This window comes from Protopterus annectens, chromosome 2.part1, assembly GCF_019279795.1.
Source record: "Protopterus annectens isolate FY-2018-M chromosome 2.part1, PAN1.0, whole genome shotgun sequence".
NCBI lineage: Eukaryota > Metazoa > Chordata > Ceratodontiformes > Protopteridae > Protopterus > Protopterus annectens.
Genome location: NC_056729.1, coordinates 1,903,397,156 through 1,903,469,244, shown reverse-complemented (window position 1 = coordinate 1,903,469,244; position 72,089 = coordinate 1,903,397,156).

Here is a 72,089-nt window from a genome sequence, read left to right as displayed (position 1 = left end):
TAACTACAGAAACTCTTGCTGTACTTGTTTGCATACAACGTACTCAGAGGTGATCTCTGCTGGACATACAAGGCCCATGTCCAAAACAGTATTGATGGATATGCACCACATAAGCAAAAGCCCCTGAAAGCCACATGCTCTGGGATATGTAGCTAAATGCAACGATATCTCTGTACATCTGTGCTGGAGGAATACATTCCTGACCGGACACTCCCCATGCTTTGGAACATGATTCCAATGTACATCAGGCAGGGAACCTCACTAGCACTCTTTAAGAGAAACCTTGATGGGTGGGTGGGAGACAGACATGTACACCAGGGATCAGTGCAGTGGCCCTGCTGGACAGAGGCACAGGGAACTAATGGCTCTGCTGTTCAGAGGCACAGGAAACTAACCTAGGGAGGTGGCGCCAGCCAATACACTGTAGCTAGGCTTATAAATGCCCTTGGCCCGACAGCATAGTACCTACCTATGAACCTATTACATGTCTTTTGTGCATGAATAATTAACTAGCACTTCCATTTCACTTAGCTATCATGCTGATACACTGTCTGGGGACTACAAGTCATATGTATCCTGTTATTGTGTATTGTACATGCCAATAGACATACCTGATGTTTGCCTAACATAACAGTAATGCTATGTAAAATGTTAGACATATCTACCTACAATACTGTACATTACACAGTTTTTGGCACAATATCCCACAATGCAAATCATAATTGCACAGCAGACTCACCTTCGACATGTTATTCTTAGTTATACACCCATACATATGCCTACTGTTACAGTATATAAACATATACTATCCCCTGTTATGGCACGTACTTCTTGGACTAACTCTGCCACTGACAGTGGCTGGAGTGGAACTGTTGTGTTCAAAATCCTTATATAGCATCCCTTGTGGTGTATGAGGTGTTTACCTTGTGGCCTACAGCAGTACACACATAATTTCTATGAGCGTTACTATGCTCAACAATACATCACTACAAGATACCTTTTTCCACTATATGCATTGTGTACACTTTAATTATTACAGAACAGGTACTACATACACTGACATACTGAGTGTTCTTCATACCTTATTAGTAACCCGAGTTGTCATTGGTGGTAATTTAAATCTTATTCGGTTTGTGTTGCAATCCTCTTTGTAATGTTTTGCTGGTATATACAGACAGTTTGAATGTGTGATAAGCCATCATTTTATACTTAAATATCAGTAACATGTGGCATCCTGCCACCAGTTGGTGTTCATTAGTAGATGATTACATGCACATCAGCTGTGCAGCTACTCCATTAGCCAATAACATTTGCCATGTTAACAGTTGTGTATAATTGAATACTCCACTTGGGCGTTGTCCCTTTGCCCTACCTTCAAGGAAGACAGCCTGGATGTGTTGTTTGTGATGAATTGCAACAGCTATATGGAGACGTAAAGAGATATATTAGGTTCATGACCCCTGTGGATTGTGTGTAATGGCTAGAGGATGTAGTTCTACATGTGAGTCCAGCTGTTATATTTCTGAGCATTGCTACTTATGCAGGGTTTGTACCTGATACATCTGCAAATGTTTAGGTCTGGCAAGGATGTTTGGGCAGGTCAAGGCTGTGTGGCTATGCATAGAACGTTAGGTGGTTTGAAGTGTGCTCACCTGACATCTTTGGCATAATGTACACGTGTATCGTACTGTGCTGTTAACCAGTAATTGGTAACACTTCCTGGTGCATGCACAGCCATCTGAAATGAGATTATTGCAACCAAACCCTGTAACATTGGCGGCTGTTCCATTGTACAACAGCAACTACTTCACATAGGGCCATGTTAGTGTGTCTCTGACAAGGTATGTTAAGGCTCTTGCAGATGTCATAGAGTGAGTGGATGTTTGCGATGCTATTACAGTATGTATTGTAATTGTTTTGGGTGTGGGGGAGATGTAGGTGGGTGTACATAGAAGATGCAGGTGAGTAGGAGCTGCATTTATACATATTTGATATCTGTGTGAGGGCTCCTTCCTATTTGAAGACCTATCCTTTAGTGGATTAATATTATGGTAATTGCAGGCTGATTCATTAAGGCATTGTTAATTGGTTCCTGTATAGCATGCAATTGATGTTGTTCCTTCAATCCCTTCAGAAATACATCGGTATGTAATGAAGTGTTGCTACATTAAAGCTGTCTTGTGTATTTCTTCCACGGATATTTGCACTCATTGGAGTTGTGTTGGTGACTGAACCTCTTTGACTAGGGTTGCCACCTTTTCAAATGGCCATAGGGGGACATTTGCAGGACACACATCAGATTTTAGAGGCCGACACATACCCACGGTCAGTACAAAGTATAGAACTTTACATATATGCCTATATAAAAGCTTATTCTTGTAGTGGTTTACTTGCTTATCCTGTTTCTTGTTGCATGTAGGTATTTTAGATACAGACATGACTATTTTATGCAGCTATTACATTAAATATGGAACATGCCAAATGTCTCGAGATTGTAGTACATTAGTATTTGTACTCATTTTGGTCAGGACACTACCGCACTTAGAGGGACTGTCCCTCACAAGGTGGGACAGGTGGTAACCCTATCTTTGGCTCATGTCCATAGCACATATTTGTAATAGTGTATAGGCATATACTCTCCATATCCTTTGTTCATAACATTTGGTCGTGGTGGAATGTGTGATTACTATGGTCCATGTTATACACACATTTGAAGACTTCAACCATTGTATACGGGATACCCATGGATTCCGGAACACATACAATTCCGACGCCCACATTACCGTTCCCAGACTCCCAAACCCCACAATACCAAACACTCAAACTCACGACAGTCAAACTCGCGAAAGTAACACAAACACAGAACACACACACGCACACACAGACAGACTGCTACCCATCACATCCAAACAAACCATCCTACACTACGTATGAGCAGGTGGGCATGCCCCCATACACCCTCCATGTGGGTGGCTGCGCACCCCACACCACACCTACTTTAATAATCTACCTCTGAGATAGCAGAAACAGACACACAAAGCAAACCCAGACCCACACATTACAGTCCCCTGGAAACACACACCACACTCAGAACACACACTTACACACACTACAGCAATCAGAAACACAATTACCTACCTGAACCGCAGCACCAGAAGCACTAACTAAATGTCCCTTAACATCGTGATAGTAGTACTCGCAGTTCTGGTGTTTCGGTACTATGGTATTTCGGTCTTTAAGCCTTGTGATTACCCTCGTCGGTATGTAAAGCATTCGGTATTTGGTAGTTATCCTATTTATATGTACCTCCATGGTTGTGTGGATTTTGTTAACCTATCTATATATCTGCATATGTGTGTATATCCATATATATCAACATATATCTCTCTCTCTCTCTCTCACCCTCTCTCTCTATATATGTTGATATATATATATATATATATATATATATATATATATATATATATATATATATATATATATACACATACATATAGCATACACCTTTCATTGGGTATATAGCAGTTTGTCCTATTTCCACAAAGTCCGCCCTTTTGTGTTTTAACCTGTCACAATACACAACTGCCATTGGTACATCTCAGGTAGCTTAGTCGTAGGTTATTGTGAAGATTGTGTACATGGTTGCGTGTTCTACTCCTGGCAGTGGTCGTTTTACCTCTCAGAGCAGGCACTGGTAGTACAAGGGTGAATAATGCACATTTCAGCGGTTGTGGGCAGCTTTGCCCATGATCTGCACGATATTCAGCAAAGGTTAGACCCGTGTTGCGCTTATCCATGTAGTCATGTTTAATCGCCACTTGCCAGCACTTACCAGTGCAATAACCTGCCAACATGTGCTTAAACATGCTTTAATGACCTGCATACAACATCCCTTATTCGGGACCTCAGAATGACATAACAGCCTTTGCAGGTCGTGAAACCGGGACCATGAACAACACAGTCACTGGCTTTACCACTGAGGCATCTGGGATATGTACAACTGTTATGGTGTTTAGTATGTAGAATGTACTACAGCTGTTCCTCAATACTGTAAACAAATGTGTAACTCAGTTGGTGTACATATGGATGATACCTGTTAATGGTATGTCCAAGTCAGGCTTAATGGATATGCTCCACCTATGGGAATCCATGTCACAGTGAGCCACACACTGTAATGAGCTACACCTTGCTACAACCATAACTGGAGAATGCTGGGGTGAAAGATACCTGTCACGGGTACTCCCCATGCTTTGGAACTACATCCCTGATTACATTATATAAAGCCCCTCAATAACACACCAGGGAATCCTTGCAGAGTGGGTAGGGAACAGTGGTTACACCCCAGGGATCCCACAATTGGCTCTGCTCCACTGAGGGACAGTTAGTTAATCAATGAAGTGGTGACAGCACACACATTTTGGCTAGGCTTATGAATGGCTCTGGACAGTTAGGCATGTACCTACTGATGTACCTAGGAGCCTATACTTACAGTAGCAACACATACCGATAGCTTAATTTACTGTTCAGGTATTGACTTACCTTGTGCCAATAGCAGTTGTGTACACAATAGTTGAGGGCTGCCTATGTAGGATACACACAGTAGACCACCTATACATGACAATTTACAGGTGGTCGTGTGTGTGTGGAAGAGATGCATATTGCTGGCCAAGTCTTCCTGCATTCGGGGGAAGTATATGTGCTCATTGACATGTTGTAACATGGCATCCAGGAACTGGTGAAGTATCCTGGATGCTGATGCCTGTGAGATCCCCATGATATCCTCAGTTGGCCGTTGAAAGGTACCTGTGGCTAGTATTCTCCAGCTTACACATACCTTTGTGTCCACTGGGATGGGTTACCCTCTTATATTCCTGGCTCTGAGGCATGGCTGGCACAGCTCAATGATTTGCTGTATGATGTCCCTGTTCACCCTGTAATGCTCTACTATCTCCAGATCATTTAGCCCCTGGTAGATCACCCTTGGTCTGAACACTCTTCTCCTCCTCTGGTGCCTGAGGTAGTTGTCAGCATCATCCTGCACACCACCTTCAGTCTCCAACACATGCTGATGAATCAAAGCTATGGCGGCCCCTACCATGTACATTTTAAAGGTTCCCTGTCTGTTTACACCGATGGTGTAGAGTGTTGGGGAATACACAAGTGTGTGTAAGGTGCTTTCACACTTTATACTATTGTGCTTTGGAAACTGCTGATGTCATTAAGTGTGTATGTGCAATTTCAGCTGCAGGGTATCTTACTTGTGGGTTTCACAGCAGGTATTGATATTGTCAGGTCTGTGGTGTTGAATTACACTTGGCTGCTGTGATTCATCTATTGCCATTACTTCATATTTCAATCTGATTCCCCACCCATTGTCAGGTATGCATCCAGCTGCCTGCTTTCTTGTTTTGTACTTTCACAAACCAGGATTGTGTTGCAAAATGTGTTATGTAGCTGATCTACTGCAGATTTGCTTTGTTCTGATGTGACAGTTCTCTTTTCTTAGCAATACGGCAACTCCCCTTTCCTGTTCTGCAGCTAGATGCTGTCAGCCTTGTTAGCTGTCGTCAATGGCCCACTGTGAGTTCCTAGGTGTTAATTACTCATTTGTACTCCAATTACCATGCTGCAGCATTTCCTTATTGTCTTCCTGTAACCTTCCTGTTTCAGCTGTGTTGCTCACTGCGTGTGGCCGTTTACCAGGTTTTGAGAGCGTTTTCATCCACGTTCACATGCACTTTTGGTCACCTTGTGTGCTGTCAGCTAAGCAAAGCTATGGCTAGGTACGCACCCCTATCCTGTGGCTTTGCTTAGCAACAGGCAACCTGGATTACCAATCCTCCAATGTGCTTACAGCTATGGCGGCGCACCCCTCTCATGATGTCATGTTTACCTCCAGGGCACTCCTCGGTGTTGTACCACTATGCCGTGCGGTACATCCTTACACCTGTGGGGTGTTTGCGATTCAGTATTACTTGACTCATTTGCATGGCATTGACTACTAATTCCTAGTTACCGCGTGGAATACTGTCACAGACCCTTAGCAACCCTTGCGCCATGGTTGTGGTGTAGCATGCATACCATTGACTATTATGGCAAATTCATGAATTGTGTTACATTGCAGTTTTATGACCTCTAAATATAATTTCTTTGTGATCCTGTTTGCGCACCCATGCACTGCATTTTTTGTTTGCGTTAGTGTGGCCATGACATTAAATGTTATTTCTTATGTGTTGTGCATGTATTTTTATGCCATTGACTATATATTTAGCCATTGGCATATATTAACATTGTAATACATAAGTTTGGTCCGCTTTCATGGCTCTGATGTTCTGTTTGAAAAAATGTAAACCTTTTTTTTTTTGGTTTACATTTCTGCATGCTTATGCTACACCTGCACCACTTCATGAATCGCTATATACCTTCATTTGCATGCTACACTGCCATACATGGGGTAATTAGCATACATGCACTGGGAGCTGCGTAACTCTGGTGTACGCTGGTAGTGCACATGGAAATAGCTCATACCTGGATCGCTTGGAGGTCATATTTGGCATTAGAACACCAATGCTACACCTGGTGCAAGCTTCATGAATCCTGGGGATTGTCTTTCTGCTAGAAACATATCTTTTGACTGCAGATTTAGCCAGGTTGCAAAAAAAGGGTTATTTGATTCTAGTAAGTAATCATCTTAGCTTGAAGATAAGGGGTATTTTTATCCTTTGGAAGAAAACACAATGTTTACCTAAATAGTTGACACTTATTCTGATAAGAATTGTATGCTGACATTGGTGGTAATAGAAATAGATAAAAAGCATTACAATCTCATAAATACTTATTGGATTCATGGAGTAGGATCTAAAACAACCAAGAGGGTAACTAGACATTATGAAATTATATTTAAAAGGAAATGTGGTGATAGCTGGAGATTTTAATTGTATTTTAACAAGTAAAGTCACAATTAACTGGAAAAGAATCAGACTATTTTCTACAGCAAACCATTTAAATCATTGTACAGGTTTAACGAATAAAAGGAATATTTTAGACTTAAAACTGCAAAGTTCTTTAAAGTATATGTACAATTCCTTCAGATATGGAACACAAATCAATACTGATAACGTTTTTGTAACAAATGGGCTTTATGCAAAAACAGAAGATGTATTAATAATCTTGTGCACGTTGTCCGACCATAATGCCATTATATTCACTCTAACCTTTAGCTGAAATATCTTAATTCATTGTCAAAGATTACCTGCATACATTATCAAAATAAAAGGTTTTAATGATTGCTTTTGAGAGAACTTAATCAATTCATGGAAGTTAATAACAATGTGGAGGTGGCAGATGCTATATTATGGGACACCCTAAAAGTCTATTTATTTGGCAAAGCTAAACACTGGTATATATTTAAAAGGAAAGAATGGGACAAAGACTTGATTGCTGTACAATTTAATGTAGATAAATTAAAGTTAAACTTAAATTCATTGACAAAGCTGCAAATATGAAGTTAAAAAAAGCTGAAGTCAGGAATAACACAAGAACTCAATTTCTCTTGAAAAAACTAAAGTACAGTCTTATTCAGTAAACCCAAACAATCTACTTAGAATAGCCATTAGATCAAAATTATGAACAAAGTAAATCACATGAAAGAAATTGTACATAAAGCGACAAAACATCAAAATAATGGATCTAAATGACATATTACAATGGTTTAGTAAATATTGTGAAAAAATAATGAAATGGTGACAAACTTAGATAATAATGAACTAATTGATAATTTTTGAAGGAAAATATACATCATAAATTAACTAATGAACAGAAAAGTAAAATTGATACTTTTTTTTTTCTTTTAAAGAATTGAAAAAACAAATTAAAAGTCTCAAAACCAACAAGGTTCCAGGATTAGATGATATCATGCCATTATTGTATAAACTGCTACCTGACAAAATATTTTGAAAACCTTATTGAACATCTTTAAAGAAGGCAACATCTCTGCTGATATTCTTCCCTCTTGGAGATAATCTATAATTACACATATATTAAAATCAGATAAAGATCCTGTATCATATGCTCTTATTGCCCTATCTTACTTTTGAATGTAGACTATAAAATGTTCATGTCTACACTAGCTAAATGTCTAAACCACATATAGTGTAGTGGTGCAGCAGTTAACATTGTCATCTCACAGCAAGAGATTCTCTGGTTTGACTCTCAGCTGGGTTGCCTTCTGTGCAGAGTCTGCATGTCCTGCTTACATTCATGTGGGTTTCCTCAGGGTACTCTTGGTTTCCTCCCACATTCCAAAGACATGCATCTAAAGTATTTCTCCCCAGGCATGTGCTGAAAATATTGTCTATCCTAGTCAGACTTTCTAGGTCAATAAATGATAAAAATACTCCTGAGATTAATAAATGAAAATCAAGCTGGCTTTATAATAAACAGAAGAGTACAAGACAATATTATAAGAGTTGTTTTTCATTAATTGCTACAGCAAATAAAAATAAAAAAAGAATTATCATTAATAAGTCCAGATATTGATAACACTTTTGATTCAAAGAACTGGTCTTATTTGTTTAAAATATTAAGTGAATATAATGTTTCCTCTAGCTTTACAACCTTAATTAAAACACTTTACAGCAAGTCTGCATCTTTTGTAAGGATAGGTTCCTTTCTATCAGACCCTTTAATATAGCAAAGTATAGGAAACAAGGATGCCCTCTTTTCCCCTTTATTATTTGCTCTAACTATAGAACCACTAGCTAACTATATAAGATCTAACATAAATATTACATGCTTCAAAATAAATGACCTTTCATCAACAATTTAGCTTTTTTTCTGATGACATATAGTTGACATAGTGATGTAGAACACTCATTAGATGATATACCCAAAGCCTTGAATTACTTTGAAAAGGTTTCAAGTTTGAAATTTAATCAAAATAAAACTAAAACATTGCTTATAAACCAAAACATGACCATGTTTTAAAATCACATAAAAATTTGAACTGGAAAAATTTGCAAATTAAATATTTAGGTTTTGAAGCTAAGAACACATATTCCATAGTGATAAACTATACAAACTTAACAGATGAAATTGTACAATTAACATACAAATGGGATAAGCTATTTTTTTACAATGGAAGATAGACTCACCCTGATTAAAATGATAATTTTACCAAGTGTCATTCTATAGTCAATCATTAATTTTACCCCCATTAAAAAAATTATATAAAAAATAAATTCTGCCTTACTTAAATTCTTATGGTACCCTAAAAAAACAAGTATATCATTAGACTGGCATATCAAATTCTGGGAGGATGGTGGCATTGGGTTTACAAACATTGAGTTATATACTAATGTTGTAATTATTAAAATACTATTATCATGGTTAGATTCTTCCTATGGCTCTTGTTGGAAATCTTTACATGAGAAAATATTAATAGACAACAACAAACTTTCCATAGATTCTTATATAAAACTAAGGGTATCAATATATTCTACTGAGCTCTAAAAGATTTTGTTCTGAATGAAAGACACAAGTTTACTTTTATGCCTTTTATCAACCAAATCCTTTCAATCTTTAAAAGGCTTATGAATTCAAATTATTTAGTCAAGGAATTGCTAATCCTATTATTCCCCATTGCTTCCACTAATGGATTGTAATGCAAACACAATGACAGCTCTCAAGGATAGTAATCTAATATTTTGGGATCAATTTCCCAATGGAAACAAAACACATTCTGTTGAATATTTAATAGCAAGATATAGCATACAGCCAGGAGCCTGGTTAGATATATATACCTGTAAAGAATATATTTAAGATAAAATCAAAATATTGCTAGCTCTTCAAACTAAACATGCACCAAAAATCTAAGATATATCCCCTAATGTTAATAGTGGGCCACCCAAGGGGAAGTCATATCTATCAATTATATACAAGATTATTTGAACCAGATGTGTTACCCCAGATATGACCATATGGAACTTCTCAACAGCAATTAATAATGAACCATTTTCAGAACAAAATAAAAAGTTATTCTTAAAATCTGTAGGAAAGTCAATGGCCTCACTTTATTGGAAACCTATACATGGAAATTTATGCATAGAGTCTTTTTATACCTCATAAAATAACACAACTATATAAAATAGAAAAAATGAAATTCTTGAGGTGTAATGAAGTCCTTAATGCTGATTGGTTACACATGATAATAGATTGTAAGTCGGAGACTTCCTTTGGGTGATTTTAGAAACTTTTTTCAGGCTTTGTGGTCAGACAATTGCATTATTACCGACTCCTTGATACTATTTAATGCCCCAGTTCCAGCAGCTATACTTATTTCTCAAATACCTCTTCTTTGGGCAATACTTGCCATTGCAAGAAAAGTTATAACAAAAAACTGGAAATGTAAAACCAAATTAGCATTTGGTGAATTTGTTTGCCTAGCTAAGACTCTCTGTAAAATGAATTGTCAACTATAAGAATGAGACCTTTAAACATAGGTCATCAGTACATAACTTGGTCAAAACTCAGTGATTTACTGGAAAAGTACTACTGGTTAAAATATATAAATATTCTTGTTATGGACTTTTGTAAATAATTATTGTTTATCTTCTTGTACACTGTTTTAAATGTTGATGGACTTGTTAAAATCAAATAAAGAGTTTTTTTAAAACAAATTCTAAATGTTCCATCTTCTTTCTGGTCTTTTCTTTGACATTTTCTATTTTGGTATCCATTTTGTTTATTTTAAGTAGTAAACCCTGCATATTAGATATTGATGACTGGATGTCTTTTTAACACAAGAATCCAGAGTACCATTTCTTAAGTGTCTCACATTAAGATCTCTTGTGTTTTAATTAGGCAGTTGAAATTCTAACAGGAAAATTACAGCTTTTTAAGAACTTTAAACTATAAGTCTTTTCTTTGACTATTAATACAATTAGCTAACAAGTATCTTCAAATTTAATTTTTTATTCAATTTTCCATCAGAAAAATGTTTTCAGTGAAAGAGCTTTCACCAGTTGCTGCTCTTAGCTAGCCACCTTGGCCACACCCCCAAGAAATAGCATTTTATCTACTGTTTCTCTCACATAGTACAGCAGCTAGAAATTCACAATGACTGACAAATCATAACAAATAGCCAGCATGGTTTTAAAAAGTAATTAATTCACACAAATAATTAAGAACTGACCTGAATTAAAATACCCTGGATTTATATTTTTGAAAGTTATTTGATGTCGTTAGTCAACAGTCTGCTACATAAAAGGCAAGTAGAACTGGCCTCCCCACAGCCTCCCTGTTATTATTCAGTAGCTCACAGGATAACCACAGACAGTTCATAGGAAAAGTAGTATCTTATTCATAATTAACTGCTAAGGCAATACGTCAAGAAAGTGTGTTTGAAGCTGTAATTTTCAGTATATGCTTCTATGTAATGTGAAGGCAATGAGTCAAAGTTTGCCAAATATGTCCACAACAGTACAAGCAGTTGTAGGATTATACTACATAAAACTGAGAGAAGATCACTGGAATATAATTACAGTCATCACAACTGATCACACCAAACACGTTTCATTCAAACTAACAACACAAGTTAAAATAAGCCTTTTTTGCCAAGCCACCCTGTAACTGGCATTGTTTATGTGGTTACAGTAAGTTAGAAAATAAGAACTGTCCATATGCAACACAGTGATCATCATCATCATCATCATCATCATCATCACCCCTCTTTTTCCATTTTTGCATGGGGTTGGGGTGACATATCAAAATTAATCAATGTCACAAGATCAACTAAAGCCAATGTTTACACTGCCAGGTGGAACTGTTTACAATTGTATCATATTTTTATGTATATTGTCCATTGGCACTGTAGGCTATGGAGTTTGCTAGTACAGAGAGTTAAAGCTCTGAGTTGTAAACTAGCTGCTTCCTGTGTTTATGGTACAGGGGACAGGACTTCATTGCTTCCTCCTTCATTTGCCAAGTTTATTTCTCTGAGCAAATCCCTTATACAGACAGTGCTCTAAGTTCATCCCTAAAAATGGACAACTGGGTCATGTGAAATTAGGCTAGGCTAAAAAATAAAAATATAATCACATAATGTGTTATTTTACCATTAAAGACACTGATCTGCTTTGGATGTATATATTTATTTTTATATGTATAAAAATATATATATATAATTTATATATGTATATATATATATATATATATATATATATATATATATATATATATATATATAAAATATATATGTGTGTATATATATATATATATATATATATATATATATATATATATTATATATGTATCTATATATATATATATATATATATGGGTCTATATGACTTGGTCAACAGTTCATATGATCGACTGTGTATTAGGTCGGCAGTTCATTTAATCGACAAGTATTTTAGGTGGGGGGCTTTGCCCCCACAATGTGGGGCTGTGCCCCACTCCCCTAACTATATATATCAACTCCAGGGTCGCACAACATTGGGGAAGGGTGCAAATGCTTGTCGATCAAATGAACTGTCCATAAAAACAGTCGACCATATGAACTGTCACAAGTCATATAGACTCATATATATATATATATATATATATATATATATATATATATATATATATATATATATACATATATATATATATATCTAAATAAAAATAAAAAAAAAATATATATATATAATATATATATATATATATAGATATATATATATATATATATATATATATATATATGTGTGTGTGTGTGTGTGTGTATATATATTATATATATATATATATATATATATATATATATATATATATATATATGTGTGTGTATATGGGATCCATACTGTTTACCAAAACTAAAATGGGTGAACACACTTTTGCAAAAGTGCTATTCACCAAAAAAGTACTTTTGCAAAAGTGTGCCAAAAAAATCCCCAAAAATGTGGGGGGAAATGGCTGTTGGTGAGATTGTAGCATAGTGGGGATAAGGTAATATTCCTTTTTTCCCACTGTAGTGTGATCTCGGTGTAAGAATATAAAAGCAGGGAGGGGCACAGTCCCCCACATGGCGCAAACATGAGTAGTGTGTTTTTTTTCTTTTTTAATTTTCTTTATTATTATTTTTTGCACACTTTAGCGAAGGTGCTTTTTTGGTGAAAATCACATTCGCTAAAGTGTGTTCACTCATTTCATTTTTGGTGATATGGGCATTCGGTAGACTGTCTTAGATCCATATATATATATATATATATATATATATATATATATATGTATATATATATATATATATATATATATATATATATATATATATGGGTCTACTGCTTTTCATCAAATTATATTTGGTCAAAAATGATTTCAGGCAGCCCATTTCAATGAAAGCTCATTTGACTGAAAGCTCATTTGGTCGAATTTTGTTTAGTCGAAAAGGAGATATAGCCCCTGCCCCACTGCAGTTTGACACTGGAGTGAGAATATAAAGTAAGAGGGGGTGGGCATAGCCCCCCCCACAGTGGGGGATGTGGGTGGCATAGCCCCCACATAATTGTAGTCTATTCACTGATATATAAAGGTGTTTCCATGAAAAATACATTAATATATACATGTTGGGTAAAAGCTGTTTACAATATGTGGGGGGCTATGCCACACACACACACCTTACTTTATATTCTCACATCAGGTTCACACTGCAGTGGGTCATGGGCTATATCTCCTTTTCGACTAAACAAAATTCAACAAAATGAGCTTTCAGTCAATATTTCAGTTTTATAGTAACAACATCAATAGCCTAGAAGACATACTCTCCTGGACCTCCTCCAATATTAAGCTAGAAACCTGCATTCTAGGAGATGTAAATATCAACTGGGGAAAAATCAATAACCCTAATCCCACATCAACAATTAACCTATTCACCTTCACTAAACTTACCAACTCCATAACTAGACCTAATAAAACCAACCCCCCCGGCTCCATACTTGACTGGATCCTAGTATCTCATCCTAACAAAATCATAAAATCTGGAGTCATTCCCGACTCTCTAGGAGACCACCTCCCTGCCTTCACAATTCGAGCTGTTCCCACTTCCTCACACTCCCACCAATACATTTATACTCGTAACCTATTTAACTTTAACCCTACTGCTTTCTCTGATTTCCTTAAGCTGACTAACTAGAACCACCTAAAAATACTACCTTTAGACAAAGCTGTTGACTACTTTAATTCAACATTCTTAACAGTCTTTAACTCCCTAGCTCCAGCAAGAACTAAGAGAGTTAAAACAAAAACCACTAAATGGCTCACCAAAGATACAAAAAACATTATGCTACAAAGGGATAAAACCTGGAAAATCTACCTCCGCTATAAACAACCAGAAACATTACTAAAATATAGACAGTTGAGAAACCTAGCCAAAAAACAAGTCATTAGAGACAAAAAGTCTTACTACGTCAAACTACAAGAAAATCATGCTAAATATCCCAAACAATTCTGGAACTCTTTTAATTCCCTCCTCAGGCCAGGAACAAAAAACAACCCCTGACCTGATGCCAGCAAATCTGACTCAGAAATTATCTCACTATTCAATACCTTCTTCACATCCTCCATAGCTGAACTTACTAAGACCTTTACCAATAATAACCTTCCTCCCCTCCCTGCCCAATCTTCCCCTCCCTCCCCTCCTCACCCTAATTTTAAACTTAAACCCATCTCCACCAATCTAATAAAGAAACTTCTTTATAAACTAAAGCATTGCTCCAATGCCCCTGACAGCATTCCATCCTCCTTCTTAAAAATAGCTTCAGATGCTATTGCCCTGCCTATCAGCATCCTGATCAATAGATCTCTACTTGAATCATACATTTCCAAACTAATGCATACTGCATATATTCTTCCACTCCACAAGGGTGGCAAAAATTGTAATGCATCCAATTTCTGCCCCATAGCCATCCTCTCCCCTATCTCCAAAATTCTTGAAGAATGTATCCACCTACATCTCTTTCCATTCCTTACCAAATACCAGCTACTCTCTCCTACCCAACATGGCTTCCGCCCAGGACACAGTACTAACTCTGCCCTTCTCTCCTTCTTACATGCTGTCAATTCAGTCCGTGACTCTGGTAATTTGGTATCCTCTGTCCTGCTGGACTTATCCAAAGCTTTTGATACTATCTCTCATACCCACCTTCTAAATCATCTCTCTAATCTTAACCTTTCCCAAAAAACTCTTTCATGGTTCTCCAGCTATCTTTCAAACAGGTCCTAAGCAGTGAAAAGGGAGTACCCCAAGGTTCTATACTTGGCCCTTTGCTATTCAATATCTTTATTAATGACTACCATAAAGTCATTCCTAACACCAAAATTGTACAATATGCCGATGATTCCACTTTGATTTGCTGCGCCACTAACCTAGCTGAGCTCCAATCTCTGACTCAATATGCCTTCTCAACCACTGAAAACTGGATGCTCCTAAATGACCTCCCTCTTAACGCCAATAAAACAAAGATCCATCTATTCTCCCCCTCAAAACCCTCCCCTCTTGATGAAAACTCTCTTCATATTACCAGCCTTAGCAACTCCTCTATCAAGATCATACCCTCTGCCAAACTTCTTGGTGTCCCAATTGACAATCAGCTAAAATGTAACTCCCATATCCAGCTAAACATCAAAAAAACTCACATAAAACTTGGCCTACTTTATAGAAACAACCACTTCCTCTCTCCTTCCTCCAGACTAACTCTCGCCTCTATCTATCTCCTTCCCTCTCTTATGTATGGCTCTCCCCTGCTCAATAACTTATCTTCCACACTTACTTCCAAACTGGAAGTATGCTACAACAAAATCTCCAGATTTTCCACTAGTGCCAAATCCTTCTCTCACCATTGCATTTCCCTTCACTCCATAAACTGGCTTGAACTCCCCAACCTATTAGACTTTCACTAATTAACCACAGTCCACAAATTATTATTCCAACCCTCAATCTGCCCTGCACTAACCAATGTACTACAACCATATATCTCCCTCAGACCCCTTAGATCTTCTCACCAAAACCTGGTCACCATTCATCAACCTAAGTGCTCAGCTTGCCAGCTTCTCTTATCCTTTACCCTAGCAAAAAAATGGAATGCTCTGCCCTCCTATCTAAGGACCTGTAACAACCATAATAACTCCAAGATCTCAACTTCATTCCTACCTCTACCTAAACAGGAAATGCAATTGCACTCTTCCACCCTTACCTCTCAAACACTCCTCCCCCTTCACTCCTGGCTAACCTTCTTACCTCTCTAACCAAACTCTCAATTGCTAATTTGTACTCATAACTAAATATTAAAATCTAGCTATTATGCTATATTCTCATTTATCTCATGAACTAAATTGAAATTGTATTTATTGTTTATTTCTTGTAGAATGAAACCTACTGTATGTATGTTAAACTATCTTTGAAAAATGTGTATGTTAATAAACTTTGTTCTGTGGAGCTTTTCTCCCCGGGCCTCCACTGAAAATGGGCCACCTAGCCCAGTGGACCTCCCCGGTAATCAAACTGGAATAAATAAATAAATAAATAAATAAATATTAGATGCATAATGTTACATTTAATACATGCATTGTACTTCAGAAGAGATGTTAAAGTGAGGTCCCATCTACATGAATTGGTGATAACTCCTGCATCATAAAGGAAAATGATGTAGTTTTAATATTTTCCCTTAAAAATATCATTTAGTAAGCAAATCAGATTCCAGCATTAATATGGTAGCACAAACATATTTAACAATGAAAAAAAAAATTCCTGCATCCAACATATTACATTATGTAGCCTGTGCTATGATTTTATAAATGTAAATAGCGACCAAAACATACATACATACCTGGTAGCTGTATTACCCCATGAGCTAGTATAGTAAGTGAAGAATTGACAGAAAGGATTATCTGTACAAATAAACTGGCAGTAAAGAGCATCGCCTGTCTGGATGTCGCTAATAATATTTCCAGCGAATGTTGTATTTTCAATTAGCGCACCAGTGCAATTTGTTGATCCTGCTGAAGAGAAAAAATGAAGTCCCTGTCATAAACTACTTCAAAGAAATATTGTACAGAGTAGCTTAAATTATATTTAATCCACCATCACAAATTCATGACATGGCAGTTAACTTTTGCCTTGGAGAGAAACACTGGGAAAGTAAGATGCCAGCAGTATTTATTAAACTCTTTTATTAAATTATCATTTGAGGCACAGGCACACATGACATAATTAAATATAAAACTAAATATCATTTTTCCATGCATTGTACACTACATATATGATTTCTTTGTCTGTCATTCACTGCATTACATAACTTGCGGTGCCTTCTCTTAAATCTCACTCTTCCTGAACAATATTCTGCTGTTATTGTTCATATAAATTTCATTAATTCCTATGCAATTTGCTCCTTCCTTTTCTTAAAAATCCCACTTCCAATTCTTTTAACTCTTAAAAATATTCAATATTTTAGTTACAGTTGGTTTAGATTCTGATCTCCATTTTCTAGTAATTGCTTATCTATCAGCCAGTAGTATTAAACATGCCAAGGCCTTACTGTGCCTAGAAAATTCAGATCATGTCTCCAAGCTCAAATGAATCATTTCCTTTGTTATAGCCATTTGCTTCCCCAGTATTTCTGACAGCGAATTCTGTAGGGTATTTTTAAAATCCAGGTGCCACGTCTTCTGGTTCCATGTGATCCACTTAATGTGCTGCCCTCTGGTTAGAAACTGCTAAAATTAGCCTAACATGTTACGTTTCAGTCACTACTGTACTTTCAGTGGGATTTGAACCTTAAACAGTGTGTATACCACTCAGAAAGACACCACCAATTACAAAGTCCAACTTGGATAAGCTGTGTTTAGAGCCAGCCCTTGCTTACAAGCTGACCCTTGAAGAGCAGATTAACCCCTATAGCTGATCCAGGGAAGATAATATTGTACTGCACCAGCCAGACAAAAAAAGTATGTTTAACACATACAGAGTTAAACCAGTTAACTCTGTCTACCAGCTTATAATTTTCATAGAAACCTTTAAAAACACCCTCTAAAGGCAGATCCAACATGACCTAAAAGATAGATGGAGATGTAATAACATATAGATTTTTCTGCTCCAAGAGAGAGCAGAGCAGAGGTGCATGAGTCAATTCATGCAGGCCATGATCCCCAGTACATTGGCAATGGATTCCTCTTTCTTAAGTTGTTTTTGGAATGTGCCCATATATACCTAGTATCCACTGCATCACCAATCACCACTCCAGGCCAGTGATTGTGCTTTCTCTTTCATTTCAGCAGAAAGGGAAAGTACTGTGAGAGGGATGAGTAATGGGAGATACCTAATATTTAGGATGCAAAATTCATTTCAATAATGATTTCTCACATCAGCTGCCACTGTAAAATAAGCAGTGACTTCCATTTCTGAAAGGTTTGAATGTCAGGATTCTATATCCAGCACTTCTCAGAATACAGTCCATTGAGAGAAAACATACATTTTCCAGCAAACCAAGGAGCTTACCCATTACCAGCAGAAGATCTCTGCTATGTCTCTCCCTCAACCTATGGACTATTCAAAACTTCAGGCTAAACAAGCCAGATCAATAGCCAATCATTTGCTAAAATCTGAAGGTCCAAAGACACCTAACCAATCCAGTCATTTTATGGGATTAAAACTGGATGCCCTAGCAATGTGATGTGCAGTGTTTTAGATGATAATAGCAGTGCTACTGTTAAATACTTTTGCTGACTATTTTTGGACTTGTAATAAATCTCTAGCATTGCATGTTGAGAATGTCAAGGCTAATACATTTCTGACTTTGTCTAATTAATGCATTTAACCCCAGAGCTCCAGCTTTTAATGCACCAAACTTCTCCTTGCATACAGCATGCCTCGACAGCCTACTGGGAAACATAGGAACATCAAGGGGTGAACTATTCCTCCATTACCAAGGGAGTCACTGTTTCATTATGTACATAGTTACTAGAGTACACATTATACTTCAGCACAGGTTTACTTAGTTATTTGCAATGATAGGAAGACTTACTTTAGTTCCAGTATTGAGACAACAGTCTTCACCTCACCTGGGAATCTCACCTTCTCCTTTTGAGAGTGGGCCAATCAAAGGTTAAGGACAATCTTTCACAGGACTTTGTTACTGACACCACTTAAGGGAGAGCTGATTGCCATTTTCTGTCTCTGACGCAGGATGAAATTACTAAGCATTAATGGCAGAGGGATAATATTTCCATGAAGGGTATTGATTACATACTTGGTTCAGGATCCATATGCCAGATATTATACACATTCATGAAATGTATTTGACAAATTAAGAACATCTGAGACTGAAGGTGTGGGCCTATGAGGCAGTTAGTTTTCCAACTTATGCTACAGCAAGAAGAAAAGGGATGGCCATCTTATTTAGGGTTAACACCTGTCTTTCTCTGTGAGGGACAGTCCCTCTTTGGGCAGTTGTGTTCCGTGAAAAAAATAAATAAATAAGTAATCGCAAATGTACTGAGATTTTAGGACAAAAATATTTTCCAAGTTTTCTTTAATAGTCGCATAAAGCAGATATTTTGTATCTGAAACACCTAAATGTTACATGAAATAGCATAATCAACTAAAATGCAACAAGAATAAACCTTTATTTTGGCAAAAACATGAAGTTTTGTCATTTTGGTATGTTTTGTCCTGCAAAATCTCATATTTCTACAAAAAATGTCCCACTTTGGGCATTTGAACAGGTGTTAACTCTAATTTTGATAAGACAAGTCCAGATCCTCAGTTCAAATCCTAGATAAATGTCATACCCAGTCATGGAGTTGGTGGGTATAGTCAAACAGGTAGGAGTAAAGCATTAACCATAGCCACCAACTACATACACCCTACTACTAGACCAAGAGTCCTCTGACAGTTACTGTGTCAGGTTCAGAAAAGGGTCTGGGAAAATTAACTATCATGGGAGACTGTAAGTTCCTTGGAGGCAAAAATCTCACTTACAAACAAGGTTGTCAAAAATACATACACTGCATCCTTTGCACATACCACTCACCCCACACATAGACCTTTTTATATGCAGGCACTTAAAAGAAACCTCTACAAACATCAAAGCCTTCCTAAGCCGTCAAACTGCAACACCTACCCCTCAGCAATCACCAAAGCACACACCAAAAGCAACATTTACCACCACACACAAGCCTACATCCAATGATCCCCCATGAGCAAAGCCCATAATTCAAGCAAACACTTTACCTAGTGCTCCTGCATAGGGAATTATGTTGTATGACATATAGATCCTCCTTTAATCAAGCAGGACAAGGGTAAGATAATAATTAGATGCTTATCTGAAGCCAGGATCCACAATATCATGCACATACTCAAGTCACTGCACAGGTACCAATATGATTCTGTCAAAGTCCCCGTGTGTAAGTGACCTGAATCATACCTCACTGGACTATATGAAAAGAGACATTTGGGATCTTTCTGCATATGTATCACAGACAGCTACATGCCTTAGACTGAGAAGTATACTACCTTCACCAAGATGATGACACCCTGTGAAAATGCAGCGTGTGTGTTTCTGGTGTCACTCCAGGGGAATCCAATATCTATCAGCATGGTAGGACATGTTTAACAGACCACTTTGGTTCACCAAGGATGGTCTGCCCCTGTCCCACCAGAGGTTTCAGCTATTGGCTAAAACTTTATCAATTCCCTTATAGGCTATTTTAGAAAATGTCACAATGTCAAATCTACCAACACAGCTAAAAAATAAATAAATTAAATTAAAGCAACCTTATGGTGTTACTACTCAATGCTAGAAGCCTAAACAAGACACCCCACACCATAAAAAAATCTCCTTAGTCTGGAGAATTTATACATCTACGCTGTTAATGAGACTTGGTTTAAAGCCACAGAAATCACTGTGGCAGGGGAGGGCTACAGTGCCTTCCACTCATTTAGACCAACAGTGACAAAGACAGGAGCTAAAGTTGGAGGTGTCTCAATCTTTGTTAGCAGAAAATACAAGTCTAGAATGGTTAAACAGGGTGACACCATGGAGTTCATCCACTTCCAAGTCTCCATAGACAAGGCTTCTTACCATGTCCTGGCAAGCTACAGGTCACCCTCTATGAACAACAAAGCTCACATTTCTTTCCTAGACCTACTAGAGGCACTCATCAGCCAAACAGATACTCTATTCTTGGGTGACTTCAACTATCTATCTATAGATAGGGAAATGTATACTGCCTAAAACTCACAACCACATCTTTTTCTGGACTTTATTAACACAAAAAATAGGACCAGTTAGTGCACTCTCCAACTAGAAGACCAAACAGATTGGATCTAGTACTCACCAACATGGGAGAGAATTGCACTCCTCCAACTCTGCCCACCTCAGATCACAATGTCATTGGAGAAGTCAGATCAGAAGGCTGTATCCCTCAAAATAAAAATCAGCCAGGAGAACTAAATTAAACCCATGGCAGTTAGGAACTATTCTAAAGCAAACTGCATCCTATTAAGTGACAGCTTGTCAAAATCCGCAGCTCCCCATCCCTCAAGAACACAGCTATATATGCAGAACTATTTACAGAAACCTTGTAGAACCATGTAAATGGCTGCATTGGCACTGCCAAACCTACCAGAATTAAACCTAGATCTAACACCAAAAACAAACTACACTGATGGAATCCTTGCTTTAACAGGCTATATAACAAGAAAAAAAAAGTCATGACCAAAATCATAAACAGCAACTCTCATAGAGAAAAGAGTTCTCTGATTCAAATAAATAAGAAACAAAGAGGTCTAATAAAGTCCAATAAGGCAAATTATGTGGTCAGGATAGCCTCCCAGGCTAACAACAATCACAGGCTTTATTCAGGTTTGTCAAAAAACTTAAAAATAATACTCAGAAGTGTACAGAACTGATGGCAAATGGCACAACCTTCACTGACCAGTGTAACATAAAAAATTGATTGGATGATAAATTTAGCTCTAATTTCACACCTGACTCCCCCCACTACCCTCTGTGAAATCTCATCTATTATATCCCCCCAACTGTCAACAAGCCACAGGTCCTGGAGGTGCTCACTAAGGCTACAAACATGGTTTCAATGGGCCCCATCAATATCCTCAGTTGCTTCCTAAATATACTAAAACATGACCTAGCAGGACCACTTGAGGTATTCCTCAACTACAGCCTCAAACTAGGTTACATGATAGGTGAACAGATGGCTGCAATGATCATCCCTATTCATAAGGGTAGACCCTCAACTGACCATAGGAACTACAGACCTATCAGCCTGACAAGTCTAATATGCAAAGCCGTGGAACAAATTATCATGGAGATAAGCAACAAGGGCATTGCCAGCCTACAGCCACTGGACACATCCCAGTTTGGCTTTGTTAAGGGAAGTTCCTGCCTACTTAGCATGGTAGACTTCTTCAGAGGGTCACCATGACTATTATGGGTGAGGGAAAAAATGGTACATACTTTCTACTTTGACCTGGCATTCAGTACAATACCCCACTCAGGTATTGTTAATAAACATTAAGAGCTAGCCTCCCTAGATAACTTGCTGGATTGTCAGCTGGTTCCAGTAAGACCCAAGAAGTCAGGGTCAGTGAGACCACCTCCAACAACAGACCATTCACCAGACAAGTACCCCAAGGATCTGTTTTAAACCCACCCCTCTGACACCTACTTCTCAGAAGTCAAGACTAATGTCAAAGGCCTCTGGCTCACCATGTTCACAGAAGACTGTAGATTGCAGCTAAACATGAATTCCCTGCATGATACCAACATCCAACAAGAGGGTCTTACATAAACAAATGACTGGTGCAAAAGCCACTGATTAAAATTCAGTGCAAAAAAATGCATTATAGTGCCCTTTCGGAAATTGTCCACCCTAGCTAATTACGTCATTGATAAAAAAAACTCTAGGTGTTGATCCAGTACGTATTGATCTGGGAATGTATGTACATAGTAATCTGTCATTCGAACAATATGTAGCCAAGATAGTAAGAAAACCCTTCTATGCTGCCCAACTTATAAGCAAGGGTGTGGCATCCAGGTACAAGGAAGTTATAGTATCACTTTCCTCAGCCTTTATCAGACCGATCATTGAGTATAATGCCCCGTTTGGCATGTACCTGACTATGTGCTTACAATACACCTTCAATGGCTCCTCACCAGGAAAATCCAAGTTATGAATAATCTGTCATACACAGACAGCCTTAAGGTACTATCTTTGCACTCAGTTTCCTACAGGTTACTGACAGGTGATCTATGCCTAGCATATAAGACAACCTCAGATCCAGCTCTGATGGATCTCTTGCACATCTACAAAACTAACAGCACCAGAAACACTAGATCCAAGGACATGAACTTTCCCTGCAACATAAACAGAACCTGCTGGAGGGGCCAATATGTATCTCCAAGGATATTCTCTCTGGAATAAGCTTTCCATCTGTTCGAGGCATAGTTCACCCCTGACCCTATTCAAAAGAAACCTTGCTCAGTGGAAAGCAAATCTCAAATTCACCCCTGGTATGTCCCCATGTCTCTGATGGTCAGAGGCTGACAATAAGTAAATTATTACCCAACTAACATACCCCCCCAACAAAACCCTTAGCAACTTGTTTATTAACATAGCCTCCATATATATGACCAATTTATTCTGGGACAAAACTGGGGTGGGTTTCATGGCTAAGTTTGAAAAGACTCTAGTGGCCATTAGCTTAATATATACCTATAAACCTATGTTTTGATCTGTGTGCAGCAGAAACATTTTGATTAATACCCAGTGGAACAATACTGAATGTATGGGTAGAGGATGTGTTATTTGACTTAGGGCTAGATGGCAATACTAGACCATCTTTTTCTATATGCACTACTTTCAATGATTCACTGCTCATAGCAGGACATATAGACAAGGAGCTTTTTAGAATTCTCTTCTGATTTTAATGTAGTCACATGCCCATATTCAGACCATGAAGCTTTATGTTGTCATTGTAAGAAGATCAAACATCCTCTACCAAAAAGCTATAGACTATGCTCATAGTATGCAATAAGGCCTGATTTTCAAAACTAGCTCACTTGAATTACACAGGATTTTATGCTGGCTCATGAAGGGAAGAATTACCAGACTGGAGTTTGATGGGATACATATAAGGCATTTTTGCATACCCATCTAAGGTCAAACACCACTGGGCTATGTACCACCTGGAGCACTGAATTACCTACCTCCATGATGAATATAAGAGATTCCAGGGTAAGAGTACTCAAACAAAAGGGAGGAAAACCCTAAAGCACTGCAAGACATTTAGATAAAGATACAGGAGATGATAACAGGAAAACTGACGTTGTGTTACATAGATTACATCTTCAATGCTGTGTAGTGACCTAGATAGTCTATTCAAGCTTAGCCCATTCTGCAAGAAGGAACTGGTGGTATCCATCAAAAAAGTCATATCCAACAAGGCTCCTGGGATGGATGGCCTTCTTTCAGAACTCTACAATGTGGTTCTACTGCATGCCATAAATCTTCTATAGCAAGTATGCCATGGACCACCTGCTGATGCTGAGATATCCCCTTCTTGGAGTCACTTGGTCATCATCCAATTTTAAAGCTAGACAATGATCCCTCTGATCGATACAATTATCACCACATATCTTGTTGACTACAAGATAGATATGAATTATGCAGGCACTTGTATTTTTCCTTCTTTGATTCATCCAGATAAGATCAGGTTTGCTAGGGGTCATGTCCTATGAAACAATGCCTAAGAAGTCACACAATGTTTGAAAACAGAAGATATACAGCATTAAGCATACTCTGTTTTATCAATAGATGCTGAAAATGTTTTTGATTATGTCAAATGACCTTATTTATTCCAGACTTTGGGGGGGTATGGCTTCCCATCATCCTTCAGTGTAGTCTGTCAGGAGTCCATGGCTATCATATAGCTAGGTTCTTATACTTCCAAGCCTTTGAGTCAATTAAGTGCTATATTTGTTAACTATATGAAGACCCTACTGACAGTGAGCATCACTTTATTTGCTGATGATCTTGTCCTTCTCCTGAATAACCCACTCCATATTCTCTCTGAGTGTTTGGAAATTCTATCAGAGAGGAAAAGGAAACCCCTTTCAGGTTACAAGGTCAATCCCATGAAATCAACACTTCTGTTTCATCATTTAGCTGATATCCTCAGAATTATGGATAAGTATAAGATCAGTATTAACCCTCCCTCATCACCTATTTGGGTGTACATTTAACTCTACCCAATGCATCACGAGATCTGAATGCTCAACTCATGCAAGTACTATTTGACAATAGTTTGCAGGAGTTGGCCACATGGAATGTTTCCCAAGACTTAAACATTGTACTCATTAATGTGATTATGTATCCCAAACTGTTGTATATCCTTCAAGGCTTCCATTGCAGATTTCCTGTTCCACACTAGTGAAGCTGTACAGGTGACTTTTGGTATCTTTATGGTCCCTACTGACTCCTATGGGTTGCCTGTCAGTGTATGATTCACCCGTGGGTTTAGGTGGATTTAGGCTTATCCAGAATGTTCCAGGATCACAAAGCTGCTCTACTTAGATATTACAGGGATCTATACCTTTCTGATTTGCCATCTCCCTGGATGGAATTGATGGCTGAGTGCAGTGACCCGACATATGTAGATAAAGTGTATGACAACAGCCAGAAAACAATAATATATGTTAATGCACTGGGTTACTATCGAAGGCGGAAGGAAGTAGAATGATCAGAGTAGCTCAGCATGCTATATTGCTTACATAAGTACTTTTCTTAGGAAGCACAACCAGGGTTATATCTTGGCATCTTTTCATTTCTTTTGCCAATCAGTGTTCACCCTAAATTTAAACCCCTACCATCATCTTTCTCATTGCACAGATGGGTTGAGAGAGTTCTATCCATTATATTTTAGTTATTTTCTAATTCATCCCTGAAAATACATGATGAAGATTAATGAAGTATAATGAGGAAGTGCCCTGCCTCAGTATCACTGCATCTTTTATTCGCAAATCAAAATACATTCTTTATACCATGCTGAACACAACTCCCATCTGTTATAAATGCTGAGTATATCTGCTTTAAACTTATCTTTAGGACGAATGTCTGCATGTCTTCCCATATAATTACATATTGGATAATCAGGGGCGTCACCACTTCAGCTTTCCATTCCCTATTAACTCACTCAAGGCTATAGCGCCCTTTTGTATTCTTCAGGTTAACATTCATAGCTCCTTAGGCATTCAGACATTTTTTGGGGTCCATCATCTTTAACTAAGTGAGTCATAAATTAATAATAGGCAGTATTAGAAAGTAAAAGATGTAATTAACAAAATGATACTAAGATTGTTAACTGAATGTTCTGCCATGGAGAAATTAATTACTAATCTCCCCTCTTTATTCTTATTTTTGTATTTGATTCATATTTTCATAACTGAGAGACATACATGTTATTGAGGGTCCTAGTGTGAAACAACCTTGTTAGTGAAAGAAAGGTACATTTGTCAATTTGAAATTACAGTACACTGTACTGGAAATATTGGTAGGTATCTGCTAGTTATAAAAATATTAAATATTTTCATATGTACTTAATATTTCTAAAACTGGGTGATTAAAAAAGTATTGCATGACATCAAATGAAACATTAGATGACATTGAGAAAACTGTCAGTGACATTTGTAGTCTAATTTGCACATCATGAGAGATTTGTGGTTATTTATATTGCTAATTATACAAATAAACATAATTATGCATATTTCTGTAAATATCTTAGTGAACATGCACATAGAAAGGAATGTTTTACTGTCATGTGAAAGCTTATGTCTGGCTAACAAAAGTAAGTTGGCAAAATACATATTAGTTTAAAAAAAGTCAAAACTGCGACAATAAGCAAAAACGGACTTCGTTCAAGCAAACCTTCAGTCTTTATTACACATATCCACGGATTGGCTTTCATCTGCCCTAAGCAGATTTCATCTGATGAAATCTGCTTAGGGCAGATGAAAGCGCTCAATCCGGTGGATGTATTGGTGTAATAAAGACTGAAGGTTTGCTTGAACGAAGTCCGTTTTTGCTTAAAATACATATTAGGTTGTACTTTTTCTAAGATATAACAATTTGTTTGTGAAACATTAGATAGAATATTTATTTGTTTTGTATTCATAATAATATATTATAGCACTGATACAAACGCTATGTTTGGACTGACTGTTATCAATGCAAAGATGACGTTTTACTGATAACATTGCTGTTTGTATCATTGTAATAGCTTTTATTGTTCACAAAATGTTTGCATTTCTTTGCGTTATATTTTTAACTTGATTTCCAGAAAATGCTTTGAAATGTAACAATGTATGTAGGCTACAAGAGGCAAGACATTTCACATCATATAGTTGTTACTGAGTTAAGGGTTTGCCTAAAAACAAGCCAACAGTCTCTTTCCTTTCTCTTTCATCCCCATCCAATTCTTCTGTCTGATATGTTGCACCATCCTATAAACATTAACTCTGAAATACTGCCATCAATTTTGACAATATCATTGCTACTCCTTCAGCTAGTACAGACATACACACTTTATAATCATGGTTCACCATTGAAATGGGTCTATATAAAGCTGGGTATGATGGGTATTTACCATTTTTAGGCAGTACAGCCACCACACTTTTCTAATAAGATGTTGGTGCTTCCTCTCCTTTTAAAATTCTGTTAAACATAATCTTCCAAATCTTTATCACTTTCTCACTCCTAACTTTCAAACTTCCATAGGAATACCATCTTTTTCTGGAGATTTTCCTGAGGATTGATTTTACATCACTATTTTCTATCTCCTCCAATCTTAACTGTTAGCTGTTGAGTCTCATCTGCCTCTAACTTTTGCATATCTGTCTTCCATAAATATTTTCATTTCTGCTCTTTTTAATTTCCACATTCTCTGCTTTTTACAAATTTTCATAAAGTTTCATAAAGTTTCCAGAATATCTCAAATACTTTTACAGGATCTCTAGTTATTTTTCTTGTTATAGGTTTCCTGCGTTTGGTGACAGCCCTTTCTACTTAGTGTTGAATAAGTCAGTGCTCTAAAAGTTTTTGAGCTCTGGAGTTATTTTTAAAAATAGCTGCTTAACAGCTATCTTTTTAAACTCATGCATAATATTCAGATACTCCTTTACTTCTCTTTAGCACTCTGCATTTGTACCTCTTCTTGTTTTGTGAGATTTCCCATATTCTGCAATTCAACCCTCCAAGTAATTGTTATTACTTCTTAGCCATATCTCTTTCTTTTTTATTTCTGCCCTATTTTCATTTTATCACACTCACTAGCTACAGCTTCTGAAGATATTTTTATCTTTCCTAATAACTCAATAATAATTTCCACTACCCATTCCTTAAATTACTCTGTTTTTGACAAGGAGCTGGGAAAGTGCCAATGTCTTGCCATTGTAGATTTAAATATTGCATTTCTATCAGTAAGGTTTGCTCAGAGGTCTCAGAATTAATTGTTTACACCTGTAAACAGCTTGTGTCCATGTAAAAGTATCCTTGTTAATTTCAGTCAGAACAAAATGTACATCTGCCTTAGCTACATACTTCTTGGCTCCCACTGAACATTTGTTAATGGAAAAAATAGAAAGAAAGAAGCAACGCCTATTTATTGCTTAAGCCAAGAACATTTATCTACACATTCATCATAAAAAAATCTTAATTCTATACATCATACAATCAGTGCACTTTTACCCCCACCGCAGCAGCTAAGATTGAAGCATATTCACAGTAAACTTGCTTTTTTTAATTTTTTCTAATCCTGTTATACTGCAAAGCCTGTGTTTCTTACAACTAAAAAGTACTTGTTTCCTTTAGCATCATTAACTCATACAGCAGTCACTGAGGGCTCATACCATATTTAAAATACTCCTGACAACACACTAGTCAAAACTGCTTTACTATATATAGTATGCAGTTTATGCCATGAAATATTTTATATAAATATTAATAAGAACAGAAATTGTTTCACTTACAGTTACCCTTTTCCTCTTTTAGTTTCTTTATAAGCATTAATGAGATAAATGTGGGTATATATGCTTTACAGTCTACCTACAAGTTTAACAATGTCAACAGAAGTCCAATCTTTCTCAACCATTTTTTCTTGCATAGCCATATTTCACAAATGTGAGTAATGCTTTAGTCTCCTATTTGGATGGTACAGTGGTGGACCGGTTAGTATTGTCGTCTCACAGCAAAGAGTTCTCTGTCTTGATTCTCGGTTGGGGTGCCTTCTGTGTGGAGTCTGCATGTCCTTCCTGAGTTTGTGTGGGCTTTCTCTGGGTGCTCTCATTTTCTCCCACATTCCCAAGAGATGGCGCAGGTGGATTGGACATTCTAACTTGGCCCTAGGTGTGAGTGTGTGTGCCTTCTGAGGAAGTTTGGGTGCTGGGCTGCAACTTGACACTATGGAAATCTTCTGCCACTTGTTCTGTGGACCAGTGATCCTCTGTAGTGACCTCTAATGGGAGCAGATGAAAAGAAACGTGAGCTTTAGTCTCCCATATATTCACTAATTTCAGTCTTGCTGGTCATCTTCCTGTTCATCTTCATCACAAAACACCAGACTTTAGTTCAGGTCCAAGGTACTCCTGATTCTTCCAATTAACTCCTGTGTTTTTTTTCTGTCTGTCAAACATTTCCTTTAGAAAATTGGAACAGATTTCACTGGTAAAGCCTCTCTATGAGCATTATAATCAGAAGAATGAGGAGCAGTGCCCCTTGTATTTGATGGCTAATGTTTTGTTGGATAAATTATTTTATTTCCTCCTTAGCCTGTTCTACATCTAAAACGTCTTTCATCCTCCAGGAAAATATTCTGTAGATAGCTGGATACAGTAGCTTGAATCTCACACTTGTCTTTTGACATTCACTGACTGCTGGAATAAATTTGCTTCTCTTCTCTCTGGTGTACTCTGAATAATAGTTTTCCACAAACACTGTTGTCTGTCTCAAATTTTTATACTTTTCCCTTCTGCACATATTTGTCAGACTCATCTCTTTCTGCTGGTATGATAGCATCTTTACTAATACAGGTCTTGGTTGTTCTCTCATGACCAGATTTGGAGCATACACATGATGTGCCCTTTCAATTAACAAATCCTGTTGTGGAAGACCAGTCGAGTTGCTTATTTGTGTTTTCATAATATTAATACAATCTGCTCCTCCCAGTTTCTCTGGTACAACAAAATATCTCAGGTTTTCTCTGCATACTTCTAACACTGCCATTTTTTCAATAGGTTTTCTTGAGAAGTCTCATACTCAGCAAGCCTTTTCTTCTGTTCAACCTCTGATTTTTGCAGTTTTAACAGTTTGTCTGAATATATAAAGCTTCTTCTACATTTTCTTGCTTTTTGTTATTTGAATTGATATACTCCAATGTTTCATTTATTTTTATCACCTCTGAAGATATGTCTTGCACTCAAGCTGAAGCATGAACTGCTTTTTTTGCTGAGCAGCTACAGGATTCTTCACATGCAGTCATGTCTCCTCATCTTTTCTGGTTAATTTTCTGTTATTATTTATTTTAAGTTTCTTCTCTGATGGCTTCCAGGCTGTGCACTTACTATCCAGCAACTGAATTTTACTCAGTCTGACAATATCACTGGCTGCTGTTTCTCACTTTCTTCAGATTGGGAAAGTTGAAATTAAGTTGTTGATTAGTGTATAGCTTGGAAGTACACCCTTTCTATACATTTGTCCTGGTCTCATCTCATCTGTTCATACTGTAGAGCACCACAGGATTGATCTCTCTTTTGACTGCTAAAGTTTGATATACCATAGTTTTCATGTCTTCTTACATGCTTGGTGTACAGTGCAATATCTAGAAGTATTAAGCCATTGTTTTTAACTTACTTCGAAAATATACAACATGTGGGACAAGACAGACAATCACTGGTGAGCCTTCTGTATAATGTGTGCATTGCACCATAATCGCATACACCCACTGCTGCATTTACTTTACTTAAATAAACTCATAAGCACTGGACAAGATGGAAGATTGGCCTGCTAGTACTAGATCTCTTAAGACATTGTGCAATCTGCTTCATTTACAGATAAAGAAGTTATACATGGCAGTAATTATTCCATCTTTGAGAGGTATAAATTCCTATTTATAAATCCTAATTTATTTGGAGTATTTTTTTCAGTTATAAAGTTGCCATGTGAGCTTCATACACCTCCATCAAAGTCATTCACTGATCACATTCAAAGTTCCTTATGCTGAGAGTGTAAAAGAATCACTCACAAAGCTTTGTAGTAATAAGATTAAGTCTCACAAAAATCAAATCCTGCCACTCATCTGTCTAATGTATACTACACAGAAGGAGTCACCCTGGGCAATACCCTTCCAAATTTACCACTTTGATCCACAGCAGTCATAAAAATGTTTTTGTGAGAGGTGACTCTGTTGTCAGACACACTGACCCATGAGTCACCAGGCTGGACAAGGACATGATGTCATTGAGCCATTATCCAGATGACAGGATTTCTAGTATTACATGGGCCGTAAGGACTTTAAAACTACTGACAGTATGATTATGCAATAGATGTTATTAAATAACTTGAGAAGTAAAACCTTAAAGGACTTACAGAGAGATATATCAGAATGTCCATGTATACATTGGTAAGATACTAGACCTGTTTGTAATCATTCCTACACTTCATATGATGCCTAGATACAAATAATAGATAATTGGCTTCAACAATTGATTAAAATGCTGGTGTCATTTTGGAAGTATCCAGTATGTGGCAGCATGGGAAAAGATGCTCAACAGCCCAGCTTGCTTGACTAAGGAGGGTGTGTGCCTCTTATTCCAGTGCTATCGCATACTGGCTAAAGCCTTTGCTTTCCCCAATGCCTATTTAGTCAGAGTTCAATTGATAAACATTGTGATGACCCACCACTGGAATAGTAATCAAGGAGCCTAAATCCCATCACTGGCAACAGTGGGGGATGTACATTGGGAAGATGACAAGGCACACACACAGTGTTTCTGGAAGCAGCTCTCTGCATCAAGTGCAATTTCCCGTAAGAGCACACAGAGAGCACAGTGAGTCCAGGACTGATTTCTCCCTCTTTCTCCAGATCCCCAGTAAGACTCCCCACTGGCACAGTTGAAATCTCATTTGAGTGGCCAAGCCAAGACCTCCAAAACCCTCTCTGTTCAACCAGTGCTTTGTGTCCCTGCCCACATAGCTGACACACACTTTTTGAGCTTTGATTTACACACACACACACACACACACACACACACACACACACACACACACACACACACACACACACACACACACACACACACACACACACACACACACACACACACACACACACACACACACACACACACACACACACACACACACACACACACACACACACACACACACACCTGGGAAAGGCTGGCACAGGTTTACTAGCTATGCCCCTTTTGCCCATACTATAAGTTAGTTATTACTGTCACCAGTCAACTTCTTATCAGTTACTTTAAGGCTCTTAACAAAGGGTGTCCAATCTTACAGTGTAATGTTACTATTAATACAAATTGTAGTTTGACAAAGAGCAAGGCTATTAGGAGTGGCCCACAGTGTCCCCAAATAAATATACAAGTACTCTCAAAACATAAATATCTCTTCACAAATCACTCAAAATGAAGGGTTTAAATAAATTTAATAATAAATAATAAAAGAAAAAGACAATACTAAATATATATTTACAGTGACAGATTTCAAGATCACAGGAAATATTTAAAATAACATTGCAGGACAGTCTCAAATAAATAAAGAAAATATGTAACACAAGCTTTGCTATATTCTTGACTATATCAAAGAGAATTATACTGTTCCATAGAAACTTACTTCATCAGAGCAAGGCAGATGTGGTGAATGGACCTTCTAGTTGTTGTTGCCAAGTCCAAGACAAAATACAGAATGCTGTGTCTCTCTCAGAGACCTCGAAAAGTAATACTATTTCAAATATTACTGCTGGGCTAGCTTGCATAATGACATCATTTCTTGTACTTTGATTTCTACTCCCCTCCAAAAATTTGATGAAGGAACCGGGATAGGAGAACAAGTGAATGATTTAGAGGATTTTTCTGAACATCACCCTCTCCGTAGATCCAAAAGGATTAGGAATAGAGAAAAAAATCAATATATGCAGAATCCAAATTTTTGGAGTGGAGGGAGAGGGGGGAGGGGGCGATACTGAATAGGTATGGCGTTCCCCGCCCCGACTTGGAGAATGACAAAAACTTGATAAAGCAGGATGAAAATAATCATTTTAGATTTGTGAAAGATGATTTTAGTATATATAATTTTAGTGATGTACAATTAAAAGATGAGCATTTTAGTCGTTTATCAAAGGGACTTAAGTTGATTCCTTGGAAAAAAAGGAGACCTGACAAAAACCTTGTTAGATTTTAAAATGTTTACAAGAAAAATTAATTTTGATTTATTTTTTGCACAGGACAGCCCTTTATATCAAAGCGACCTAAAAAAAAAAGAGTGTGTTTAACCCTCCCTTACACCCACAGATCAAAAATTTCGAACATATAGTAGAAAACGAGATTAGGAAAAATTTTTCAAGAGTGAAGTATAAAACAAATTTATTACCTATAGAAAATAATATTTTAATGTATCTTAGAAATAACAGTAATTTAAGGATTATGAAACCCGACAAGGGAGGGGGGTTGTTTTAATAGACTATCTCATATATGAAGGAAAAATGGACAATATTTTGATGGACACTAACAGATATGCTAGTGTATCAAAAAACAAAATCAATATAGCTTACAAAATGTTTTTATTTATTTTTTTTGTTATAGAGTTTATTGATTGTTGCTTAGATCTCTGTTGAAACTGTTGTCTCACTGTTCTGAGAGACTGATCAGCAAATATACAGAGCTGAGTATATTTTTTTGGTTTTAAAGTTTGTACTGTTAGTTGTTGCTTAGATCTCTGTTGAAACTGTTTTCCTCACCTCCCCATTTTCTGCTGTGTCTTCAGTTGGCATAGTAACAGCTGCATTCAAATTGCTGGAACCTGTGTTTTGAGAGACTGCCTTAAAGACTATCTGCAAATATACAGAGCTGAGTTTATTTTTTTTGTTTATAGAGTTTATTAATTGTTGCTTAGATCTCTGTTGAAACTGTTGTCTCACTGTTCTGAGAGACTGATCGGCAGATATACAGAGCTGAGTATATATTTTTTTGTTTTAAAGTTTGTACTGTTAGTTGTTGCTTAGATCTCTGCTGAAACTCTTTTGTCCCTCCCTATTTTTGGTTTGTAGTTTAAATTTGGTGGCTTTTGCAGTTGCCTGCCCCACTGTAGATTTAATCTGGGACACTCCCCCAGTCCCATCTCTTTACCACATTCTACCTAATAAACTCTTTCTGCACTTGCTTTTAGTCCTTCATAATTTAATTGCATTTTTTAAACTGTGTTTGGTCTAATATTGCTGCATACTCAAGTGTGCTAGCTTGCACTGCATGTGAATTGTTTTTACAACTGTTTTTGCTACTTTTCTGTAAAAAAAAAACTGTAAGCCTGTTTTCTACCTTTCCTGTATGTAAGCTTCTGAGCCCCCCAAGCCTTTCTGTGTTGGAGGGAAACCTTCTAGCTTATCAGTGGGAGTGGTAAGCACCAGGTAACCTGTCTACCACATAAGGTGCAGTTCTGGCCCAGAAATTGTAGTTATTGGCCATTTGGGCAATCTTCCATCTCTCTAAACTTTCTGATTTGAAAGCCTGCATTTGCACTTGTTTCTGTCCTGTAACTCGTCTAGTGCAGATACAGATTCTTAGTTTTAGCACTTAAATTTGATTATTCATGCTCAGCACTTGTTCAGAACTTGTAAGCACTAAATAAGCTACTAATTACTATAGCACTCAGTCTTCCTCATTACCTAGAGGAAAACAGTTTTTGTACTTACTTTTCTCACTTGCTTAGAGAAAAACAGCTCTTGTACTCACTTTCCTCACTTATATAGAGGAAAATATTTTTTTTAATCAGGCATGTCCAAGGGTCAGCTCCCAGTGTTCTCTCCTGTCTATCTGATGAATCTGGGCATCTTGAGGCAATGTAGAAATTGCCTCATGTACACAGACAACCCTCTCTTCCTACCACCCAACACTACAAACTGTGAGAGATGCACTTATCTAGCCAAACTGGAGGTAAAGCTCTCTTCAACCAAGACTGAACTTGACAGTCATGAAGAGAAGGAAAACATTTGCACCACACCACACTCATCACATACTCTCACTAAATCTACACAACCAAAATTCACACATAGTAACACAAAAACATTCACGGAGGCTCTCAATAATAATCTGTCTAAGCAAGAGAAACCTCCAAAGTAGAAACGCAAGCAACCTCCATCCCCCAACACAACCCAAATGACACATAGCCCACAGAATCAGTGTGCCACTCAACCACAGTCAATAAGGCAAAACAACGTACCCAACACACTAGTCATAGGTGACTCTATAGTCAGGCACACTGATGTCCCACTCACCAGGCTAAACAAGGAGAAGGTTACTGTCAGCTGCCTGTCAGGTGCCAGGATCCGCCACATAACCCACGCACTCAGGTCACTCCACAACAAGTACAAAAATGACTCTGTCATTGTCTATGTTGGTGTGAATGACCTGAGACGTACCTCCCTGGACTACATGAAAAGAGACATGGAAGAGCTCTCCGATCTTGTAGCCCAGGCAGGTATGACCCTAGCCCTGAGTAGCATCCTGCCATCACCCAGAATGTTACCGCAGTACAAGGACAAAATGATTGACTTCAACAATTGGCTAAGCTTCTGGTGTCATGCTAAGGGGATCCAGTATCTGTCTGCTTGGGATGACATGGTCGACAGACCACAATGCTTTGCCACAGATGGCCTGCACCTGCGTCCCTGGGATTCCGGTTATTGGCTAAGGCTTTTGCTGCCCCTATAGTGCCTTTTTTAGGCAGGGTTCAAATAACAAATTCACCACCATAACAGGAACAGGCAAGAAAAAACTGAGAGTAATGCTACTCAGTGCTAGAAGTCTAAATCTCAAAATGGACTCACTCGAGGCACTCCTTAAAATGGAGAACATCAATATTTGTGCAGTGACTGAGACCTGGTTCAAGGATCCAGAGAGCACCCCTACACTACCAGGCTATAACTCATACCACACTATTCGGCCATGTAACCTGGACCAAAACACCAAAGGTGGAGGTGTGTCCATATTCATTAAGGATATCCACACCTCCAGGCTAGTTGCTCAGCATAATGCATCTGAGGTTATCCAAGTGCAACTAACTCTGGGCAAAACTGCAATCCAAATTGTAGCTTGCTACAGATCCCCCACCATGCCCCAGGATTCCCACTCCTCTTTTATTGATGTACTGGAAAATATTAGAGTTCAACCAAACACACTAATAATGGGCGACTTCAACTACCCCACCATTAACTGGGAAAACTACTCGTGTACCAACTCCTTAGCTCAACGCTTTCTGGAATTCATAAACTCCAATGCCCTAGATCAACTTATCCACACCCCCACCAGAGGCAACAATATCCAAGATCTAGTCATTACCAACATGAGTGACTGCTGTTCCACACCTGAAGTCAACTCCTTGTTGGTCCGATCCGACTATATGCTTATCGCCCTTGATATCCACATCCTGCCCCCACCCCCCATTAAGGAAACAACAGCAAAACATTTCTCCAAAGCCAACTTCATGCTTCTTAAGAATGAAGTGGTGAACTTCATGACACCCATGCAGATGGACAATACAGTTACAACTGCTAATTCCTACACAAATGCACTAAATAAGCACTTACACAAGTGCATGGATCATGTTATCCCAAACAGAACCAAGACACTATCCTCCAGAAAAAGGAAGTCAATCTGGTGGTCCCCTGCCATAAACAAACTGTACAACAGAAGGAAGAAACTGTTGCAAAAGAGAGTAAAATCCCATGAGTGGAGGAGCTCCCTGGTCAGCCTCAGTAAGAAGCTGAGATCCCTTATAAGATCCTCCAAAGCTAGCTATGAAAACAAAATTGCCACTAAATCCAAGGACAGCCACAAAGCATTCTATAGCTATGTCAAGAATCTAAATGGCAACACCCAGATCTGCTCTTAGTTACAGCACAAAGGCATGAAAATTACAGAACCAACTGATATTGCCAACATCCTGGTAGATAGGTTCAGTGCTAACTTTACCCCCCTCTCACCCCCTGAAGGGCCCATATCTATACAGGAAGAATGCAGAGCCCCTGTAATCACAACTACGCAGAGAAAAGCTGCACTTTCTAAAGCCAAAACACAGCATCCATGGGACCGGACAACATCCCAGGTTGCGTTTTACACGAACTTCAGAATGAACTGGCTCCCCACTTAAGCACCATGTTCAATAATAGCCTTGCATCAGGCTTTGTGCCCACTGAATGACGCACAGCAACAGTTATCCCACTCCACAAAGGGGGAGCCACCACTGATCCTGGGAACTATAGACCTATTTGCCTGACGAGCCTGGTCTGCAAGGCCATGGAACATATCATCATGGAACTCATAAACAAAGACATTGGTAACCTCCCAACTCTGGATCCCACCCAGTTCGGGTTTGTGAAAGGCAGATCATGCTTCCTGAACCTGATCAAGTTTTTTGAGGCAGTCACCAAAGCTGTGGATGAGGGTAAGGTGGTTCACACAGCCTATTTTGACCTCGCCAAGGCTTTAGACACCATCCCCCATTCTGGAATTATAGCTAAACTCACTAAACTAGGTATAAATCCCTACATCACAAGATGGGTTGCCAACTGGCTCACTGACAGAACCCACACTGTAAAAGTTGCAGACTCCAAATCTGACCTCAAAGCAGTGACAAGTGGAGTACCACAGGGTTCCGTCCTGGGACCTCTCCTGTTTGGTATCTACTTCTCTGAAGTACAGGCTAACACAGAAGGCCTCTGGCTAATGTAGTTCGCAGATGACTACAAACTAGGAGCCATAATTAAGTTCCCAAATGATGTGGACATCCTACAGAAGGGCCTCACTGAGCCATGGCCTCAAGCTCAATGACAAAAAGTGCAGTGTCATCCCCTTTGGTAAAAACTCTGTACCCATGAACTACCACATAGGCAGCAATTTACTTAACACTGAATGCGTGATAAGAGTCCTTGGGACCCAGGTGGACAGTAGTGTCTCCTTTGATAGTCACATCGCCACAGTAGTCAGGAAGTCCTTCTGCATGGCACACCTCATCATAAAATGGTTCTCATCCAGGAAAAAAGAGGTCATTGTTCCCCTCTACTCGTCACTCATTAGACCCATTATAAACGCCCCTTTTAGAATGTACCTCACAAGACATCTGCAGCAGCTGGAAAGGCCACAGAAGTACCTCACAAAGAGGATTACTTGCCTCAAACAAATGCCCTACACTGACCGCCTCAAAAAACTCCAGCTTTACTCCATAGCATATCGCCTACTCTGAGGTGATCTCTGCCTAACATATAAAGCTATGTCAAACCCAGAGATGTTGGACATGCTACACCTAAAGAAATCCCAATCCCTCTAAGCTACATGCTCTAGGGACCTAAACCTTGTCACCACAATAAGCAGGACACACTGGAGAGATAGATTCCTGTCCCAGAGACTTCCTATACTGTGGACCAAGCTACCCATCTATGTCAAGCAAAGCTCATCATTAGCACTCTTCATGAAAAATCTAGATGAGTGGATGGGAAATAGGAAATACACCCCGGGGATCACTTCTGTGTCTCTGCTTGACAGTGGCACAGGAAAATAACTTTCTTGGGTGGCGTAAGCCATGGAACCTTACTGGCTAGGCTTACGTAGACCCTTGGTCCAATAGCCTAGTACCTCCCTATGAACCTATGAACCTAAAATAATTGATATGGCATTGGATGATTTTTTTTTAGAAGGTTTAATAGACCAAAATACCTTAAATTATCTGAAGATAGATAAGCCTAGAACTCCCTCTATATTTGGAATCCCCAAAATCCACAAAAATGAGACCGATCCACCATTAAGGCCCATTGTTTTAGTTGAAGGCTAAAACGTTGCCATTGGCAAAATATGTGGACATGAAGTTGAAAGGTTTGTGGTTAAAAAGAAAAAACATTTTAAGGGATTCTTGGGATTTTTTGAGGGAATTAAAACATGATTTGTACCGAGAAACCATGTCTTTTTTAACTATTGACGTTGTCGATTTATTTTCCAGTATACTACACTTAAAGGGTTATAAATTATTGGAAGAAATGATGTTTGAAAACAATGTGCTAATACACAGTGAGTGTATAGTATGTTTACAACTGATGGAATTAATACTAAAATAAAACTTCATATATTTTAAGGGAGAATTTTACCACCAGATGAAAGGGGTGGCAATGGGGTCAGCCTGTGCCACTATATACGATAATTTGGTCCTGGCTAAATAGGAAGAAAGTATTGTATTTAATTCAAAATATAGAGAAAGTTGGATAAGGTGTAAAAGGTTTTTGGATGATATTTGTATTTTATGGGTAGCTACAAAGGAAGAAATTTAGGATTTTATAATTTTTTTTAAATAATAGTACTTCATGTTTAGAGTTCACATGCAATGTTAGCCAGGATAAATTTCAATACTTGGATGTCGATATCTATAAGGAAAATAAGTTTAATTCAAAAATATATAGAAAGAGTACATATCCAAATTCATATTTACACTTTGATAGTGCTCATCCCATGCATTACAAGAAAAATATAGTAAAAGGACAGTTCATCAGGTCATATAGGATGACTTCGAACAATGAAGAGTTTGCAACGGCGATGGATTTACTAAAAAGTATGTTTAAGGCCAGGAATTACCCAGACTGGTTAATTGAACAAATAAAGGGCGAAGTCTGTGAAGGGAGACTGAACAGATTTAAACCTATTTTGGGAGTAAATGCTGAAGAAGAAGTTACCAATCACTATAAAAATGAGGAAAATTTTGGAAAGGCACTAGTACTTGAATTCAGTGCAAGTGCTAATATGACAAGAAGAGTTGTGGAAATGAAATGGGATAAGTTTACTGCTTTTACAGACTTAGATAAGTTATCTAAGAATAAGTTAAAAGTACTTTATACAAATTCTTATAGTTTGAAAAATCTAATGGAGCAGGATCCTAAACAGGAAAACGTGAAAAGGAAGAGGAAAGGTACAAACAAATGCGGCTCCTGCACACAATACAGTTATATAGTAAACCAAGAAAAAGTGTTCTTGGAAAGTGGGAAGATTTGTTTGGATGGAAAGGAGTTTACTAACTGTGAGACTAGTGGTCTGGTATATCTGGCAGTGTGTCAGAAATGTCAGCCCTTTTACATGGGAAAGACTGAACATAAATTAAAGAGAAGAATTTGCAAACACTGCTATGACATGCAGACCAAAAAAGAGACTAATGCTTTGTTTAAACACAAATTAGAATGTAGCAATGAGCGCTATTTATTTGTTATGCTAGAATGTATATAAAAAAGGACACACGGGGGAGGTTTATGGGAAGAAAGAATCGCGTATAGGAAGCTATGGTGGCAAGTAACTCTGCTAGCAAACATACCACCGAGGTTAAACAAAAATATTTCTATAGCCCCCTTGTTCGAAATAAGATCTGCTAATCTTTAAACCTTTCTTTTCCCTAACATTCATGTGTCCCCTATGCTTTTTAAGTTTTTAATGTTTTTAAATTTCATTTTAACAAATTGTCCCTTCAAAATATTTGGATATCTTTAAATTGATTCTGTCTTGGGTTATAAATGGATTAAATTTTACTTTAGTTTTTATCAGTTGCATTCTGTTCAAAGGTCACAAGACAAAGCTCTAGCATAAGTTTTCAGCAAGCATTATATGTTAAAATGGCTAAACTAAACTTTTTTTGTGTAAAAAATTGGTTATAACATTTTAAATATTTTAAATGGTTATTAATTTATTGCACATTTTTAATTGATACATATGTTTATGTTAGCAAGGAAACATTTTGTATTAATGTTTTTTTATGGTTTTAAGATGTCTGTCTTTATATGTCGTTTTAACTTTAAAAGCAAATTGTTTAATAGGTTAATTAATTGGTTGGAAGGTATATAAAGGGTTTTGTGTTCTTTCAGTTCACATCTGATGAAGTTACCCAAACAAAAATGTATTAATTCAGTCTTGGAGAACACTAGAACATTAATGTATTGTCTTTAACTGTGAATAAAATCTTGGAGTTGGATTTCAGCCCTTGATTTCAGTTTCCTGTTTTTTTTTGGTATAACAAAGGTTATATATGAAATAGGGTTTTTCAGCCTTCATAAAACCATACATTTCAGCAGTAAATTTCCCTTACATTTAACATAGCAGTCTTTGCCGCATAGGCACAAGATATAGGGTTTGATCCTGATTTATGATTATAGGTTAGGTTTAAAATGGCCCTACGTGGCAGTTAGTGTAGTATTCACCTATGAACCATAAATTACCAAAGTAGTAGCTCTAGAAGCAATACTGATTTCATTAATAGAAACCTGTTCATAAAAAAATTCATCTTGCAACATAAAAAACATTTTGGTAAAATAATAACATAGCTATTATATTTCAGTTGCATCCATTTATTGGGCTAGAATGCATAGAGATGGTGTTTGTCTTTCTTTGAGAATGAAGGGCAGTTTTACTTGGGGTCATGATGAGTGCTAATAAAGTGGCCATTCGAGCTGATAAGATTGAAGTTTGTTTTATATCTAAATACTAGCTTGTGCTTCTCATTGGGATACATGAAGCAAAGTTCATCCCTGACTTTGTTCAAAAGAAACCCTGATAATTTGATGGGAAATAACAAATTCTCCTGCCCCCATGTCTCTGATGGACAGAGGTAAGTAAAATAATTCCTAGCTAACATACCCCCCCACACACACACATATATATAACCCCTAACTACCTCTTTACTTACTAACATACCCCACCATACAAGTGTCCAAGGAACTCAGGGACAAAACTGGGTTGGCTTGTACAGCTGGGCTTTTAAAAGGCTGGTGGCCATTAGCTTAGTTTGGCCTAGTATGAAACTATGAAGCTATGAATCAAAGCACTGCTCACCAAGGTATTCAAGTTAACACAGAATTATTGTTGCTTATTATTAGCCAGATTAATCAAAGGGGGAAGGAATGTTTGGAGCTGGCACAATAAGCATATAAGAAAGTTTTTTTTTTTTTCCTTTTTGTTTTGAGAATGATTCTCTTTGGCCCTTTGGACCAGTCCAGATATTTTGTCAGCCATGCTAAGTTCTAAATAAAACTGGAAATATAACTGATATTGGTTGTTTTTTCCTGTACAATTAGTATGGTGGTAGTCTTGCATCAAGAGTGGCTTCACATTGAAAAGTCATTATATGTATCATACTTTGCATATTTTTTCAGTTTTACTTTTCAAGCACAAGATTTAAATTACAAACTCATACATTAATAAGACCTAAATGGTTGCATTCAACAGTATTTGTCTTTTGCAAGTTACATTTTGTTCACGCGATAAAGAAAAGCTCTTACCAGATTGTTTCTGATTGCATGCCTTAAGACCATATCCCGATGTTACTCCACCATAAAAGTCTATATATCCTGGGGACATTGGGGTCGGCAACAGTGTTGAGAACTTTTTGCTACACAGACCACTGCAGTAAAATACAACACTTTTTATCAAAAAGTCCTTTCTTAGAGAGGCACACATTTTAAAACAGAATTTGGAGAATGATTCACAAGTTAGGACTTGACAATTAAACATTTTATATCTAAAAAAAATGTATTCATTAGAAGGCATTTAAAGTGACAACAGTTTGCAGAATGTACTAGACAGTTGTATTGATGCAATTAGATCTTTCTAACAGTGCCATCTGTTGTCAATATCTTGTGTGAAAGACTGCGATTTTCTATGAAAAAACATAAGAGTGGAATCCATCTTAAATTAAAATGGAGTCTAGGTGCATGTGACATAGACTGTAATTACTTCTGAAATAATCACATTTTCATGCTTAGTTAGCTCAGCTATACAGAAATAGGATTAGTTATCCGTCAGTGTTATGAAAGCACAAGGATGCACTGTCAGCAGAACCTTGGAGAAACATGTATTGTTCTTTCTGGTTGGTCAACTGAAAATGAATAATAAATGTTTCTTTTACACTGTGGTTTTAGTATAAAAAGAAGAGTTCTCTCATTGTTTGGGGAGACACAGGTTTATTTCACTTGGTCTCCAATTATTGTTTTCTGAAATGAAGAGTTTTCTTGCTTGGCTGAAATCTGATTGCTGTGTCCATCCTTAACATCTGGTTCTGTGACTCAGATTTCAGAACTGCTGCAGTAGGAAGCACCTTTTGGGCCCAAAGACTGATATCCATCTAGTGTTTTTTCCTGCCTCATTAGGTCTGAATGCATATGTTCATAGGTTCATAGGTAGGTACTAGGCTATTGGCCCTAGGGCCTATATAAGCCTAGCCAAAAAAGTACCCTGGCTTTCGCCACCCAAGAAAATTATTTTCCTGTGCCCCTGTCAAGCAGAGTCACAGAAGTGATCCCTGGGGTGAATTTCCTATCTCCCAACCAATCATCAAGATTTTTCCTGAAGACTGCTAATGAGGAGCTTTGTTTTATATAGATAGGTAGTTTGTTCCAGACTATGGGAAGTCTCTGGGACAGGAATCTATCCCTCCAGCATATTCTGGTTATTGTGGTGACAAGGTTTAGGTCCCTAGAGTGTGTAGCTCAGAGGGATTGGGATTTCTCTAAGTGGAGCATGTCCAACAGCTCTGGGTTTGACATAGCTTTGTATGTTAGACAGAGATCACCTCTGAGTAGGTGATATGAGACGGAGTAAAGCTGGAGTTTTTTGAGATGGTCTGCATAGGGCATGTCTTTGAGGCTGGTAATCCTATTTGTGAGGTATTTCTGTGGCCTTTCCAGTTGTTGTAGATGTGTTGTGAGGTACATTCCAAAAGGGGCATTGTACTTTATAATGGGTCTAATGAGTAATGAGTAGAGGGGAACAATTACCTCTTTTTTCCTGGATGAGAAACCTTTTGTGATGAGGTGTGCCACGTAGAAGGATTTCCTGACTACTGTGGTGATGTGATTATCAAAGGTGAGACTACTGTCCACCTGTGTCTCAAGGTCTCTTATCACACTTTTGGTGTTTAGTAGACTACCGTCTATGTGGTAGTTTATGGGTACAGAGTTTTTACCAAAATGGATGACAATGCACTTTTTGGCATTGAGCTTGAGGCCATGGCTTTGACACCAGGCATCCGTCTCAGTGAGGCCCTTTTGTAGGATGTCCGCATCATTAGGAGTTTTGATTATGGCTCCCAGTTTTCAGTCATCTGTGAACTTCGTTAGCCAAAGACCTTCTGTGTTAGCCTGTACTTCAGACAAGTAGATACCAAACAGGAGAGGACCCAGGACTGAACCCTGTGGTACTCCACTTGTCACTGGTCTGAAGTCAGATTTGGCATCTGCAACTTTTACAGTGTGGGTTCTGTCAGTGAGCCAGTTGGCAACTCATCTTGTGACATAGGGATTTATACCTAGTTTAGTGAGTTTATCTATAATTCCAGAGTGGGAGATGATGTCAAAACCCTTGGCGAGATCTAGATAGGCTGTGTGAACCATATTACCCTCATCTATGGCTTTGGTGACTGCTTCAAAGAAGTCTATCAGGTTTAGGAGACATGATCTGCCTTTTACAAACCAGAACTGGGTGGGGTTCAGAGTTTGGAGATTACCAATGTCATTGTTTATAAGTGCCATGATGATATGTTCCATAGCCTTGCAGACCAGGCTCTTCAGGCTAATGGGGCAGTAATTTCTGGGGTCCATAGTGGCTCTGCCTTTGTGGAGTGGAATATCCATTGCTGTGTGCCATTCAGTGGGCAGAAAGCCTGAGGTGAGGCTATGATTGAATATGGTACTTAAGTGGGGTGCTAGTTTGTTCTGTAGTTCATGTAGAACGCAGCCTGGGATGTTGTCAGATCCCATGGATGCTGTGTTCTTGGCTTTGGAGAGTGTGGTTTTTACCTGTGCAGCCATGATTACAGGAACTTTGCATTCTTCCAGTATAGTCTAGAGATGGACCCTTTAGGGGGTGAGAGGGGGGTAAAATTACCACTGAACCTACCTGCCAGGATGTTGGCAATATCAGTTGGTTCTGTATATTTAGTGCCATTGTGCTGTAACTCAGAGCAGATCTGAGTGTTGCCATTGAGATTCTTGACATATCTATAGAATGCTTTTGTGGTTGTCTTTAGAATCAGTGGCAATTTTGTTTTCGTAACTAGCTTTGAAAGATTTTATGAGGGATCTCAGCTTCCTACTGAGGCTGACCAGGGAGTTCCTCCAATCATGGGATTTTACTCTTTTTTTCAACAGTTTCTTTCTTCTGTTGTAGAGTTTGTTTATGTCAGGGGCCCACCAGATTGGATTCCTTTTTTGGAGGATAGCATCTTGGTTCTGTTATGGATTGCACAATCCCTGCACTCATGTAAGTGCTTAAAAAGTGCATTTGTGTAGGATTCAGCAGTTGTACCTCTATTGTACATCTCTGTGTGTGTCGTGAAGTTTGCCACTTCTGTCTTAAGAAGCATGAAGTTAGCTTTGAAGAAATTTTTTACGGTGGCTTCCCTAATGGGGGGGCTGGGGGCAGGATGTGGATGTCTAGGGTGATTAGCTTGTGGTCGGATCTGACCAATGAGAAATTGACCTCTGGTGTGGAACACCGGTTGCCCATGTTGGTAATGACTAGGTCTAGGATATTGCTGCCCCTGGTGGGGGTGTGGATAAGTTGATCCAAGGCATTGGAATTTATGAATTCCAGAAAACGTTGAGCAAAAGAGTTGGTACATGAGTAGTTTTCCCAGTTAATGATGGGGTAGTTGAAATCACCCATTATTAGGGTGTTAGGTTGTATTCTAATATTTTCCATTGTATCAAGAAATGAGGAGTGGGAATCCTGGGGCATGGTGGGGGATCTGTAGCAAGCTAAAATTTGGACTGTGGTCTTGCCCAAAGTTAGTTGCACTTGGATAATCTCAGATGCATTATGCTGGGCAACTAGCCTGGATGTGTGGATGTCTATAATGAATATGGACACGACTCCACCTTTAGTGTTTTGGTTCAGGTTAGGTGGCCGAAAGGTGTGGTATGAATTATAGCCTGGTAATGCAGGGGTGCTCTCTGGAGCCTTGAACTAGGTCTCTTTCACTACACAGATGTCGGTGTTCTTAATTTTAAGGTGTGCCTCGAGTGAGTGCATTTTGAGGTTTAGACTTTTAGCATTGAGTAGCATTACCCTCAGATTGTGCTTGCTTGTACCTGTTACGGTGGTGAACTTGTCATTTGAACCTTGCCTAATAAAGGCACTATAGGGGTGGCAAGAGTCAGTATCCGAAATCCCAAGGGTGCAGGTGCAGGCCATCTCTGGCAAAGCATCATGGTCTATCGATCATGTCATCCCAGGCAGACAGATACTGGATCCCCTTAGAATGACACAAGAAGCTTAGCTTAGCATCAGCCCTTAGTTTCTGTAGAATGTAAAATGTCTGCAGGTAAGAATGGTGAATTATTTTTTTTTTCCTGTGTGATAACAGGTTTTACATTAAAAGGAATAGTGTTTCTGTGTTTCCTTCTAATGTGAAATGGGATTATAGTTACATGTTATAATTGTGTAGGTCAATCATGATAAAAACATGTGTAGTGAGTATGAAATAAGAATGAGTGTGAATGTGTGTATTATAAAAGAAACAGAGAAAAGAACTCTGGCATACATGTCTGAGCAGTTTAGTTTGAGTTCATTAAAAATGATAGTGCACTTAGATTTCCTAAAAAAGGATTATTTATTGGCAAGCCACTAAAAAAGTGTAAAATATGTCTCTATGCAATTTGGTCATGTTGGCAAATGTTGCCAAATGGGCATGGGTAGCTACCAGTAATAAATGGTTAAGGACCTGGCCTACTCTAACCTACGCCAGGGACCCATGCCAATACCTCATCACTACATGCTAATGGTGGGAGAGGTGTATGTGCCCCTATTGACCAGTGTGTACCAAGCATAAAGCCCAGCAGCCCTTGGTCAATAAGCTACTGGCTGTCTGGTGTCTAGTTGCCCACCTTGGGTCACCTGGGATAGCACTGTTGAATGAAAGCTGGACATAAAAAACAATCAACCCACCAAACATGTACTAAGAATTGCTATACTCAATGTAGGTTCACTGACAGAACAGAGCCTATAAGTGGATGATCTGACGGTACAGAGGAGGATAGACATCCTATGTATCCAAAAGACAAAATGTAAGGCCAGTGCAGCAAAGTCACTTGGCTTAGTAGGACAGGCTAGAAATGGTGTGGGAATTGTGATGAGAGAAAGGCTTCAGAAGGCAGTGAGGGATATCATCAGAATTAGTGACATGCTTATGGCAATCAAACTCCATTGTAATGATAGGGCAATATTCATAATCTCAGCCTGTGCACCACCGCAGGATTGCTATAATGAAGAGAAGAGTGCATTCAGACAGCAGGTGCAGGACCTACTAGATAAAGCAGGACAACAGGAAATGGTGCTGATAATGGGTGACCTGAATGCATATATCAGTTCAGACATAACAGGATATGAGGACTGCCTGGGTTTACATGAATGGGGCAAGAGGAATAAACGAGTAGATGCCATTCTAGACTTCTGTCTGGTAAATGGCTTGATAGTAACTGACACATGGTTCAGAAAGGGAGATAGCCACAAGATCCCATACAAAAGTGGCTAACATGCAGCTCATGTAGACTTCCTCCTAATAAGGGAAGGCCACTGGGGTAGTGCCAGTGATTCCAAAGTCTATATAAAAGGGCCGGTTGCCATGGATATGAACTTTCCCACTTTCTCCATTACCAGCTTGGTAGATACAGGCATCCTGAAGCAATGTAGAAATTGTCTCATATTTACTGACAACCAGTTAACTGTCAAACAAACCGATATGGTATGTGAGACATGTATTTATACAGTGTCACTGGAGGCAAAGCTCTCACATAAAAGTACTCCTAATGTCAATAGGTTGTCAGTAGTACACACGCTGCACTGATCACACACAATTCAGAGTAGACATACAGATCTACATATGCTAAGTCAGTTAAATGTAACCTTCCTAAACCACAAAGACCTTCTAGATGAAGTACACATATCAAATGCCTGCAGCAGCCCCAAATACACTCTTTCGAAACAACACCCACATCAACACATAGAGCCACATCTCATGGATCTTCTACCTCTAAGTCCGTAAGGCAAATCACCACACAATCCAACATTCTTCTCATTCCAGACTCCATTGTGAGAAACATTGATGTCCCTCTCACCAGGCTGAATAAGGAGAAAGTTACGGTCAGTTGCTTATGAGGGGCTAAGATCCTCCATATTACCCATGCACTCAGGTCATTGGACCACAAGTACCAGTATGACTCAGTCATAGTCCATGTGAGAGTAAATGACCTCAGATGTACCTCACTAGACTATATGAAGAGAGACATCATGGTACTCTCAGAATACGTGTCTCAGGATGGTATGAGCCTAGCACTGAGTAGCATTTTACCTTCTCCAAAGATGATGCTGCAATACCAACAAAAGATGATTTACTTTAATAACTGGCTTAGTTTCTGGTGACATTCTAAGGGGGTGTAATATTTATCAGCATGGAAGGTGATGGACAACAGACCACATTGCTTTGCCAGGGATGGTCTGCACCTCTCCCCTCTAGGCTTTCAAATATTAGCTAAAACATTGTCTTCCCCCATAGTGCCTTTTTTAGGCAATGCCAAACTGAAAGTATTTCCAGCATAGCAAATCAAAACCAAGAAAATCTAAAGGTATTACTGCTCAGTGCTAGGAGTCTAAACAAAAAACTCCACACCCAGGAAGCTATCTTCACCCTAGAGAATGCTGATGTCTGTGTGGTCACTGAGACATGGTTTAATGCCATGGACAGCACACCAACAGTGCAAGGTTATAACACCTTCCACACATTTAGACCAGCTACTACACAGACAGGAACTAAATGTGGAGGCGTCTTTGTTTACATCAAAAATAAATATACCTCAAGGCTGGTCAAACAGGACAATGCACTTGAGCTGCTCCATGTTCAAATCACCATAGGCAAAATCTAGTATCACTTCCTTGCCAGCAATAGGTGTCCATCTATGACCCAGGAAACCCATACCATGTATTTAAACTTATTAGAAAAACTAACCATCCAATCCAATACCATATTCATTAGCGACTTTAATTACCCCACTATTAACTGGGAATCCTATATGATACCAAAAGTACAGGCAAAGAGATTCCTGGATTTTGTAAACACAAACTCCCTGAACCAGATAGTCACTACATCAACCAGGGGTGCAGCCATACTGGATCTGGTCTTCACCAATATGGGAGAGTGCTGCATAGCCCCTACTGTAATGTCTTCCCTGATAAGGTCAGACCACAAAATGGTCTCCTTTGAAGTAAAAATAAAGCCTGGACCCCCAGCTAAACCTGGAATATTCAGGAACTACTCTAAAGATAACCTCCTGCTATTAAGTGATAACCTGGCAAAATTTCAAGCCCCCATAAACACTGATAACACTGTTGCCTATGCAGAACTGTTCATAAAATCCCTGTACAAGCAGGTTAATAGCTGCATGCAGGCAGCTGTACCCACAAGAAGTGCAGAACTAACTGAAATACAAGCAACCCTGATGAAATCACAAAATCATTAGACTGTATAACAGAAGGAAGAAAATCATGGCAAAAATTAGGAGGTGCAGCACCCAGAAGAATAAAAGGACTCTCTTCAAACTAAAGAAACATCTCAGAGGACAAATAAAGTCCACCAAAGCCAAATTTAAGGTAAGTTTGGCCTCCCAGGCCAAGGACAGCCACAAGGCATTCTTTAGCTATGTCCGCAATCTCAAAGGCAATACACAGTCGTGTGCAGAGCTCATTGTAAATGGAGACAGCTATACTGAGCCAGAAGATATAGCAAAACTACTGGCTGATACATTTAGCTCCAACCTTACCCCTCACTCTCCCAACATTCCCTCAGGAAATGCCATCAAATATATCTCCCCTGCTATAACTAGGGAACAGGTCCTTATTGCTCTCTCTAAGGCCAAGAACACTGCATCAGTAGGCACAGACAATATCCCAGAATGCCTTCCAAATAGCATGAAATATGACCTATCAGGGCCTCTGGAATTGCTGTTTGACTAGCCTCCAAACAGGCTTCATGCCTCATGAATGCTGAACAGCAACAGTCATCCCTCTGCACAAAGGTAGGCCATCTACAGACTCTAGAAACTACAGACCCATAAGTGTTGCTAGTCTTGTATGTAAAGCCATGGAAAGAATTATCATGGAAATGGTCAATAGTGATAAAGTAAACCACCAGACACTGGATCCAACCCAGTTTGGTTTCGTCAAGGGCAGATCATACCTACTCAGCCTGGTGGACTTCTTTGGGAAGGTCACCAAAGCAATGTATGAGGGCAAAATGATTCACACTGCCTACCTTGACCTGGCCAAGGAATTTTACACAATACCCCACTCAGGCATTATTGACAAACTCAAGAGATTAGAGTACAAACTTGTATGTCACCTGGTGGATAGCCAACTGGCTCACAGACAGGACCCAGGAAGTTAAAATTGGGGAATCCACCTCTAAAAAGAGGCCAGTCACAAGTGGAGTCCCTCAGAGATAAGTCCTTTGACCACTCCTTTTTGGCATTTACTTCTCCAAAGTCAAGGCCAATGTCAGTAATGGTCTCTGGCTTACTAAATTTGCAGATGACTGCAAATTAGGAGGTGTCAATGAATCCCACACTGACACAAATATTCTCCGGGAGGGGCTGACACAAACAAACAACTGATGTCAGACCCACGACTAACACTAAATGCCAAGAAATTCATAATAATATCATTCAGGAAGTCATCCACCCCTGGTAACTATCATATTGACAACACACCCCTTAGAGCTGACTCAGTAGTCAGGGACTTGGGGACACACATAGATAGTAATCTAGCCTTTGCCCATCATGTGTCTATAGTTGTGAGAAAATCATTCTATTTTGCACAACATATAAACAAAGGTGTGTCATCTAAGTCCAAGGAAGTCATTGTTCCACTGTATTTGGCATTCATCAGACCTATCATCAAGTACAATGCCCCCTTTGGTATGTAACTAACCAGGCATATCCAAAAACAAGAACGTCCACAGAGATTCCTCAATAAAAGAATACAGGGCTTAAGTAAAATGTGCTATGCAGACCACCCTATGGCTCTATCCCTGTAGTCTATCTCCTACAGGCTTTTGATGAAAGATCTATGCCTGACATACAGGGCATTGTCAGACCTGACTCTGATGGACCTCCTGTATATCTGCAAAACAAACAACATCAGAATTACCCATTCTGAGGACATGAACCTTGCCTGTGACATAAATAGGACCTGCTGGAGAAACAGGTATGTATCCCAGAGATTACCCCGTCTCTGGAACAGGCTCCCCATCCACATAAAGCAGAGTTCCTCCCTAACCCAATTCAAGTGCAGCTTGGACAATTGGATGGAGAACAGGAAATTCATCCCTGGTTTGGCACCTATGTCTCTAATGGACACAGGCAATATGTAAATGTTTCATCTCCCAAGGTCCTGCTTATACTTATGAAGGGTATCAAAACTTCTCAGAGATTTGGAATGCATGTCTAGGCTTAAACAGACCCTTTTGGTCATTAGCCTAGTAAACAGCTATGAATCTGTTAACCAATGAACCTCAGGGCAAACAGTCGGCCCACAGCATAAACCACTATGAAAATCAGCTGCAAGCAATGATCAGAGAAGGTTCTAAGGTCAACAGAGACCTAGATTGGTCAAGCAGAATGATTCTCTTGAGCTACTCTACGTCCAGATGACCATAGGCAAAATGCCCCATCATATCAACACTAGCAATAGGTCCCCAACCATGAACCATGAAAACCATTCCACATACCTGAAGTTACTAGAATCACTTAACATTCAGCTCCACACACTACTGATGGGTGATTTTAACTACTCCTCCATAAACTGGGAAACATCTTTAACCACTAACATGTAAGCTCAGAGATTCCTGGACTTTGTCAATGGAAATTTTATTTATTATTTATTATTTTATTTTACATTTGTTGGCCAGGAATGTCCGACTGAGCTAAAACTCTTTTTCTGTGGAGGCCTGGGGAGAAAAGCTCCAAGTAGTACAAGCAATTTAAAATAGCATAAAAACATCATGGTAGTTCAAATCAGTTACAGTAGTTACAAAAGTTTAAAATAAAACAAAAGGCAGATAACAACATTAGCCTAGTAAATAACAAATCTTGCACTCAGCGCAGTGGTGCAGTGGTCGCATTGTCACCTCACAGCAAGAGGTTTTCTGGTTCAATTCTCAGCTGGGGTACCTTCTATGTGCAGTCTGCATGTCCTCCCTGTGTTTGTGTGGGTTTCCTCTGGGTGTTCCAGTTTCCTTCCACATCACAAACACATGCATCTAGAGTGTTTCTCCCTGGGTCTCTGCTGAAAATTGGTTTTGTTCCAAGTCAGGCTTTCCTGGTTAACAAATGTTAAATAAATAAATGTACGAATAGCTGATAACAATAAGGCTAAGGAAATTACATCAAAAGCATAGGGCATAAGTTGTTTATCCTATTTATTAACAGTTACAGTAACTCTAGAGATATTTATAGATATGGAAGTAAGAAAGTAAATTTGAGGTAGTTAGATGAAAAGGAATAGAGTAGTTAGGTCAGCAGAGATAGGATGATTGAGGGGAGGATGGTAAGGAGTAATGGAGATAGATTGTTATTATGTAAGATGGTTGTGGGCAGGGAGGGTGTGTACAGTGGCAGGTCTTATGCCTGTTAACGTACTGTTTTGTAGCTAACTTTAATTGTTTGGGGCGTGTAAGGGTCCTAATTTATAGTGGGAGATTGTTCCATGCAATAGAGGGGTGGTAACTCTATAAGTTGCACCCAGTCTTTGACTTGGGTTTGTAAACCTTTAGTAGATCTTAGGATGAGCTTCGGAGATGTCTTGTAGGGGAATAGTGGGAGATGAGGGATGATAGAGTTGGACAGAAATGCTCTGGAACAGTTGATTTACACTCCCACTAGTGGCTCAGATATCCTTGACATATTATTCATGAAGGGCAGCAAAATGGTATAATGGTTAGCTTTGTCAGCTCACAGCAAGAGGTTTTCTGGTTTGATTCTCAGCTGGGGTGCTAACTATGTGGAGTCTGCATGCCCTCCCTGCATTCACATGGATTTTCGCCAGGTGCTCTGTTTTCCCCCTACATTACAAAGACATATAGTAGGTGGTTTGGACACTCTAACTTGGTCTTAGGTGTGAGTGTGTGCATGCAAATGTGTGTGGTGTACTTTCCAAGGGGGTGGTTGGGCCTTGGGCTAGCGGCATGAGTCTGTAGAACCCGTAACTGTTACAGAAATGATGAGTGCTGAAAGGTGCTCATTGCCCAATGTACCACATGATGCATAAACAGGAAGGGGAAAGAGAGAGAACTCATAAACATGGGGGAGAATTGCAAACCCCAGCATAATGTTGTCATAGGTAGGATTGGATCATAAATCAGTCTCCTTTGAAATAAATGTAATGGTAGAGCAACCATCAAACCCTAAAGGATTTTTTCAAGGCAAACTACCTTTCTATTAAGTGATAGCATAGGTATTTTTAAAGCTTCCCCTACCCCAAACACATGGAGGCCTATGCAGAAGTATACACAAATGCTCTGTACAACTGCATAGAAACAGTAGTACCTGACCAAAATAAACCCAGGTATAGCCGGAAAAAATAAGCCGCCCTGGTGGACCCTTGAAATAAGCATTCTATACACAAAAGGAAGAAATTCTTGTCTAGAAGGAAGTGGGAGAGTGCACAACAGGGAATAAAAAATCTCATTATTCTTGACAGGCAAATGAGGGAACTAGTCAAGTCTTCAAAAGCTAAATATGAGACTAAACTAGCCTCCCAAGCAAAGGTTATCCACAGAGTGCTTTCGTTATTTCTGAAATCTTAAGGAAAACACTCAGCAATGTGCTGAGTTGACTCTAGATGGCACTGCCTATACTCAGCCAGAAGTAGCAAACCTGCTGGCTGATAAATTCAGCTCAGATTTCACCCCCCCATTACCTCATGGCACTCCCCATGAACACCCCTACCATTCGTTTGTCTGTTATCACAAAGGAACAGTTTGTCACTGCACTCTCTAAAGTTAGCAACACAGTATTAATGAGCACTGATGGAATCTAAGGGTGGCTATTAAATAGCTTGAAACATGACCTAGCAGACCCACTCAGATCTCTATTTAACCACAGTTGCCAGACAGGCTTTGTCCCAGTAGAGTGGAGGACAGCAACAGTCATACCTCTACATAAGGGGGACCATCAACTGACCATGGAAACTACTGACCTATACGTCTGATTAGCCTCATATGCAAGGCTATGGAAACGATAATCATGGACCTGATTAACAACTACTTAGGAAATCGCCAGACTCAAGACCGCAGTTTGGCTGCATCAAGGGCAGAGAAGATCACCAAGGCCAAGTATAAGGGTAAGACAGTGCATATTACTATCCCGATATCAAACCAACATAACTGGGGTACCACAAGGGTCCATACTTGGACCCTTGCTCTTCAATGTTTTCACCAACAACCTTCACACCTTGTCACTCTTTAGATCCATTATCCAAAATGCAGATGACACTACCATGATTTCCTTCTCTAATAATGTACGGCATCTCCAGCAACTCACTCAAGCCTCCTTCACCTCAATAGAGACATGGCTGAGAGAAACCCAGCCACTTCTATATCCTAAAAAAAAATCCCGCTTTTCTTCACAAAACCAGTCTCACCTGACTTTAAAATATTTTCGTAGGAGAACACAGAAATTAAAACAGCTCCCACAGCTAAGCTAATAGGCATACCATAGACAACAAACTAACTTTTGAACACCACATTTTCAATAGTACTAAAATACACACATCAAACTATGGACACTCTACAGAAAAAAACATTTCTTGGATAACTCTTCCAGAAAATCTCTTGCCAACACCTATTTGCTTCCCTCTCTCTTATATATAGTCCTCCTATGCACCAACTTATAATATTGTGTTGTGTCTTTTGGCTTTTCCCAGTTAGGGGTCACCACAGTGGAACTCCGGTCTGCTAATGATTGGCAGTAGATTTTTACGTGCCGAGTTGCCAGCCCTGACACACAACCGTCAACGAAGGTACGCCCATTCACGCATGTCTCCACACAGAAAATGCTCTAACTGAGAATCGAACAGGACAATGTTTTACTGTGAGGCGACAACCCTATCGCAGCATCATAAGCACCAACTTACAATCTTCTCTTAAAAACAAGCTCCAGTCCTGCTACCATAAAATGGCCAAATTTGCCACAGGCTACTCCTACCATTCCCATCACTGCCTAGCTCTGAAAAAACTAAATTGGTTCAAACTTGCACACCATCTAAGCTTGGTACAGCTGTCTTCTGCACATAAAATGATACATACACCTGATAACTGCCTAGTCCTCAAATCTATCTTAAACCCTACAAACCTACAAGAGTCCTCTGCTTTGAAAACAAACAACACCTACCCATCTAAATTCCAAACAAATGAGCTGGACAGTGCCTATACACTCATGCCACTGCCAAGCTCTGGAACTCTCTGCCAACACACATTGCTACCATTGAGAGCATTAACAACTTCAAACACACCCTAAAAACATCTTCTACGTAATCATACCTCCCCCTGCTCCTTCCCTAACAAGTGAACTCCATTCACTCTTAAGGGGCCTTCCTTTCTGTCCCTGAAACATGAATTTCATCCACTAACCAATAACATATTGGGCTAAGAGACTTCATGTATTTCTACACCCTTAACTTTCCCATCCTGCTCTATTATTCTTCTATGCATCTACTTGCCTCTAATATTCTGACCCTTTGCCTCACCCTCACTCTTTACCTTATTCCTACTATAATCTTGAAATTAAAAATAAAAAACACCTAAAAGAAGAAAACCTCAGAAATCATGTTTTTGCAGGGGGCAAGCTCCCCTGCACCCCCACACCCACTGCTACTTAAATACACCAACTCTGAGATCGCACTACATTGAAGAGAATGGTAAAGTTCCCATTCCGCACTATACGGCAATTTCCTTTGATACATTTCGAGATTTCAAAACTTTGAACTTCTGAACATCAGAATTTAGAGGTTCGAGATTATGGGATTTATTTTATTTTATTTTATTTTATTTTCAGTTTGATTACCGGGGAAGTCCACTGGGTCAGAATGTGCCCATTTTCAGTGGAGGCCCGGGGAGAAAAGCTCCAGTAAGCAATAAGAATTACAAAAGTTTTCTTAATACAGAGGTCAAAATACTTATATAAATTCATGCAGTCAGGTACAGCAAAGTGTATAAATTGTCATTATGATGCAATTTAGTCAAAGGTAGCACAATATGTAGGTGTTTACATTCCGAGCAATAAGCTTCAGTTGTCTTATCAGTAAGTATCTGTGGATTACTTGATATTTGCAATATTTACATGCTTGAAGTCAAGAGAGAGAACTTGCTTAATCTGAGGAAGTTAGCATAGGTATATTCTAGGAGAATAGTAAAGAGGTTATAGTGCAGTGTGGATTGGGAGTACGGATGGCTCAAAAGGGAAGTTTATATTAATTTATGTGGGGTGAAAGCAGGAACATTTACGTTTGGTAGATAGGTATGAGAAAAGTTGGGTCTTAAAGGATTCAGAGTTAGGTATAGTCCTAAGTGAAGGAGGGAGAGAGTTCCATTTTTTGCCTACAGTGAAAGAGAGAAGGAGGTGGCCAGCAGGATGTTTGGGTTTGTGGATAGAGATTAATTTTTGGTGTTCAGATCTGAGAGATCTGGTAGAGATGTAAGGGGGGAGGATGTTTGTTAAGGCTGGGCATTTATAGAGATAGTATATTAATTTGTGAGCGGTGGTTAGTTGAAGATAGTCTAGGTGGTTAGAGAGTTCCAGCCAGTTTAGAGATTGTAGGGTAAGGCAATGGTGAGTAGAGGTTTTGGATTTGGTAGTGAATTTGGAGATTTTATTATCGCAAATTTCAAGTTTAGTGGTATTGGAAGAAGACAGGTTAGTTAGAAGAGGGGTTCCATATAATAAAGAAGGTAGGAGGTAGGTAGTGGCAATGGTATGTTTGGCAGAGTTAGACAGAAAGTGGTTATTTCTATAGAGCATACCTAGCTTTTGGTGGGTTTTCTTTATGTTTTGTTGGATGTGGATATCAAATTTAAGGTATTCGTCTATAGTAATGCCAAGGAGTTTTGCAGAAGGGACCACTTCTATGGCAATGTTGCTTAGGCTTAGGACTTTGAAAGCATTTTTGTCGAAAGAGAAAGCTTTGGTAGGAGGAAAGAGAAGTATTTTGGATTTATTAGAGTTGAGAGAGAGATGGTTGTGGTGCATCCAATTTGTGGTAGTAGAAAAAGCTATTTGAGTTTTAGTCAGGAGTTCAGGTAGGTTAGCGGTGGCACAGACTAAGGTAGAGTCATCAGCGTATTGGATAACTGTTGTCTCAGGGATAACTGGGTGAAGGTTATTAATGAAGATGTTAAAAAGCATGGGTCTGAGGATGGACCCCTGGGGAACACCAGTCGGAGTTGGCAGGAAGGAGGAGGTAGAGTTCTTCCATCTGACAGCTTGAGATCTGTCTGATAGGTAGCTGGAAAACCAGGATAGGGTATCAGGGGAGAGATGAAAGTTGGAGAGATGGAAAAGAAGGTGCTTGTGAGAGATGGTATCAAAGGCTTTAGAAAGATCTGATACTACTGTGGATACTAGTAATCCAGAATAACAGGCTCAATTTACTGTATCTGAGAAGGATAGTAAGGTGGAAATGGTACTGTGACCAGGGCAGAAACCATGTTGGGTTGGAGTTATGAGGTGATTCTGAGTTAGAAAAGGCATAAGTTGATGGTGGACACATTTTTCTAATATTTTTGATATTGGAGAGAGTAGGGCAATTGGGCGGAAATTGGAGATATTGGTGTTTTTGCCTCCTTTGTGAAGAAGTAGAATGAAGGCAGATCACCAGAGTTTGGGTACATAAAACTCTTTTAAAGATCTGTTAATCAGGGTGCTGATAGGGAGAGCAATACCATTAGCAGCGGATTTGAGGAAGAAGGAGGGTATGTTGTCTGGGGCATTTGAGCAAGACTTTAGTTTTGATAGAAGTCTTTTTATGAAAAAAGTTGGAACGGGTTTGAGCTAGAAATTAAGAGGATAGTTATTAGGGGTGATGGGAGTAGAGGAAGGAGAGTTGGATGGGTTATTGTCAGGGAAAGATTTGGATAGGTTAGCTATGGATTCAGTAAAAAATGTGTTGAAGTGAGAGTTTAGTTCTGAATCAGTTAAGCTTGGGTCAGGGCAGGGATTATTCTTGGATCCTCGGATTTAAAAGTAGACCTATATATATATATATATATATATATATATATATATATATATATATATATATATATATATATCTATATATATATATGGATTCATTTTATAATGTCGAAATACTGAAATCTCGAACTTCAGTATCTCAATTCTACAAAGCCAAAATTCCAATATCACGAAAGTGCATAATACCGAAGTTCACAAAACCAACATACACAAAACCGAATAGCCCAACAGTACAAACTCTCAAAAATGTGATCAATGACTTTATTTGTAGTGAAATACATCCTTCTCCCATTCAAAATAAGTAGAAGTGCAGAAATATCAAATGAAGACAGTCGAAACTCAATTCACACCATCATAGCATTCTCTGAAGTGCAGAAATATGACATGAATAACGTTGGAACTCAATTAAAACCATGTCAGCAATCTGTGACACTTCTCTATCTTAAAGGTCTGATGCATGCCCATCACTGTAACGCAACAGCAATCTTCTATCAAATAGACAACATAAAGCAGACATGACTTGGTCATTTCATCTATACTAGTGATAGGGAAGGTGTAATATGTTACATCTTACAAAAACCCTGCTTAAATCAAAAACACAACTTGCTCTTGCTATCCAAATTACTGATAATTATACCGTAGTATGCTACATCTTCAACAACCTTGCAAAAGTCATGAGGAAATCCACAGTTTTATATGTTGACCTGTTCTTCAGCAAATTTTCAAATTGTACATGCCATTTTACAACACTCCGTCATTTAGGGGAGGGTGCACTACTGCAACTCATGTGCACTCAGAGCTCATCAACTCTGTCTTGTTCCCTCGCCAAGACATTCATTAAAACAGTTAAGTCAGTTGCTCTATGTCTCAATAGGGATTTTAACCTCCGACGCCACACTTCAATGCTATTTTGAGTACATAGCAGAAACAGTGAATTAAGATCATGCACGTTCCAGAAAGACACTGGGAATAATGGAGAAAATATACAAAAACCAGTAGTCATTGTGCAGAATTTATGGACTTTTCCCAAAATGTACCAATCACAGAAATACTTCAGTAACTCTTTTCCCTCAGGTGGAAACATTTCTTTTTTCTGAAATGCAACATATACATCATCCTCAGGTAAAAAGGCTGAATCAACTAGGCACTTCACGTTCAACTGGAAAGACATATTGGTGTTATACGTATGAGCCAGTCCTAAATGTTGCACCTTCCTCCAAATGTTTTTTTCCAAAATGAAATAAACAGCCTTTTGCAATTACACCACGGAGATTGAAACTGACACTTCTTTTAGCTGCAATCTCAAAGTCACTTAAAATGTACTTCACATTTACTTCGTAGCCATGTGCATCCAATAACTGCACTACACAATGCCACAAAAAATTATATGCCTTTAGTGACCTCCTACTTATTAGGCAAAACAACAGTGGAACACTCTTGTGGAATCCTTCGTAATTCACAAGGCCATGTATGCTGTACAATTGCTAGCATATTATCCTTTTACAGAAAAAATGTCCTCTCTACTAACCAGATAGTTTCAGTACTTAGATTGAGCAGATTTTGATTTGTAGTAAACACAACAATAGTGTTGGTGGATGTATCACTCATACTTTTACTAACAAACAACCCAGACTTTCTAGGGAAATCTGACAATTTTATATCCTGCAATTTAATTATGTTATGTGTTACACTTATAGACTCTTTACGTCGGATCTTACCTACTTGCTGTATTAAGGCTTTATGAGTGGGTAAGCATGGAGTGACAATACTAGATGTGGAAGCTAATACATCATCTACTATAAGACAAGGTGTGTCATAAGATAATTTAGATTTGAGTCTCAATTCAGCACACATTTTATATCGCTCTATCTCACTAGGGTCCCCAGCATGTATATGTTTTACAGATTTCAGCAACTTCTCCCCATCTGCAACAATCACAGACACAGCCCTACCTGTGCACTTCTCTACACATTTCCATTTGCAGCACCAAAAGTTTTGTCCTTCACAACTTTCTCTCGGTTTAGCATGTAGTCATCTAGCAATAGCACAGGACTTTCTTTTTGCGACATTGCCGTCTGGTAGACAACTCCAATCATTCCAGGTGCACTGAGACACTCTGCATCCATAATACAGTTTATTATCTCAGATTTAACTTCCTTAACACAGGAAAAGGTACAACAGATTCAGCAGTACTTTGTACAAGTTGCAATTTTGAATTTCGCGCTTCTAGGCTTCTGACATTTTGAAGGTTCGGCTTTAATAGTTTTGAGATACTGGAGTTTGAGCTTTCAGTATTTTGACATTATAAAGTGAATCCATATATATATATATATATATATATATATATATATATATATATATATATATATATATATATATATGGATTCCATACATTTCGTCGAATTACACTTAGTCGAAAATGTTTCCAGGCAGTTCACTTCACTGAAAGCTCACTTGATCGAAGTTCATTTGGTCGAAAATGGAATATAGCCCGTGCCCCACTGCAGTGCAACCCTGGAGTGTGAATATTAAATAAGGGGGGTGTGGGGGGTGTAGCACCCCACATTATGCCAATAGTTTTTACTAAATATATATATATATATATATATATATATATATATATATATATATATATATATATATGTATATATATGAATAAAACTCAGACCAAGCCCGTGAAGAATATGTAAACCCACAAACAACCCAGGTACAGATGGAGGGAACAGCAAATAACAAATTCAGCAAGTAGCAAATTCAAATGCGTTACGTAACAGCAGAAGTCAGTTGAAGCAAAATGAATCCAACATCAAACAGTAATCCATAGAACGAATTTATTAACAGTCGTGAGCGCTTTCGCGGTCCTGCCGCTTCTTCAGATGAAACAAAAACAAAGACAGTTACCAAAATTCATTTAAATACAGGATTTAAAAATCATCACTTTCTGTCTCGATGAAATCACATCCTTAACAAAGCTAACTAATACAATCACAGTTACCAAAATTCATTTAAATACAAGATTTAAAAAACATCACTTCCTGTCTCAATGAGATCACATCCTTAACAAAGCTAACTAATGCAATCACAGGGTAAAGCAACAGCTAGTAAAGGCATATAGCAGGAATTACAGAGATTATCTAATAGATCTAGCTTTCAAAGATGGTCTCAATGAAACACATTCATTGAGACCTCTATCCCGGTGTGCTGCTAGCCGGAGAATCCACTTAGTCTCTGCAGCTTCAGTACAATTAACTAAATCACCGCCCCTCAGACTGATAGGCTGAACATGCAGTACCTGAAATAGAAAGGTATGGTTAGCAAATGAAAGCATATGTTTCGCTATGGCACTACAAGAATCAGATCTAGCATAACAATCTAGGTGGTCCCTAACCCGTTCCCTAAGGGATCTTTTGGATTTACCCACATAGAACATAAAACAAGACTGACAGCAAGCTACATAGACTATATTGCGAGTGTTACAGTCAGAGTGACATCTGATCTCCCATAGCCTACCATCATTAGGGTTATGAAAAAATCGCGATGTATCTATGTGGATACATTGAGGGCATGAACCACATTTCTTGGTACCATAGTCTAAAATCTCACCACTCAAACCATCCCCTATGATCAAATTAGGCAAACATAGCTGTTGCTTCAGATTCTTGGAATTACTAAAAACATAGCGTGGGCAATTGCCTACAATTGCTTGAGTGTCCCTATCTACAGTTAAAATATTCCAATTGTCAAATATAACCTTCTGAACCAGAGGCATGTTCTTGGCAAAAGGCATTACAATAGGTATTTGTTTTGTATCTCCCTGTGACTTATGAAAAGGGTGTGTGCGATGATAGTTGGAATAATACGGTCTACCAACATTAGATCTAAGTTTAATGACATCATTGCAAATAAAATTAACTTGATCATGGAGATAGCCTCTGTCTTGAAACTGATCCTTTAACTTAAAAAGCTCAGACTGAAACAAAGCATCCTCAGAGCAAAGGCGCGAAACTCTAAGTGCCTGTCCTCTAATAATATTACCAAATGTTCTAGGATGATGCATGCTATCAGAGGACAAATATGAGGCTGTGTGACAGGGTTTCCTAAAAACTTTGGTTTTAAGAGCCCCATCTTCCCTGTAAACCGTAACATCTAAATAATTAATCGCCACCATTGAATGTTCTAGTGTAAACTTCAAAAATCCATCTAAGCTGTTAATATATTCAAAAAACTGTAAAAGAGAATCACTAGTACCACGCCAAAGGAGAAAAAGGTCATCCACAAATCGTCTATAGAAGACGATATGTGGACAGGTCAGGATGACCTCTCTCTCCCATGCCACCATAACAAGGTTGGCGTAAGAATTGGCACAACGTGTGCCCATGGCAACGCCAGTAGATTGCTTATAAACCTTGTCTAAAAACATAAAATAATTATTCTCTAGCACTGTTTCAAGAAGTAAACCCCAAAAATCAGCTTCAGTTGTTGATAAAGTTTCATATAACAATTTCCTGACCAAGTCAATGCCACTATTGTTGGGTATACACGTAAATAATGACGTGACATCCATGGTCACTAGTTCTAAGCCATCCACGATGCCATATTCATTAACAAACTCAAACAAATCACATAGAAAATTACCAGTATCTTTCAATACATACTTGTTGCGGGCTAGTATCAACTTAAGCTTGGAATCTAAATAAACAGAGATAGGCTCGATGAGCCATCCCTCACCCGCAACAATAGGCCTAAAAGGAGGTTTTTTAGCATCTTTATGAATTTTTGGGAGGCCATTTATACGAGGTATCAAAGGGAAATCAACCAGAAAAAAATTATATAAATCATCAGTTATAATACCAAGAAATTTACATTCAAGTAGCATATTATGTATGTTACCAAAAGAGATTTCAATGTCAGTAAATGAAGCAATTTCATAGGCATCAGTTTCAAGCATGGCTAGCATAGACTCAATATAAAATACTCTGTCCATCACTACCACACGACCACCCTTGTCCGCGGGTCGTATAATGATCTCATTGTTCTTTTTTAACAGAGAAAAAGCTTCGAACTCTATAGCATTCAAGTTATCAGGTATATCTAATGCTCCAGACTTAAAGTCACGATAGAGATCATTCTCAACACCTTTTAGAAATAGTTCCAAGTTTGGCCGTAAATGCGGATTCATTAAGCTTTTCTTTCTAAAACCATGCTCACCTGTATATGGATTGTCTTTATACAGAAGTTTCAAATTTATGTTCCTGATAAATAGTCTAATAGCAAGCAGAAAATTGCTGATGTCAAGTTTCCTGCTGGGAATAAAAGATAGTCCCTTGCTAAGAACAGAGACTTCAGCTGCGGAAAGAACATGACTGGAAATGTTCCAGACTAATGAGGTAGACCCCACCTCTGTGCATGAACTGGATAATGAAGTTGCATTTGAATCCCGACGTTTGGCGCCTCTCCTCGGTTCCTGGTCTAACGATCTTTTCCTGCCCGTACGAATCGGAAATGGGGCAGTTGGAAAATCCTGCGCATCATTACTACGTAATTTATCCAGTTGAATCTTACATCGTACCACAGTACTGGTACGAGCAGTTGCTTCTTCAGGCAAACCTGGTGATGTTAAACGTGTTTCCGCTGGTGTAAAATACACAGAAGTCACCAACTTCGGAGTATTAGAGACATCTCTTAATTGATCATTAATGGTACTGTCTTCCTTATTATTTAGATCAATAGATGGTCTTACTGCACAGCTATCATTAGCCAAGTCATGATTTACTATATTGACATCAGTGGTCGTAGTACCCACTTTATGATGTACTTGAGAGTCCAGTGTCAAAGCCTCTTTATTATTGCCATTAGACTTAAGAGAGACAGTTGTTCTAGGCCAAACAAAAACTGTGTTATTCTCAAAATCTCTCTTATCTCTTAGCAATTTCTTCTTCTTCTGTACTAAAAGATTAGTTCCATAACGATTAGTACGATCCAGAAGCTCCTGTAAAAATATGTCAGTAGCGTCACTACCAATCAGATGCACTAACTGTTAATGTTGTTCACCAATGCTGTCCAGCAACTCAGTTTCTTTAGGCTTGAAAAATTCTATTAAGAGTTGCATATATGCTGCACTAGCTTGCAAGTTTATTCTTTGCCATTTTAGCAAAAGCTCAGGAAACGTATTGCCGTAGGTAGGCATGTTTAGGATACGAAGTCCCCTAGGAACCACTTTACAATGAAGACTTGCTTCTAAATGGTGTCGCTGGCATTGCAGTCGTTTAAACTTAAAGAGATTGTTCTTGATATCTCTCTTCAATTGCCTGACAAGAATTTCATTGTCTACATTAACCTCCTCTGATTCTGGTAGTAAAAAGTCATTTGAGGTCAGAAGAGGATTAGCAATGTCTTTTCATATATCCTGTAGCGACCTACAGACCCAAACCGCTTATGACTACATGTTGGGGGCAATCATTGACTCTCCAACTGATGTTGATATCCTACAGAAAGGTCTGAAGCAGACTAATGATTGCGTCAGAGCTACTACCTCAAACTAATGCGAGGAAGTGCAAAATAATACTCACTGGGAATTCAAGAACCCATGCAAATTACAACATTGATAGCACCCCTAGGAGTGGAACCAATGATGAGAGATCTGGTTATTTATATAGATAGTGATGTGAACTTTGACTGCCATATGTCCACGGTGGTGAGGAAATCTTTCTATGTGGCTCAGCTTATAAGTAAGGGTATGGCATCCGAAACTAAGGATGTCAATACCACTGTACCTGGCCCTCATCAGACCAATAAACAAGTACAATACACCCTTTGGCATGTACCTTGAGAGGCACCTGCAATAGCTGGAGCATCCACAGAGATTTATCAGCAAAAATTTCAGGCTATAACCAACATGTTGCATGAGGACTGATTAAAAGCCCTATCACTGTATTCAGTTTTCTACTAATTATTGAGAGGTGATCAGTGCCTGACTTATAAGGTAGTCTCTGACACAACCTTAGTGGAAATGTTGCATATTTGCAAAACTAACTGGACAAGAGTTACCTGCTTCAATTAATTAAACTTGGTCTCTGACATGAATTGATCATGCTTTAGAGATAGATATGTGTCCAAGATATTGCCCCTCCTCTGGAATATGCTTCTTATTCACACAAAGCAGTGCCTATCACTGACCATCTTCAAGCATAATCTGGACAAATGGATTTGGAATCATACATTCATTCCTTGGGTGGCATCCATATTCCTTTTGGATAGAGACAGTCTGTAAAAAAAGTGAAAACCTCACATGTTGACCCTTGTTATCTTTACCCTACGGATAGATAATTGGGTAAAATCTGGGTATAACTAGCTAGGCTTGCAAAGAATCTTGAGCCATTAGCCTAGTAATCTCCTATGAACCTATGAAGACATGGAGAGAAAGTACAACAGCTCACGAAATTACTGAGGGCTCTAGCACCCCAAGAAGAGGAGGAAATAGGTGGAGTTGAAGAAGAAAGGCAGCAACTTAAAGCAGCGTGTGTGAGGACTACAGAACAGATATGTGGCCAAGCCAGGTATGGAAATATGGTACATAAGGAAAACTGGCAGCGGATTGCAAAAGTCCAGGAAGTCAGCAAAAGAGAGAAGGAGTGCAGGAAAAAGTGGGAGATAGAAGAGATGGACCAGTCTAGGACGAAATACTGCTTGGTTATCAAAAAGCCTAAGAAAGGGGTGGTAATAGCAAAGAATAAGGCATCAGAGGTGCTCCACAAGCTTCTGGAAATTGACTTAGTAGGTGGCACAAAGAAAGTATATCAGATTGCAAGGCAAAGACAGAAAGATAAAGAAGATAGTCAGACACCCTTTATAAGGGATGCCAACAACAACCTACTCACCAGTCCACAGGACAGGAAAGACAGATGGAAGGAGTACTTCCTGTAGCTTCTGAATGAAGACAACCCCACAGAAGCTGTACTGCCCCAGACACAGCCTACAGTTAGAGAAGAAGAGGAGCCCATCCTAGAAGAAGTAAGAACAGCACTAAGGAAGATGACGTCAGGGAAAGCAGCAGACTCAGATGAAGTCACAGCAGATATGATAAAGATGCTGGGTGAGATAGGGGAAAATGGCTCCTATGAGTACGCATAGCAGTGTAGAGAGAAAGGTGTATCCCAGATGACTGGAGAATAAGCATACTCATGCTAGTACAATAACAAAGGGGGCATCCACAACTGTGGGCAGTACAGAAATTTCAAACTCCTGTCATATCGCATGAAACTTCTAGACAGGATGATTGATAAACAGAGAGTAGAAAATAAAATTGGACAGGACCATTTCAGATCAGAATTCAGCACAGCTGATCCAATGCTTACAGTGAGATAGATATCTGAGAAGAAATAAGAGATGAACAAAGAGTCCGATTGGGAATTCCTAGAGTTTTAGAAAGCATATGAAAAGGTCCCAAGAAAACTGATTTAGACAGTTCTGCAGTGGTTCAACTTCCCAGAAACATTAGTAGAATTAGTGCAGGCTATGTACAATGACCCAATAACTCAAGTACAAACAGTGTTTAGTCTCACAGTGGGGTTCCCGTTGGTGTGCAACAGGGTTCATCTTTGAGACCACTGCTGTTAATACTTGTGATCGCTTACATTAGCAAACAAGTAATGGAGGAAAATCAACAAAACTTTTTATTTACAGACTCTGGACAAGGACGTCAGCAAAGGATAGTGAAAGGAAAGCAAAACTGAAGACACATGGGATGAAAAAGAGCACATAAAAGACAGTGGAAATGGTACCAAATTGGGGAAATCAGAAGAAGCTGAGAATTGAGACAGAAGGGATGATAGCAGAACAGGTTAACAGCTTCAAGTGTCTGAAAAGGGTGGTTGAGTAGAAGGAAGCCTAAATGAAGAGGTCAAAGCTAGAATCAGAGGAGCTGCAGCCACCTGGCATATAGTGACAGGTGTACTATATGACAGAAGAATGCCAAAGAAGTTGAAAAGTCAGGTTTACAAATCAGTGGTGCAACCAGTATTTCTGTATGATAACAACACCTGAGCAGTAAAGACAGAGCAGTTGAGGAAGCTAGAGGTGATGGAAATGAAGTGCCTGAGACTAGTGGTAGGATGCACAATGTGGGACTAATAAGAAATGAAGATATAAGAGCAGACGCCACAGTAGCTTCAATTGTAGAAAATATGAAAGAGAATAGATTACTGTGGTATAGACACATGTGCAGAGAAGACTATCTGGTGATGAAGATTTGGGACAGACAAGAAGAAGGTAAAATGAAACAAGAATGTCCAGCAAACAGCTGGATGGATTGTATGATAGAAGATCTGTGACAGTCAGACATAAGTATTGAAGACGGCAAGTGTGTTGCATTTAATCAAGAGAAATGGCGGCAGTTAACACACCACCCTGAGCCCATGTAAAAAATGGGAAAAAAGGAGTTGATCATGATGATGATGATGTCATAGATAAACTTAAAAAAAATACTAAAAAAAGGAAACAGATCACCTACCTCCTTCTGGGCAGCTTTTAATGACTGTTGGGAAGAAAGGAAAACCGAAGGAAAAGGACATCAGTTGTAAAAAGTTCAAAATATAATGCGAGCAAGCTAAAACATCAGGTAAAAGACGCACACAGAGCAGAAAGTAATTTGCAAAAGGGTCATAATTTAACAACATGATAATCATGGGAATTGTATCCTTTGAAAGAGCTAGAAAAGTTTTCAGATTTCACATTCGTTTTCATCTTAACGGTACCCACTGCCATCTGCCCCACCATAATCCTTATAAACAATACCGATTCTGAATACCTATCCTTGAACAAATAGCTATCTATACCCTACATCTCTCCCTTCATCGCTCAGTTCTTAACTTCCATCAATTTCTGTCTTCTGACATTCTCTCTAAATATACGATAAGCCTGGTTTTCTTGCACATAGTACTATAATTCCTGCTTTTACTATACTAACCTTTAATTTCTCTATAAACTGGCTACAATTTCTACTAATGATTAAATCATTGTCATATAACTTGTATCTGTTCTTAACTAGTGTTTCCAGATTATCTCTAACTTGGTATAATTATTTAAACTATATTTGTTCTTTGTATTATATTTAAAAATTGCAAAATTATTTTTCTTAAAATATTTTGTAATACTTTGGAGCGTTCCTCCCTGGGCTTCCATTGAAAATGAGCTCCTACTCAGTCAGACTTTACTGGTAATCAAATATCTATAAATAAATTAGTAGATAAAGACTCCCCAGACACACACACACACACACACACACACACACACACACACACACACACACACACACACACACACACACACACACACACACACACACACACACACAAACACCCACACACACACACATGGCGGGAGACGTCTAATAGAACCAAAAGAACATTCAAAATTTACAAATATCTGTACAAATCAGCTATGTAATGTTTGACTTAAAATGATTCGGTAGACTATAAGTGATGTATAATGTTTGCATATGGGAGTGTGTCAGTATGGTTTGTGATATAAAATGATTGCAATTAGGACTGTGTTGGTGTAATTTCTTTGCATTTATATTAATGTATGATTGCCTGTATTGTAAGCAATATTTTAATAAAGATGTTTCTTGTTTAAAAATAAGCAGGAATTGAATAACTTATGTAATGTTGCTTAGGTTATCTGATATATAGCAATATATGTGAAGTATAATGTTTGTAAACTTGAACTTGTTAATACAGTTTGATTACTTTTAAATAAGTGTAAATTTGCCTATGTCATAAGTGATAATTCAATAAAGGTGTTTAAAAAACTCTAATTCAAACAGCAACTTATGTTTTAACCATGGTTAGGAAAGTCACTAGAAAAAACAGCTGTCCTTCCCTGTAGCATGAACACTTAGCTATACAAAACACCAACTTTTCCACTGTGAAACGTAGGTCACCACTTTTTCAGATGCCCAAAGTGTGACATTTTTTATGGAAATATAATCTTACAGACCCCTGCCATAAACAAACTCTACAACAGAAGGAAGAAACTGTTGCAAAAGAGAGTAAAATCCCATGAGTGGAGGAGCTCCCTATTCAGCCTCAGTAAGAAGCTGAGATCCCTTATAAGATCCTCCAAAGCTAGCTACGAAAACAAAACTGCCACTTATTCTAAGGGCAGCCACAAAGCATTCTATAGCTATGTCAAGACTCTCAATGAAAACACCCAGATCTGCTCTGAGTTACAGCACAATGGCACGAAAATTACAGAACCAACTGATATTGCCAACATTCTAAAGGGCCCATATCTATACAGGAAGAATGCAGAGTCCCTGTAATCACATCTATGCAGGTAAAAGCTGCACTCTCTAAAACCAAAAACACAGCATCCATGGGACCGATCAACATCCAAGGCTACGTTTTACACGAACTTCAGAACTAACTGGCTCCCCACCTAAGCACTATGTTCAATCAAAGTCTCACATCAGGCTTTGTGCCCACTGCTTGGCACACAGCAACAGTTATCCCACTCCACAAAGGGGGAGCCACCACTGATCCTGGGAACTATCACCCTATTAGCCTGACGAGCCTGGTCTACAAGGCCATGGAACGTATCATCATGGAACTCATAAACAAAGACACTGGTAACCTCCAAACTCTGAACCCCACCCAGTTCAGGTTTGTGAAAGGCAGATCATGCCTTCTGAACATAATCAACTTCTTTGAGGCAGTCAACAAAACTGTAGATGAGAGTAAGGTGGTTCACACAGCCTATCTTGACCTTGCCAAGGCTTTTGACACCATCCCCTATTCTGGAATTATAGCTAAACTCACTAAACTAGGTATAAATCCCTACATCACAAGATGGGTTGCCAACTGGCTCACTGACAGAACCCACACTGTAAAAGTTGCAGACTCCAAATCTGACTTCAAACCAGTGACAAGTGGAGTACCACAGGGTTCTGTCCTGGGACCTCTCCTGTTTGGTATCTACTTCTCTGAAGTACAGGCTAACACAGAAGGCCTCTGGCTAATGAAGTTCACAGATGACTGCAAACTAGGAGCCATAGTTGAGTCCGCAAATGATGTGGACATCCTACAGAAGGGTCTCACTGAGACAGATGCCTGGTGTCAGAGGTATGGCCTCAAGCTCAATGCCAAAAAGTGCATTCTCGTCCCCTTTGGTAAAAACTCTGTACCCATGAACTACCACATAAATGGCAGTCTACTTAATGCTGAATGTGTGATAAGAGACCTTGGGACCCAGGTGGACAGTAGTTTTTCATATGATAATTACATTGCCACAGTAGTCAGGAAATACTTCTATGTGGCACACCTCATCACAAAAGGGTTCTCATCCAAGAAAAAAGAGGTCATTGTTCCCCACTACTCGGCACTCATTAGACCCATTATAGAGTACGACACCCCTTTTGGAATGTACCTCACAAGATATCTGCAGCAGCTGGAAAGGCCACAGAAGTACTTCACAAAGAGGATTACTGGTCTCAAACAGATGCCCTACAATGACCATCTCAAAAAACTGTAGCTTTACTCTGTAGCATATCGCCTACTCCGAGAAAATCTCTGCCTAACATATAAAGCTATGTTAAACCCAGAGTTGTTGGACATGCTACGAAATCCCAATCCCTCCAAGCTACACGCTCTAGGGACCTAAACCTTTTCACCACAATAAACAGGACATGCTGGAGGGAGAGATTCCTGTCCCAGAGACTTCCTTTACTCTGGAACAAGCTACCCATCTATGTCAAGCAAAGTTCCTCATTAGCACTCTTCAAGAAAAATCTTGATGAGTGGATGGGAAATAGGAAATACACCCCGGGGATCACTACTGTGGCTCTGCTTGACAGGGGTACAGGAAATTAACTTTCTTGGGTGGCGTAAGCCTGGGAACCTTGTTGGCTAGGCTTACTTGGGCCAATAGCCAAGTACCTACCTATGAACCTATGAACCTATGAACCTATGACTATACCCACAACCAATACCCATTACTAGACTTCACATCGTTGTTAAAATAAACTTTCAGCTTTAAAGAATTAGCAACATTTATATTGCTTCTTTTCATATTAATATGTTTCAGATAGAAATGTAATTGTTTTGTGTGACTATTACTGGAGATTTAGGAAAACATTTTTTCCTAAAATCTCAGGACATTTATAGTTTTTTGTGTTTTTTCACTGAATGCAACTGCCCATATGTAAAACTGTCTTGTATAAAGAGGGACAGAGGTTAAAGTTACTGCAAACTCAAGACAGCTTGAATCTGGCTCACAATAAAACATGCCCTCACAGATTCATCAACTCTTGGCCTCTAGAATTTTTCAATGTCCATCCTTAGACACTGCCCGGCAAAAAACAGCTAGGACTGCCAGGAACAGAAATCACAGTAATGTCCTTTGCTGCTTGTAATTTAACATGGTACTTTTGTTCAAATTAAAGTGCAAAATATAAGCAATGCTT